The sequence below is a fragment of the Panicum virgatum genome, chromosome 2N (assembly GCF_016808335.1).
Source record: "Panicum virgatum strain AP13 chromosome 2N, P.virgatum_v5, whole genome shotgun sequence".
NCBI lineage: Eukaryota > Viridiplantae > Streptophyta > Magnoliopsida > Poales > Poaceae > Panicum > Panicum virgatum.
Genome location: NC_053146.1, coordinates 6,710,157 through 6,779,069, shown reverse-complemented (window position 1 = coordinate 6,779,069; position 68,913 = coordinate 6,710,157). Strand labels below are relative to the sequence as shown.

The 68,913-nt window shown below is 43.8% G+C and overlaps 8 protein-coding genes across 44 annotated transcripts in view; 4 read left to right on the top strand and 4 right to left on the bottom strand.

Moving 5' to 3' along the window:
- LOC120659566 overlaps positions 1–2,067 on the top strand; it is a 7,535-nt gene extending 5,468 nt beyond the window's left edge. For 7 of the 10 annotated variants that reach the window (XM_039937749.1, XM_039937752.1, XM_039937753.1 and 4 more), the window contains 5 exons: positions 543–661; positions 1,013–1,098; positions 1,207–1,316; positions 1,409–1,438; positions 1,577–2,062. In XM_039937749.1, coding sequence (XP_039793683.1) covers positions 543–661; positions 1,013–1,098; positions 1,207–1,316; positions 1,409–1,438; positions 1,577–1,633 — 402 coding nt within the window. In that variant the 3' untranslated portion in view covers positions 1,634–2,062. Of the gene's footprint in view, positions 1–542; positions 662–1,012; positions 1,099–1,206; positions 1,317–1,408; positions 1,439–1,576 lie in introns of all 10 variants that reach the window. The other 3 variants (XR_005669083.1, XM_039937756.1, XM_039937755.1) reach the window with 3 other exon arrangements.
- Positions 2,068–6,330: 4,263 nt separating this feature from the next.
- Positions 6,331–9,247, top strand: LOC120659569. Of its 22 annotated transcripts, none has more exons than XR_005669093.1 (4): positions 6,331–7,033; positions 8,065–8,129; positions 8,355–8,775; positions 8,862–9,247. XR_005669093.1 is itself a non-coding variant. In XM_039937760.1 (4 exons), exons 1-4 carry the CDS (start codon positions 6,834–6,836, stop codon positions 8,964–8,966), a joined length of 390 nt encoding a protein of 129 aa, XP_039793694.1. In that variant the 5' UTR covers positions 6,332–6,833; the 3' UTR covers positions 8,967–9,247. The 22 variants fall into 22 exon arrangements, 5 of the variants coding, with proteins under 5 accessions (XP_039793694.1, XP_039793692.1, XP_039793695.1 ...); XR_005669090.1 differs by having other exon boundaries at positions 6,332–7,047; XM_039937760.1 differs by having other exon boundaries at positions 6,332–7,047; positions 8,041–8,129; positions 8,722–8,775; positions 8,934–9,247.
- Positions 9,248–12,183: 2,936 nt separating this feature from the next.
- Positions 12,184–15,431, top strand: LOC120659568 (glycine-rich RNA-binding protein RZ1C-like). The gene is made up of 3 exons (XM_039937757.1): positions 12,184–12,322; positions 12,421–12,591; positions 14,324–15,431. The coding sequence occupies exons 2-3, from the start codon at positions 12,481–12,483 to the stop codon at positions 15,128–15,130; spliced, it is 918 nt and encodes a 305-aa protein (XP_039793691.1). The 5' UTR covers positions 12,184–12,322; positions 12,421–12,480; the 3' UTR covers positions 15,131–15,431.
- A 2,288-nt stretch (positions 15,432–17,719) lies between these two features.
- Positions 17,720–20,383, bottom strand: LOC120662315 (wall-associated receptor kinase 3-like). The gene is made up of 3 exons (XM_039941489.1): positions 19,327–20,383; positions 19,013–19,177; positions 17,720–18,705 (listed from the first exon to the last, which is right to left on the bottom strand). The coding sequence occupies exons 1-3, from the start codon at positions 20,381–20,383 to the stop codon at positions 17,720–17,722; spliced, it is 2,208 nt and encodes a 735-aa protein (XP_039797423.1).
- Positions 20,384–21,952: 1,569 nt separating this feature from the next.
- Positions 21,953–33,712, bottom strand: LOC120659565 (probable D-2-hydroxyglutarate dehydrogenase, mitochondrial). 4 transcript variants are annotated; one of them, XM_039937746.1, is made up of 19 exons: positions 33,372–33,711; positions 33,087–33,277; positions 32,268–32,370; positions 31,683–31,712; positions 28,236–31,585; positions 26,841–27,208; positions 26,326–26,427; positions 25,936–25,983; positions 25,709–25,779; positions 25,177–25,295; positions 24,973–25,068; positions 24,763–24,872; positions 24,566–24,646; positions 24,133–24,233; positions 23,647–23,755; positions 23,290–23,395; positions 23,137–23,222; positions 22,900–23,025; positions 21,953–22,421 (listed from the first exon to the last, which is right to left on the bottom strand). In XM_039937746.1, the coding sequence occupies exons 5-19, from the start codon at positions 28,309–28,311 to the stop codon at positions 22,335–22,337; spliced, it is 1,686 nt and encodes a 561-aa protein (XP_039793680.1). In that variant the 5' UTR covers positions 28,312–31,585; positions 31,683–31,712; positions 32,268–32,370; positions 33,087–33,277; positions 33,372–33,711; the 3' UTR covers positions 21,953–22,334. The 4 variants fall into 4 exon arrangements, 3 of the variants coding, with proteins under 3 accessions (XP_039793680.1, XP_039793679.1, XP_039793681.1); XR_005669082.1 differs by lacking the exons at positions 31,683–31,712; positions 32,268–32,370; positions 33,087–33,277; positions 33,372–33,711 and having other exon boundaries at positions 23,636–23,755; positions 28,236–28,398; XM_039937745.1 differs by having other exon boundaries at positions 28,236–33,712.
- Positions 33,713–35,370: 1,658 nt separating this feature from the next.
- LOC120659563 (disease resistance protein RPM1-like) lies at positions 35,371–39,276 on the bottom strand. 4 transcript variants are annotated; one of them, XM_039937744.1, is made up of 3 exons: positions 39,072–39,276; positions 38,125–38,431; positions 35,371–37,820 (listed from the first exon to the last, which is right to left on the bottom strand). In XM_039937744.1, the coding sequence occupies exons 2-3, from the start codon at positions 38,135–38,137 to the stop codon at positions 35,632–35,634; spliced, it is 2,202 nt and encodes a 733-aa protein (XP_039793678.1). In that variant the 5' UTR covers positions 38,138–38,431; positions 39,072–39,276; the 3' UTR covers positions 35,371–35,631. The 4 variants fall into 4 exon arrangements, with proteins under 4 accessions (XP_039793678.1, XP_039793675.1, XP_039793676.1 ...); XM_039937741.1 differs by having other exon boundaries at positions 35,371–38,431; XM_039937742.1 differs by having other exon boundaries at positions 35,371–38,434; positions 39,092–39,276.
- Positions 39,277–40,890: 1,614 nt separating this feature from the next.
- LOC120659562 (chromatin remodeling protein EBS-like) lies at positions 40,891–49,034 on the bottom strand. Its single transcript, XM_039937740.1, has 5 exons — positions 48,747–49,034; positions 45,882–46,230; positions 43,567–43,635; positions 41,504–41,639; positions 40,891–41,384 (listed from the first exon to the last, which is right to left on the bottom strand). Exons 1-5 carry the CDS (start codon positions 48,817–48,819, stop codon positions 41,355–41,357), a joined length of 657 nt encoding a protein of 218 aa, XP_039793674.1. The 5' UTR covers positions 48,820–49,034; the 3' UTR covers positions 40,891–41,354.
- A 10,952-nt stretch (positions 49,035–59,986) lies between these two features.
- Positions 59,987–61,910, top strand: LOC120659561 (thioredoxin H-type-like). The gene is made up of 3 exons (XM_039937739.1): positions 59,987–60,183; positions 61,303–61,425; positions 61,515–61,910. The coding sequence occupies exons 1-3, from the start codon at positions 60,103–60,105 to the stop codon at positions 61,668–61,670; spliced, it is 360 nt and encodes a 119-aa protein (XP_039793673.1). The 5' UTR covers positions 59,987–60,102; the 3' UTR covers positions 61,671–61,910.
- Positions 61,911–68,913: the final 7,003 nt, after the last annotated feature.

Here is a 68,913-nt window from a genome sequence, read left to right as displayed (position 1 = left end):
AATGAAAGTTTGTGATATTTACGAATTAGCCAAAGAGCAATCCTTGTGCACTGACACATAAATACTTGCACGGAATGGCAATAGTTCTTGGTACTACTCATCAGTTCAATAGTATCAGGTTATTGCCCACCAGAGCAGTGAATGGAGTATATTAAACCATTTCTGCAGTGCAAACTTGCAATGCAAAGTGAAAGTCATATGCATTTCACAAAATTTGTTTTTTTTTGTCATTTGTGGCTATTCCAACTGTACTCTTTATATCTGCAGTTTATGCCTCTGCTGTGGGGCTATCATCATATGAATGCACTGATTGGAATTTAGGCTAAAAGGATAATCCTTGGTGTCTTCCTTTGCATTATTTTTGTTACCATGTTAGTATTAATTTTGATGTCTTAATAGCACCTGCAACATTGATATCACTTGCATTTAGATTTGCAATATTGAATATCTTTCTACACATCTTTTCTGAGCCCAAACAAATGCATTATCATCTTGGGTTATAGTAGTAGTTCCTTTGTATAACTATTTTAACATGTGTACAGGAGGAACATAAGAGCAAAGAACCTTTCGCTGTACAAACATTGACAAACATGTTTGAAGTGCAAACAGCTCCAATAAGTGATGGAATTCTCTCTGGAATTATATGCCGGATAGTGATAGAGTAAATGTTCTTTAACTACTTTAAATTCCTTGTCCGTTGCCTTTATCTTCTTATTCTTAAATGAATCAGCAGATGGTGAAGCAAATTTCAGGATGCCCAAAAAAACTAGCGGGAATTAATCTAATGTCTAGTTTGAGATTACCTTCTTCATCTTACAATTTTTGCATTCTGTTCTCCTGCACTAGGTCCAGTGGGCATATACTTGCCACTAGGCCCAAAACGGCATACTAAAGGGATTGCCTAAATGGGGACTTGCACATTATTGTGCTGGGATCCTGACTGAGCTACTATGAGTTAGAGATATACCAAATGCTGACGCCTTGTAACAGAAGTTCTATTTGTTTCAAACAGGGTGTGCCATGATATAGGAATCCCAGTACGAGAGATCTCTCCATCATGGTCCAAGCATGAACTCTGGCAAGAAGCTTTTGTTACAAGTAAGAATATTCTCTCTCAGATAAGATCAAAGAAGCAGCTGCTAGTATGTCATGACCTTGTTTTGAGCATCACCTGCTGCCGTATCATATACTGTATACCTATAACAGGTAGCTTAAGGCTTATCCAGCATGTGGAGTCAGTTCAAGTACCTTCATTGTGGGAGGACGTACAATCAAAAACCTGGAGCGATGTCTCTTGGGCGGTGAAACAATTTCAGGCATGCCATACTTATTTCTCATATTTATTTATTTATTTATTTTTGTGATATTATTATAGCCTGTTTGTAACATTGTCAAAATTCAAAACTAGGGTCCTGGATGCATTACTACACAGATTCAGGTTAGTTTTTCTTACATGATTGTAAATTTCATAAACTATGACTAGCTGGCTCATGTGAAGATTGTTTTCCAACCATCTATTTCCAAACCTGTGCCCTAAATTTATGATTCATGAAATCTTCTTTATTGCATCATGTAGACAGAGATATTGAAGAGAGCAAGATCAGAGGAATATGACATCAACAATCTCCTATGAGTTATGAACAGTGTCTTTGATTCATTTGAAGTGTGTAGGCTTTATTTCTCCCCATCATCTATTTCATTTCATTTTATTTAGATATTGAAGATTGCATTCCTTTATGTGGAGGATTCAGGCATTTTAGGTGTAAAGGTTTCAGAATGATTCATTGCTTTGTGTTTTTATATCTTTAAGCAAAACAGGTCTAACCTCAAGGAAGGACATGGAAGTCAAGTAGATACCTTTGAAGTCTGGATCTAGTTGGGGGTATGGATAGTCTGATGGATACACTAAAGGGAGATTGAAAACCAAAGCTCCAGGAATAGTGTGGAAAAGAAAAGAGTTCCAATCCCATGTGGATCTATGTTCATTGTTTTCTGTTCTGATAAACCGACCCATATTTGAGGACTTAATTGTCATCTCTGTACTATGAACAAATGATCCCAACCGCACTCAGTAGCACACAAAATAGCACAACAACAACATAGCTTTTTTTCCCAAACAAGTTGGGATAGGCTAGAGATGAAACCCGAAAGAAATAAGTTCAAGGTTCAGGCACATTGATAGCTAGTCTCCAAGCGCTCCTATCCAAAGCTATCTCTTTAGAGATATTTCAATTCTTAAGGTCTCTCTTAACCGACTCATCCCACGTCAGTTTAGGTCTATCTCTACCCCTCTTTACATTATCGACCCGCTTAAGAACCTCATTACGCACCGGCGCCTCAGGAGGCCTTCGTTGGACATGTTCAAACCATCTCAGCCGATGCTGGGTAAGTTTCTCCTCAATTGGTGCCACTCCGACCCTATCCCGAATAACTTCGTTCCGGACTCTATCCCTCCTTGTGTGTCCGCAAAACCACCGCAACATCCGCATCTCTGCTACACTCAGTTGCTGGACATATCGTCTTTTTTAGGCCAACATTCAGCATCGCCGGACGAATTGCTGTCCTATAGAATTTGACTTTTAGTTTTTGTGGCACCCTCTTGTCACAAAGGATGCCAGAAGCTTGCCGCCATTTCAACCAGCCAGCTGAAATTCTATGCCTAACATCTTCATCAATGTCGCCATCCTTTTGTAACATCGATCCTAAATATCGAAAAGTATCCTTCTGGACCACCACTTGTCCATCTAGACTAACGTCTCCCCCCTCATGCCTAGTCGCGCTGAAATCGCACATCATGTACTCGGTCTTGGTCCTACTAAGTCTGAACCCTTTCGACTCTAACGTGCGTCTCCACAGCTCTAACTTCCTATTAACCCCTGCCCTACTCTCGTCAACTAGCACCACATCATCAGCAAAGAGCATACACTAAGGGATCTCACCTTGTATATCCCTTGTGACCTCATCCATCACTAAAGCAAATAAATAAGGGCTCAATGCTGACCCCTGGTGTAGGCCTATGTTAATAGGAAAGTCAGTGGTGTTGCCATCACATGTCCGGACAAACGTCGTCGCATCCTTGTACATATTCTTAATGAGGGTAATGTACTTAGTTGGGACTTTGTGCTTCTCCAAGGCCCACCACATGACATTTCTCGGTACTTTGTCATATGCCTTCTTAAGGTCAATGAAGACCATGTGCAAGTTCTTTTTCTGTTCCCTATATCTCTCCATCAATTGTCGTATTAAGAAAATCGCCTCTATGGTTGACCTTCCAGGCATGAACCCAAATTGGTTTTGGGTCACACTTGTCACTCTTCTTAGGCGATGCTCGATAACCCTCTCCCAAAGCTTCATCGTATGGCTCATCAGCTTAATCCCACGGTAGTTAGTACAACTTTGAACATCACCCTTGTTTTTGAAGATAGGTACTAATATACTTCTCCATTCTTCCGGCATCTTGTTTGACCGAAAAATGAGATTAAAAAGCTTAGTTAACCATACTATTGCTCTATCTCCTAGGCATCTCCACACCTCAATGGGGATACCATCAGGGCCCATCGATTTACCTCCCTTCATCCTCTTCAAAGCCTCCCCGATCTCTACCTCCTGAATTCTCCTCACAAAACGTCTGTTGGTATCGTCAAAAGAGTCATCTAACTCAAGGGTAGGGCCCTCACTCTCCCCATTAAACAACTTGTCGAAGTACTCTCTCCATCTATCCATGATCTCCTCATCCTTCACTAGCAGTCGATCTGTCCCATCCTTAATGCATTTGATTTGGTTGATGTCCCTTGTCTTCCGCTCGCGGATCCTAGCCATCCTATAAATGTCCTTCTCCCCTTCTTTCGTGCCTAGCCGTTGATACAGGTCATCATACGCCTTACCCTTTGCTACATTCACAGCTCGCTTTGCAACCCTCTTCGCTAATTTATAGCCCTCGATGTTGGCTGCACTCTTGTCAAGGTGGAGGTGCTTGAAACACTCCTTCTTCTCTTTAATAGCCCTTTGCACCTCGTCATTTCACCACCAGGTGTCTTTCCCCTCCTGTTTGCCTCCCCTACTCACGCCAAACACCTCTGAGGCCACCTTCCGAACACATGTTGCCATCTTTAGCCACATGTCATCTGCGTCTTCTCCTTCTTCCCAAGGCCCCTCACCTAGCATCATTTCCTTAAACGCTTGTGCCACTTCCCCTCTAAGCTTCCACCACTTTGTTCTCGCAATCTTGGCACGTTTGTCCCGGTGGACACGTACCCGAAGACGAAAGTCCGCCACCACAAGCTTGTGTTGAGGGACAACACACTCCCCAGGTATCACCTTACAATCTAAGCAATCACGTCTATCCTCCCTCCTAGCAAGGATAAAGTCGATCTGGCTCGAGTGTTGTCCACTACGAAACGTCACAAGATGGGATTCCCTCTTCTTAAACACGGTATTCGCTATCAACAAGTCGTAGGCTAACGCGAAGTTCAACACATCCTCCCCCTCTTGACTCCTGCTACCGTACCCAAAACCCCCGTGCACTCGCTCGAACCCTAAATTAGTCGTACCCACATGGCCGTTGAGATCTCCTCCTATGAAGAGTTTCTCGCTGGTAGGCACGGTACTAACCATGCTATCTAGATCTTCCCAGAACTGCATCTTGGTGCTCTCACTAAGGCCTACCTGAGGGGCATAGGCACTGATCACATTCAAAACCGAATCTCCAACTACCAACCGGATTAGGATAATCCGGTCGCCTTGCCTTCTAACCTCTACGACTCCATCCTTAAGGCTCCTATCAATCAAGATGCCTACACCATTCCTACCCGGAGTTGCTCCCGTGTACCAAAGCTTGAAGCCAGTATCCTCAACCTCCTTCGCCTTCTGGCCCTTCCATTTAGTCTCCTGAACGTATAGAATATTTACACACCTCCTAATTGCTACATCAACTAGCTCTCGCAACTTACCCGTTAGGGACCCTACGTTCCAGCTACCTATACGAATCCTAATTGGCTCGGCTAGCTTCCTTACCCTTCGCACCCGTCGAGGGAAGTGCGAAGACCCTTGCTCATTTTTCACTACACCCGGGCGTAGATGTAGCGCGCCATTCAGGTGACGACCCGACCCTTGCTCACTTATCATCGTACCCAGGTCATGATACGATGCGCCCTTGGGGGATGGCGACCCGGCCCTTGCCCATTTATCACCACACCCGGGTTCCGATGTAGCGCGTCGCTAAGAGGGTTACGCCCCAACGAGTTTCTTGTGGGTTTCAAATCCATTTGAGTGACTATTTTTATGCTGGTTTGCCAAAACCTAACGCAACCCTCCTCCTTTATCCGGGCTTGGGACCGGCTATGCTGAGACGACTCAGGAGAGAGTCTTCCAGTCAGCATAGGCGGAGTTACACAAAATAGCACCATGTTAGTTAATTTTAGAATAGATTGTTTCGATGGGGGAGGGGGCTCCTAATGTTGATCAAGTCATTTCAGTTTTCAGGAATGAGGTCCATTAGTGGTCTGCAGCCGGGGCTCGAGGAATTTCCTTTCACCTCGCCCTAGCTCCCAACTTGTAGAGGCTCTACGTAGGTGCTGATCTGGTCCGTTTGTGTGTTGATGTGTAAGTTAGCTGGTTGTTGTTAGGGTGTGTTACAGACCCTTTACCCCTCTAACATTTTTGGGGTTCTTTTTCCCCTCTCTCTTAATATATTGATACACAGATCTCCTGCGTGTTCGAGAAAAAAAATTTAGGATAGATTTTGCTAGGAAGTCCTTTTTGTGATCCCTGTAGGAGCTGAACTATTTTTGTATGTTCGATTTGATCATGTTCAAAGTCTGAATGTCAATTGTTGCTAGCTATTTGTCCTTGTTTCGTGTATTTCCTTCCATGAACATTTTGGCCAAGAGGTCGAAACATACATTTTGGAACGGCAACACCAAAGGTTTCCCTTCATCTCCTTTTTCTACTAAACTTTTCGGCCACTTCTGCCCTGAGATTGTTTGCATTTGTTTTAAAAGGAAATTTCTTAGAATTTCTAGAAACATTTGTTTTAAAAGAAATTTTTTAGAAACTTTCTATAAATAGGAGACTGGTTGGGGGACCATATACTTTTTCTAAAAAAAATGAAAAGTCAAAAAATAGTTTTTTTATTTAAAAGCCTGTTGAATGATTAAAAATCTTTTAATATCGGTTATTTCGCGGGTTGAGAATCAGTCCACGTCGCCCGTTAGCGCGCTAACCGTTGATCGGGCAGTAAGCGATATCATCCGTCCGATTGCGGGTCGGTTCAGGCATCGACCCTGCTAAGCCAAACCGGGGCGCTCACAAATCCTCGCGAACCCATGCTGCCGTGCATCTCCTTCGCCTCTCTGCCACCCTCTGCGGCTCTGCCTCGCTTGCACACAGCCTGCAGCATGACCCGCCGCCCTCCGCCGGCCGCTCGACCGCCTGTCGGCTTCCGCATCGGTGGCCACGGTCCTCGCCCGCGTGGCCTCGCTCCCCCATTGATTCTCCCGAGATTCCATCCCCTCCGTCCTCCCGGCCTCCCTCCTCGGCTCCTCCCCTCAGCTGTCGTACTGCGCCGCCCGCATCCATATCCTCCGGCCAGTGGACGGAGACAATACAAAGCCCGTGTGAGGCCGAGGCGCCGAGCCGTTTGCCGCCTGCTGCGCTGCCCACACCTCCCTGGCTCCCTCTGCATGGCATCATTGGCATGCGGTTGCTATCCTCGCCCTGGGCTAATCTGGCAGCACCTCCTCGATCGCCACGAGCAAGGGCCCCTCTAATTCCCGCACCACCGAGGTCCACATAGTCGGTCGTCGGTAAGGCGCCTCTTCTTTCTTCCTCAACTGATGCAGCACAGCTGCCCCTCCTTCCCTCTTTCGTACAACACAGATCAGCAAGGGAGATACAGCTCCGTTCCAAGCAATCCCATGTGTGGTCCTTGCCGTTCCTTCTCAACAAACGCAGCACACCTACTGCTCCTACCCTCTCTCGTACAGGCAGATCGGAAGGGGAAGCTTCAACTCCATTGCAAGCAATCCCATGGGTGGTGCGGTCTCCTCTGTAATGCCCCCTACATACATTCTCCTCTCCCTCTTCCTTCAATATATTTTAAGGTCACCGAGATGTAGGGTTTGAGAATAAGGATTCTTTTCAATTGCCATGGAGCTGAGTGAAATTTGTGCAAAATGAGTTAGTTATGATACAAATAGATGAATCCCTTTGTTTCAGAGTTCAATAGATTACCTTTTGAAACCAATTGTATAGGCAAATATGGGAACACTCATGGCCTCTTCATATGCAGAGGCACCCCCATCCCCACCCAAATCAATATTCAGGATTTTAATGCATGTGCTACTTTAGAGACGAAAATAATCCAACCTTTTGGCTTCATATCTTCTCATATACCATCATTCATGAAATGGGAACATTCATGTATATATATATGTTCAAAGTTTGTTCAAGAAATGTAAATTCGTGAAATCGGAACAATATTCATGAGGCTTGCATATATAAGTCATGTAACTGGATATTACGCTCCAAACACCTAACTTGCCAACTACAGAAACATGTGTCTTTGTTCCAAATAGAAAAAAAAATGCATTTGTCAGGTTTATGATAACCAGGGACTCCGTATTCCATAGCCAAATAACGATACATCAAGTACATAAACAAGGTTGCATATTTAAGTATAATTCATCTTTACAATCTTATATAAAGACCCACGTACAAATTCAATGTGCAAATGAAGAGATCCTTTTCCTCCACCTTAATATCTCTTCTCAAACTTTTGAAGTAGAGTTCAAAGCCTAAACATTTTATTTGAACTGAAGAGGGCATCTACATTGGCACTTTCAGTCTTACAGCATGAAGTATGATTCCTTTCACTTGCAATAGAAAGTGTTGAATCTCATTCAGATGTTACATATGCATCGTTGTGCTTTTGGACTTCTGTGTAACATCAACGATACACATTTCAACTACAAGCAATTGCTTGCCTCCAAAACAATATTGATTATTGTTGTCTTGTGATTGGTTAACCATGTTCTACATAAGGTCAAACATCTGCTTGCCGTGCAGAATGGCAAAGTCATTCCACTTCTGAACAAATGGCTGTGGACAAAGAACAACAATTGCTGCTGACGGTGAGGGCATACAAAACCATTGAGTAATAGCTCTATATCTCGTCTGTAGTTTGCATAATCCCTACTCTTTTCAATTTCATCTTGTTTTTGAAAGAGTAATTATGAATTTAGCTTAATTCTACCCTTCTAAATGTATGAGAACCTGTATTGCAAACTAAATGTATGAAATTTGCCTTCATGGCTATTGCTGTGTGCCACTTTAATCCTTTCTCCATTTATTTTCAGGTCCTAACAACCTACTTCTCACTGTTGCACCAACAGACACAGTGTTAGAACATGAAAGATGATTCTGAATTAGACTTTATCCACACCTTATTTAAGAAAATTTCTCACCCTGAATTTAATAAGTACCCACAATTATTATATAACACCTTATTATATCACACCCTTACAATATATATACAGAGCGAATCCAACCGCTGTTTCCTTTGCTCTATTATATTCTTACATTCCATATCCAGGGTCACTCTATGTAAACTGAAATCACACCAGATACTACATGAAAAAAATGGTCTATGCTTCCAGTGAACGCACATGGCACGATGATACTTCAATTCTTTTTATGATACTGCCTTGATCTTGACGTTTGCAGGTTCTGTGCTCCCCGTACATGTGTGCTCCTCCACCTGATGTCGTTGTGGCTGAGGTAAGCACCCACTACCCCAGGAATTGTTGTGCTTTGCTCATACAAAAAAAATGTATGAGTTACACTCCTGAATTTGACCTATCCAGATAGAACTGAAACCCAAGTCTGGACAAATTTTTTACAACTGGAGAACATGACATAAGATCAACTCGTATCAGTTTTCCAACTTGATTCAGGATGCCAAGCACTAGAGCCTCCAGAACCATGGGCATGGGCGCCAGCGAACATGACCAGTGACGAGCAAGTCAGTCCGCCTCACCAGGACCCATTGCATGATTATATTCTCTGAAAGATTTTCTTTCATCAGTAGTTCAGACCTCCAGCGTATTTATTTATTTATTTATTTTGTAAAAGGTGACCTTGAAGTGCTCCTATGACGTTAAAATGCCCTTGGATATCCTAAGCTAATGTCGGAATGTACCACCAGAACTGCCCATGCGAATGAATTAGAAAGCATAACTGTTAGCAACCATTGAATTACTTCAAGTACAGAAAATTACTCGTAAGAAGTTATGATGGCTTCTCTACGTGCATGCAAGCTTAGTAAATGAATAATATTGATGTGTCCATTACCTTTAAAATTATTCAATTGAAACACACGGAGTGTTACCACATAAAAGTAGAAGTTCACCTAACATAGTACAGCTGGCTGGTCACCTGGCCATATCTATGGTGATCAGACTTTTGGGCATTGAAAACAAATTATCAATTGAACTGCTCTTCCTATGCTCAAGAACACTATATTGTTGATCAAAATAAATACAAAATGCTGAATTTTCTCTGGTTCGCTTAAGTATGTCCTGTTTATATACTACATCCTTTTCATTGCAACATTGATGCTGAAATTATAAAAATAAAATTGACGCTAATAACCTTAAGTTGCTGGGGAGGCGCGGCGATTTGAATGGAAATCATTTATTGGAGATACAGGTATTTAATTATGATACAAGTTCAATTGCTCACATCATCATGCTCAGAGCAAAACGGTTGTAAATGACAAAAGCAATCTTAACCCTTTTCCCAAAAATAAGTGACATGCTGCAAATTTGTTATACACAAATATTTATGAAATAATGCCCTGACTTAAATATATTAGTAATTTTATTGCTCTGCGTATTACTTCGTCACTCTACTTGCTACTCTGATTATGAGAAAGTAATGGGTAGGGTTGCAATAGGGCAAACACAACAGAGAGTTGCTATCGATTCGGACCCCAAGATTCACCTCGCATCGACAGCCTGAATCAGATGATGAGATTTCTTGCAAAATGCTCACGAATGATCGGAGAATAGATTTCAAATATACAAAGGACATCTGCCATATCGTCAAAGAAGCAGAGGCGTTTGGCTGAACTGAATTTGGCTAAATCAAAGGGTGACCACCGCCCTGATCATTCTCCCTCTGTCGCTGCAGCATCTGGAGCTACCAGAGCTAACTAACATGCTTATATTCAGACTTGCTAACAGGTCGTTTCGGTGTCGACATGTACATGTGATTCCATGATCTAAGCTAACTCAAATTGCAAAGCTCGTGAACCCAGCACAAACATCAACATTGGTACGGCCTTATTTAGATCCAAAGTCAAAATTCTAAAAAAATTTGTAAATCGTCTGCATGGTATATTAAATATAGTCGAAAAAATCGCATTACATAGATGAACTATAAATCGCGAGACGAATCTAATAAACCTAATTAGATCGTGATTAGACACTAAATTGTTACAGTAAAGCCACAATAAACGTATGCTAATGTCGGATTAATTAGACTTATTAGATTCGTCTCGTAGTTTACATACGAGATCTATAATTAATTTTGTGATTAGTCTATGTTTAATACTTCAAATGTGAAAAGATTTCTTTTCAAAATCCCAAAACGAGAGAACTAAACACATCCTATGATAGTATCAACACTGGTTAGTTCGAGGGTGGTGCGGCAACGCAGCGCCCTGGTTTTCTAGTGTTAGTTATTTTCCCTTGTGCTAGGGTAACTACATCTTATTTGTTATACTTCAAAGAAAGTGTAATTTGTCTACAGCTCAATAAACACTAAATAACATAATTTCTCGTGGCCTAATTAAGCTTTAGTTCCCTCCGGAGCATGGATTTTGACTTTTGAATAGTAAGGGCAAAATAACAAAGTTAAGGAAAACGAAGGTATGAGCATAATTACACTACAAAGTAGGGGTATGAACACCAATTTCTCTTTTTAATACTCATGTGCATTTGATTCTTTTTACTGAGCATTTAAAGCATATATTAATTTTCTAAATTGGGGTGTGATTTCACCAATTTGGTAAAGTATAAATGATTCTGACCATTTCAGGAAAAAGTTTAGATTTCATTCTGAACCTAAAATAACTGGTATGAAGTTTAGATTTCAGTCCTACTGTACTCTTATTTCGTTTATTATGCAAACTATGATTATAAATACTCTTTAGTCTAAGCTAGGATAATTTATTAAATTTCTAAAGTTATGAATGAATTCTTAAAGTTCAAATATTGTTAGCCGTTAGCCACATTGCCTCGTCAAAACCATAATAAAGCACACTAACTTGAGCAATGTTGAAAATTGAACTTTTCCTTTTAGGTTCAAAAGTATTTTTAGTTGAAATTTAAAAATTTAATTCAGTCTACGTTAAATCATGAAATGATTTTTTTCTCTCGAAAGATTTACACCCGACACTAACCTGGCCCATCGCCGGCGGCGAGTGCCCTAACTGTAGTTAGGGATGTAAATGGATTGGATACGGACGGATATTACTGATATTATATTTGTTTTCATATTTTTGTTCGAATACGGAGTCGAATACGAATAGTGCTAGTTTTGTCGGATAAGATTGCAATGGATGTCGACATTATAAAAATGTCGAAATTATAAAAATGTATTTGAGTATTCGGATACGGATCGGTTACGGATATTGAATACTCGGAATCAGATACAGACGGATGAAACCCTTCCAGACTGGATCGAATTCGAATACAATCGGGAAATATCCGTGCCATTTACATCCTAACTGTAGAAGCCGACGGCGCCGCTGAAAATGAAAACGAGGACGACAAACCAGCCTCGGCCCGTAGCAAAATTCCTTTTTCGAGTCTATCTTTATTATTATATACTACTACCTCCATTCCAAAATATAAGCATTTGTTGATTTCTGCTGATCGACCATTCATCTTATTCAAAAAATTTGAGAAAAAATAAAAACAATTAAGATATACTTCAAATATATACGATGATAAAACATGTCATAATAAAATAAATAATATTTTTATAATTTTTTTGAATAAGACGAATAGTCAAACATGATCAGTAGAAGTCAACAAATACTTATATTTTGGACGAAGATAGTACCCTATATAGTTTGCAGAAAGAAAAAGGAAATAAAAAGGGGCCGCAGAAAAAATTCACCTAACGGACGACACGTGCCTGTCCCGTGATGCCCGTTCCCGAGATATATAGGACGCTCCTGATTCCTCCTCTCTCTCCACTTCTTCTCTCTCTGAACCCTAACGCCTCGACCCGAGCAATCCCTAGGTCTCCGCGCGAGGTGAGCCGCCGCCACCCCCTCCCGCCTCGTTTCAGCGGGTGTCGATTGGCGCCGGTTGGTGCTAGATTTCTATTTTTCTGATGGGATTTGGTTGCCAGGTTCCCCGTGCAGGTGGTGGCGGCGGGCGGCGAGGGGATTTCGATTTGATTTGACCCGGGATGGCGGAGGATAAGGTGGGACGGATCTTCGTGGGCGGGCTGTCGTGGGACACCACGGAGAGCACGCTCACGCGCACCTTCAGCCAGTACGGCAAGGTCATCGACTCGCAGGTATAGTGATGGCTCTGCCCTGCCGTGATGCTTGTGATTTGCAGGGATTGGAGGCTGTTTAGTTGGGATCCCCCTGTTTCGGTGTCGTTTGATGGATAAATTGTTAGGCTGTAGCTGTAGTTGAACGAATAAGGCCCGCCGTAGAATTAGAATAATTGTTGAGATTGTTACCGTGGTATATGGATCTGTTTCTTTCTCCACTTTTGCATAATAGTCTGATGTATTAATTGCAGAAATAATTTTTTTGGATACTATAGTTTATTAACCAAGAAATTTCAATTAAGATAGGAAACGCAAATACAAAGATGTGGGGGGAACCAGATAGTGAAACTGCCTGATGACTGTAACATATCCATTTAGTTATTTAAGAACTGGAGAATTTTATTCAGTTGCCAACATTCTGGTTCCATGTTTTTCTTAACAACTATTTGGACCTTTTTTCCATGAATAAGTTGTACTGATAAATCCCATGCATCTTATGTTCGAGACAATCCCATATAATAAAAGCATACCTTGTATTTGTCTTGGGGTGGTTGTTAAAAAATAGTCTTTTGCCAGTTTAATTGATTTGGTTATAAATGTAACTGGCATTTTTTTGAATCATTAACTGGAACATGTGGTGTTTCTTTTTTTGTACATGTTAGGGCTCTTTTGAACTTCACTCCTCCAATTTCAATCAAGCAATTATTGATTCGCAGAGGCTGCGGTCACTTCTGTTTATGTTAGGATGTTAGCAAAGTTGCAGGAAAAAGAAACTCACTAGTCAATTGACCTCACTGGTTAGCATTTTGGGGTTACGGGTTCAGTGGATCAATTGGAGGCACCTTACAGTTAGATTTGGTTTGATAGATGTGCTCTGTTTTGTGGGCAGAACCAGACACCTGTCTTTGCCATGCTAGCACATAAGATAACTGTTATCTGCTTTTAGACCACAGAAAATGGTTTGTAACCTGCATGGTTAATGAATTCCACAGAAAATGATTGCCAGCGCTGGGTATGATCATGATTGCCGAGCAAACTTTGGCCATGTCATTCTTCCTGATCAGTTTGATAAAAGGCAGAGGAACTGTGTCCTTTCAGTAGTGAGGCAGTATAGGTGATGCTGGAGAGGGCTGTATGCATCTGTGCTTACATCTGCTTGGAAGAGCATTTTTTCGGTGACCATAGCGTCCTTTCTGTTGCAATGGAAAATAATTAGTACTGCATGCAATGGAATATCGAAGATTAGAAAAAATGCATTTTGACTTCTGATTATGTTTTCCTGAAGTTTCTGGCAGGGTAACTAAAATCTGACCTATTCATGCTAGAAGTTTTACTCATTAAATTAGTGTAGTCCGATTATACTGCTGGCCGAAAGTAATTGGTCTCAGTTCAGTTGGATTGGAGTTTACTGGTTACTGGAGCACATGGACCTGACACAGAAGTGTTCAGAATCATCAATGTCATTTGTGGTCATATGTTTGATGCTTCCAGTTCTGGCCTCTGACCTTGGGTTATAGTAATCATTAGTGTCCTGTACCAGTTGCCAGTTAAAGCAGATTTTGATTTGCATACAATGTTTGAGCTGCGGTATAAGGATTGGCTGTTACTGTTCTACAGTTGTGTGAGATGGTATCACTGGTTTGCATACTATGCATTGTATTTGCATGTCACTGCTAGTAATAGAATTTTTGGCTGCTCCTATTATATTTAGTTTCTATCTTCCATCAGTTCATTTTCATTATATGTATAGGTTGTAGTGGAAAGGGACACAGGCCGCTCCAGGGGATTTGGATTTGTCACATTTTCAGAACCTCGGGCTGTGGATGCTGCCATTCGGGGAATGCATAATGGAGAACTGGATGGTCGAAATATCTCTGTGAACAAAGCTCAGCCTAGGAACTCGGATGATGGCTATGGCTATGGTGGTGGTGGTGGTGGTGGTGGTGGTGGTGGTGGTTACTCATCTGGTGCTAGAGGTGGATATCGCAGTGGAGGTGATGTAGTTCCAGCTGCGAGTGATGATTGCTTCAAATGTGGCCGCCCTGGACATTGGGCTCGTGAATGCCCTTATTCAGATGGAGGTGGTAGAACTGGAAGGTACTCTCCAGCTTCAAGGTATGGTGGTGGCACTGGGGGACGTGGTGACCGCTTTGGTGGAACAGATCGTTTTGCTCACTATGATGATGATCGATATGATGGTGGGCGCTACATGGACAGCAGGGATACATATTATGGTGCTGGGCGTGATCGCTATGCTAGTGATCGCTATGCACCAGCAGCAGATCGTTATTCTGGTGACAAGTATAGTGGTGCAGATCGTTATGCATCAAGTGGCTTTGCTAGGGAAAGGAGCTACGAAAGAGATGGAGGGCGGTCCAGCGGAGGTTACTACCGTGATGAACCTAGGGGCACTGGTGGGTATGGCAGAGGTGGTTCACGCGTAGGGGGTGGTGCTGGTGGGCCTGCTCGCTTTGGTGGGGGTTACCGTGATAGACCCGCGCCATATGACCGTCCTAGCAGGGGAGCTGGAGCTCGTGCTTATGATGATCGCTACTGAAGGTTACCTTGCAGCAGAACAGAGGCATCTAGTGTGTTTCCGTTATGAGTCAGTATTTATATTTCGCTATATTGATGCTTCAACCCTGTGTTATTTGGCAGTGCAGTTTGTTTTATTAGTCTGAAGACAATCATTTCAGTACTTGAATTATTAGTTTGTTGGTACAATAATCTGTAGGCAGTGTGATCCTGGTTCCTTCGTCATGTTTTGTAATTACTTTGCAGTACTGAATATTTGTGTAGTTCTGTTGAACTCATTTGCAGTATGTGATCTTTGAATGTCTTCAGTCCTGCTTATTGTCAACACTGCTGTGCCACATTTCCCATCATGGATGAATTTAGCATCAGTTGCTCAGCTGGAAATGGATGTTTTCCCCTGCATTTCTTTGCTGGCAATCATCCAATTTGTCCAATACATGGTTCTGCTGGGTTATTGATCAGAAATCAGAACAGTGTAATGCAGTTTGGGTTTGAAGTGAACTGACAATGTGAAGTTGAGAAAGATGGGTTTTATGCAGGAAGGTAGTGGTTTGTCGTGGTGCTTTTCCTGCTGCAAAATGCATTTGATTTGTGCAAGTTCACTAGCGATGGGGCAAATGCAATTGCTTGTTTGAATTGTTTTCTGGTTTACATCTGCATATCGTGGTGGAAAGTCAAGTTCTGGCTGAGCTTCGAGCTGTAGCTTGATGATACTGTTAACAGTTTGTTAGCAACATGATTGAGAATTGCATTTCAAATTGCATGATAAATCTGCAAGAAATTCAAGTTTATTCTGTCGCTACTGGAGTTGGCAATTGCCTGGAAAGGTGCAAATAGTTCTTTTTTACTTACCTGGTTCCTTTTATATTTTTTAGTTTCTTTGAACGGTTGTTATCGTGGGAGAACATGATAATCTAATTGCATGCCACTGATTATTCTTTTGAGGTGTACACCATAGAAGGAATGAGTCCTCTTGATTTTAGCAGCAGCAGACCGTGGCTGGAAGTTAGAATAATTCAGGGTAACATGTTAACGACATGCAACTAAATGCAGCAAATGGACTTTGCTTGTGATCATCTGCTAGCTCCAATTAGCAAGCGTCATAAGTTCAGCGTGATCCATAGTCTCTGTAGCTAATATGTTCCCTATTATGGATGGGTCTGTTTGGGTGGACTAAAGTTGAGTGTTAAACTTTAGCATGTATTAGCACTCTTACGTATGCTAAAGTTTTTAGGTTTTAGCTACGGTTTTAGCTCATCTTATATTCTTATTAGCACTCCCAATTGGATGTGCTAGTGTTGAAGTGTAGAATATTTACCTATTAGCATTCGGATCCAAACACAACCTATATTGAAAGACTGAAATACAGTGTCTCGGAGTACGCGGATGCACTGCTGGAGCATTAGCAGAACTGTATGTCAGTATGTGCACGCAAAACACAAGTGTGGACTAGGGGAAAAGCCTCCTCATATGTACTTGTGGTCACATATCTAGACCACTCATCTTATCAACATGAGGTGCCATCCAACCGTTGATTTTCTTACCTACCCTAGTTTTTCTCATCTACCCATAATTCTTTCACTCATCTTCAGCCGTTGATTTCAAAGTGGATGGCTATGATAGGCAACCACAAGATAGAGATGTAAACGGATTGAATACGGATGAATATAACTGATATCGTATTTATTTTCATATTTTTGTTCGAATACGGAGTTGGATACTGATAGTGTTAGTTCTTGTCAGATGAGATTGTAATGGATATAGACATCATATAAATGTAACTTTTAGTATCCAGATACGGATCAGTTACGGATATTGAATATCTAGAATTGGATACGGACGGATAAAAAACCTTTCAAACCGGATTGAATTCGAATACGGTCAGAAAATATCGATACTATTTACATCCGTTCACAAGTGTATGTGAAAAATCCTAGACTGGACTGGGGTGCTTTATTGGGCCGCAAAGTTGCTGCTGGGTATTGAATTTAGTAGGCCACCAGAGAGGGTCGGACATTCAGGATTTATGAAACTGCTACCGGAATGGGGCCACACTACAGTTAAAACAATCGCGTAGACATGAAATGTCAAATAATAGCGAAAAATGATTAATTATACATACATTCAATCACTTCAAACTAGTGGTGGAGTCAGAATCAAAATCTACCTATGGCGAATCTACTACTACTAATTTATTTTTAAAAACACATACATGTGACAAGAGGTTACAATGCAATAAAATATAGATATCATCATCAAATATGCATAAATGTATTACTGATCAGCTTGTGAGTCGTAATTGTATGAAAATATGAAGCATTGGTAAGTAAAAATTGGATAAATATATTCTACAAGCGCTAAGTGTAGCTAGGTAGCACGGAGGCCGCCATGGCTCGACATATTGGTGGCTCCGCCACTGCTTCAAACGTTACATTATATAACATAACAAGTTAGATGTAGTACAATAAAATTATTCGAATAAAGGGATACAACCCTTGTTTCTAACTTCAGGGATTCTATTCACATTTCACAACAAGTCGAAATAAAACAAATATTGCCACGCTGATAGTTGCCTATCTTATTCAATCGTACATATGAACTTACAAACAACTTACGGGTTACGAGACTTGTTTAGTTTGAGAAGACGCTCTGCCACATCTATCATTGATGGTCTTTTATCCGCATCGAGGCTAAGGCATTCAACAGCAATCCTTGCGAGACTATGGAGAAGCTCTAAATTGCTTGTCACGGCAATTTCATTGTCAAACCACTCGGCTACCCTATTCTCTTTTTGAGCTTCGAGAAAATTATTTACGAAGCTATTATTTTCAGAATATGTGGCCTTTTTCCTACTTATAAGTTCCAAGATCACAACTCCAAAGCTGTAGACATCACTTTTTTCTGTCAGAAGATTTGTTTCCATGCAAACTGGATCCATGTAACTCATATCACCAATGACATTTTCTGCATGTTCTTTATCTCTTGCAATCAGTCTCGATGTGCCAAAATCTGATATCTTTGGCATGAAGTTGTCATCCAAGAGTATATTTGCTGGCTTAATATCACCATGTGGGACTTTATTATTGGTTTTTGAGTGCATATAAGATAAGCCATCTGCGGACTGTGCAGCAATACTCAAACGCACATCAATGTTGACAGGCACTACCTTGTTACTGTGAAGAAGATCTTCGAGACTACCATTTGGGATGAACTCATAAACAAGCATTGGGATATCAACTTCAAGGCAACAACCTATCAGCCTGACAATGTTCTTGTGGATGACTTGAGATTGGATGATGACTTCATTTGCAAATTGTTCATTATTCTCTAGCGCACCACCAATTTTTGGCTTCTTTACTGCAACTAGCTTATTATCAAGAAGGCCCTTGTAAACTTCACCAAAGAAGCCTTTACCAATCAAATTTTTACTCTTCAAAATTTCCTTAAGCTCTTCCTTTTTGAAAAGCTTTATAATTTTTGCTTTCTCCAATATGGGCCCACCATTCTTTTCATAGAACTCCCTCATCTTCTTTTTCTCTTTACGAAGAAGAATGATGAATAACAAAGCCGCCAAGATAAAGAAACCTCCAACTACACCTGCATGGGAAGCAAAAAATTTACAAGTGAGGGTAGTAAAATAGAACTATATTCTTCATCTAGACCACCGTCAACACATGACAAGTTGCATTGCTGATAACAAAAAAAAACCTTCTACTGACCATCCTATTAAACATGATCGCTCAATAATTATTTTTTAATTGTTAAAATATGGGAAGGAGCGTCTTAAATTTTTAGTTCATTTTAAACTGGATGTGGGCCAAAGAAATAAAACCGTCAAAATACATTCTATATATAGCAACTGTATGTAATTATATAGTCTTGTTATACTTAGCTTACTACTTACCTACAATCATCTTTGCTACTAAGGGGAATATGGGTTGGCACGTTCCCATCTTTCCATCGCCTTTCATTCCAGGTTTGCATGGACAGTCATACCCTAAAAGCCTGTTCTTGCAGATCCCATCACTTGAACAAGGATACAAATCAGGTTGCTTGCATTCGTCGATGTCTGGACACAAATTAAAACAGATAGAGCGAGGTAGTTAAATCCCATGTCATGGACACAAATTCAAACTGTAGAGTAGTCAAAGTTGAAACCCATGGTTGAGTTTAAATTGGATGGCGGAACAAGAACAGGAGTGTATATATGCACATTACCTCGGCATCCATTAGTGATGTAAGGGTTGCCCTCGTAGTGCTCCAAGCACTTGCAGACGTAGCCATTGGTCACGTCGGCGCAAGTGCTGTTGCCGCTGACGCACGCGTAGCCGAGAGGTGGCTGCTCAACCTTGGCCGGACACCTAGCGTTCCTGATGGCGAAATCGATCACGTACGGCACGCCCCTGGGGAACCTGTTGCTGGTGTTGCCGTACAGGTCCGCCGTCGAGAACTTGTACCACGAGTCCTCCACCACCATGGCGAAGGAGCACGGGTTGGTCACCCACAACGAGTTGTTCAGGGTCTTGGTGGGCATCGCAACCGAGACTCCGGTGAGCGGCATCGTCTCCGGCAGGGAGGCCTGGCAGCAGCCCCGGCCGGAGCACGACCCGTTGGACGCGAGCTCCAGGTTCCCCATGAGCGTCGAGTGGCAGTCGACGAGGTAGTCGTCCCCTCGGGCACCCGGTGCGGTGTTGAACCTGTACGCCGAAGGCTGGACCTCCACGCCGACGCCGACGAGGACGTTGCGCGCCAGCGACACGAGGAACGGGCCGTTGGGCCCGTCGATCAGGAACGCCAGGGTGGTGAACGGCATCCTCAGGAGCCCGTTGGTGGCGTTCGTGTTGCAGACGGACGCCACCGCGCCGTACGCCCTTGCCTCGTTCCTGGCGACGGAGACGTCGACGAGCTCCACCGGCAAGACGTCCGCCTTGTGCCGGTCTACGATCGAGTAGTTGCCTGGCTTGGAGACCGAGTAGGAGAAGAGGGTCGTCGTCTGGGCTGAGCCTCCGACGACCGCGGCAAGGAAGGCGCGAGGAGGCTGGAAGGAGTGGTCGCAGGTGACCTCGAAGCCCTCTCGGAAGCAGCCGCGCTTCAGGCCGAACGGGAAGGGGATGCTGATGTCGCCGCACTTGTCCGGACAGCCTGGAAGTGTGATCGGCAGTGGCGGCTCATGTTGTTCAGCTTCAGCAATGGCGGCAGCAGCCAAGAGAGCCCCTGCTGCAAGGAAGACGAGGATGTGCGGCAGCAGCTGGGGCTGCGGCGGGGGCGTGGTCATGGTGTGCTGTTTCTGCTGCTACCTCTAGCTAATTGGATACGGAAAGCTTTGGATCTGCAGGGTTAATATTGGGGCTGTAGAGCGCGCTTGTGTCGAGAGTCGAGACAGAGCATCCAACGCCCGCATCCAGAACTAATTGCACCTTACCCCAGGTTTTTTTTTGTAAATGCGTTACGCAAAACCCCCCAGAGCATATGTTTTTCTTCATTGTGATTTGCACTTACTCCCTGTTTGGAAGGGATTCTATTAGCAAGAGATGTGAGTTAGAAATAGGAGAAACTAGGAGGTAGGATCAAGCAAAAGGTTGTTCTAAACCCAGAACTCGGACAAATTAAACGGGGCATAAACCCAGTTGAAGCGTTTTCCGGTTTTCCGCCACGGACGAATTCACTGCAAAGTTTAGGAGTTATTTGAAAATTGACATGTGTTAGCTAGATTCAAAATAAATGATGCTGGGTTTTCATTAATAGTACCGACGTGGACTGCATAATGTCAGAAGCCGTCGAGATTAATTTGCCCTTACCAAACATATAGTTAGTTGTTCGCCTACGAAAACTTAAAAAGGCAGCACCACACTAATGGTATAAATGTGTTCTTTAGGGACATGTCATGTATGTGCCAAGCACGATATACACTGTTTTTCTAAATTTAGAATTTTGGCCTTAGATCCTGATCCGATGAATAAAAGGGTAAAGAATATATCTTACAGAAGGGCAAAATGTGTTGGATTGAGATCCTAATAAGGTCTAAACTAATTTAAATGATTTACAAAAACAAACGATATGCAAAAGGTTAGATAATACTATTCCCTTCGTTAAAAAATGTTATACATTATTTTTATCCTAACTCAAACTTTTCTAGTTTTGACCAAGTCTATGAAATCTACAATATAAAAAAAAGACACTAACAAACCTATTTTATAATGAATTTAATAAAACCGATTTGTTTTTTTTGAGATGTTGGTGTGTTTTTCTCTACGTTTATTAAAAGTTTAACAAGTTTGATTTAGGATAAAACTAAATGGCCTACATCAAAAATGGATGAAGTCATTTTGAATCACGTAGACAAGTACATCCGGCTCATAGATATTCTTGAACTATATGGCCATATGTGCATCGTTAAATTTGGCAAGACCTTAGTGGTTAGGCAACAAATAATATTAGCTGGTGATGGATACAAGTGTGAAGCTGTTGCAAGAAGGCTGCTCCAAAAGATATGGTATTATTTGCCGTTTATATCCTAGTCCATTTAACCACTTGTCCACTGGGACAAAAAAATGATGGAAGTCTAAAGCAAGAAGCGCCACAACAGAGGACTTAAAAATGGTGTTATTTTCCGTTCGCATCTTGGTACATTTAGAAGCAAAGCTGGCATGATGGTGGCGCCCTTCAAGAATGGCATTGTTTGTCGTTTGCATCTTAATCTACTTAAACCACTTGTCATTTCAGTTCGTCTAAAGAAATAATTGAGCTGCCTGCAAGATTGGGGCTTAAAAATAGTCCCGTTTGCATATTAGTGCATTCAGACTTTAGAAGCGAAGCTGGCACGATGGGAAGGCGCGCTTAAAAATTGGCAAAAAAAAATCCTTTGCATGAATGCATCTTTAATCTGTTTAACCACTTGTCACTTTGACAAAAGGTGAAGACTTGGCACATGTCAATGCCGTGCTTCTCCAGACCTTTTCCTTTTTGGATAAAGTTCTCCAGACTTATTTCAGCTGCCTTTTCAACGCGGTGAAGTTGAGCGCTTGCGATCTGTTAACCTACTGGTACCATCAGAACAGAAACCCCGCATGCTTTCCATAATCCCATGTGGATGGCGGAAGCAGCGGGATTGAATTAGCTACAGTACAGGATAACAGAGGACCGTTAGCTTCACAAGTTAGGGGACAAAATATTAGTTTGGAAATAACCAGGTTTCTTTCAACTACAGGATAACAGAGGACCGTTAGCTACAGTACAGACTGCGGCAGAACCTTGTAGGGATTCAGGATTGAATTGGGGTCCAGCAGCTTCTTGATGGAAGCCATTAGTTGCACCTGATAAAGTCAGAACATTAGTTGGGCAAGTCAACTCGAATGATCCTAGACAACTAGATTGTTCTTAAAATAAAACTTTTTGTTAGCTCATTACTTATTAAAATACCAGCACAGTTAAACAGTTCTGATCCATGCGACGTGTATGTGTGAAAAGACCAATAGGCCAATCTAAGCAGGAAGGGATTCCCACTTCCTAGGCTGTACCAGATAACCTAAGTATCTCTCACGAGAGTTCAGTGTACTTGTTTTATGTCATGTCAAAATAGTGCAAGAAAAAGGTTGGTGCATACAAGCTAGGGGTTGGTGCACACAAGCTTTGCCTAGCTATTAAGGTTTGCCAAGCAAGCAGGTAGCTTGAATGCACGTGAAAAAAAAAACAACTCGATGGATCAAGTCCACCACTACGTATAATTGTCATTTTCCTTAACTCATCTGCAAACACTACGGCCTCTTTACTGTATAATATGGAAATACTTACTGCTTCAGGTGATTTGCTGTAGTGAATCTTCTCTGCTTTCATTAGGCCCAAACCATGCTCTGCACTTATGCTTCCTCTTTGTGATGAAGTCCACTCATAGACAAATGGTTCAATTTGTGCAAGAGTCTAAAATTCCATTGGAGAAACAAAATAAGAAGGTTATTTGTAAACCGTCCCGAAACACTGAAGCATAACATTAGTTAACAATCCTACTTCCAAGTTGATAGTTTGACATACACTGTCGTCATATTTGCTTGATAGGATGTTTAAATGCAGATTTCCATCTCCAAGGTGGCCATAGCCCAATACCTCTGCATTATCACCTAGAAAACCAGAATACCAAGTTAATTGAAAACCCATAGATTCTTAGTAGATCGAATTTAGTATTACCAAGACGACAGCGCATTTCTTCAACAATATCATAGAGCTTCTCTACAGGTATGGACAAGTCATATTTGTACACAGCTCCAACTTTAACAGACGCCTCTGATATACCCTGTCAGAATAATAACAACTCCTTAGTTCATCTTATTTTTACAAGTTAGACATTGAATCATGCTGTAATTGAAAGCGTGTAAGCATGAGCATCTGCCTTGGGTGCAAGTTATTACATGCTAGTGCAGAACTATCACTAACCACATGAACAGTTTGATATTGATAGTATACAAGTTTCAGCACAGACATAACATTCATTCATCATCATTTAGGTATAAAGGATAATCATAGTATTGATTACAGGATGGAAACCTCACGGATACGCCAAAAGTTTGATGCTTGGCTGATATCTTGCGCTATGACGCCATCAGAAACCAGACCATCTTCCATTGAACGCAACAAAAAAGCTTCCAGTTTTGTTCTACAATAGAAAGCCAAAAACAAAAGGCAAGATGAGGAACTAGAATTATTTTAGTCACGAGATGTGCAGATGAACAATAATCATAATTGCCAAGGAGCTCATGGTGCAGTGGCAAAGGCCACTGGCCGGGAGGCTCCCGCCCAGGGTTCGAACCCTAGGTGCGGCACCTTAAACTTCAGGGGTCTCCCTTGGGGTACCTCTTTCAAAAAAAAAAGAACAATAATCCTAATCTTAGTAAATGCAAGCTAGCATGATAACTGGTCTCAAACAAAGCTATTGTCAAATTTCTCTCAAGCATATCTCAATATGGAATTGTCAGGTCATATAACACTAGCTATGTTCGAACCAAAACATATTTTGTTTCTACGATAACTTACTTGTCATACGATTCATCACTCCCTGTTGTCTCAATTAGAACATAAAATTTGTACTGAGATGCAGGTAAAGGATTTTGAACTCCTTCCAAATGTCGCATAGCCTCCAAAACAAAATAATCTATCAAAAAACAATCTAAATATGCAAACCAGACAAAATAAAGAAATGTTCCATTATATTTAGGACTAGGAGCACCTTAGAAAATCAAGATCTTTTCAGGGGATTATTGAGCGTATAAGAGTATCAAGGCATGCTTCATCACATCAAACTGATCAATCTGGCAAGGGATTTAAAATTTTGTCCTCTGATCTATAAATGTCATGGCCTAAAGCTGGGTCTAATGGGGGGAAACTTGAGAAGGGAGATGATAATATATCTGTAGGTCTTAACTCTTTCTAAATGTAAAATTCGGAAAACAAATTCTTATGTACATACCAGATCAATACAGTGATGATCCATGAATTCAAATGCAGACAGGATCTCACCCAAGTTCCTCCTAGCTGCAAGCAGTAATTTCTGGGAACACAGCCAGTAAGCAGCAATCACTATCTTGAAGACTTCATACATACACTTCAAAAATGTGTGACTATTTTTCAGGAAAAAAAAAAGAGAATGTCTCAAGGAGAACGAACCTGGCAGCTTGTGTAGTCATTGCAGGAAAGAAATGCAACATTAGTTGCAGGTAGCTTTGCAGGTGTAAGTACTGAAATTTTGGTAACCACTCCTAGCGAACCTTCACTTCCTGAACGTTATGTTGTTGCATTTACTAACTGTCTGGTGTTGTAAAAAAAAATACATTGTTTTACAGTGGTCATGGAATATTTAGCATGCTCAGTACGTACCGATGAATAAGTGCTTCAGATCATACCCAGTATTGTCTTTCCGTAAGGTAGTAAGCATATCAAGGATTGTCCCATCAGCCAGCACAACTTCAAGACCTGTATGGGAGAGAGGATAATTTCTAAAGGGAAACAACATATACCATGAGAGTTCAAACCAATACTTTTTGTTTTAATTAAATTTATAAGCTCAATACTTATGCCTACCAAGTACATTTCCATGAAGTGAACCATAGCGTATGAAACGCAGGCCACCAGCATTAGTTGAAATGTTTCCACCAATTTGGCAACTACCTTTCGCTCCCAAGTCAAGTGGCATAATAAACCTGAAGCAGATCAAGGCCAATCAGGTGTCTGGCATGGACATCAAGGAACTGGTGCTCTAAAAAGATAGCTCAGATTGTAAATTCTTTTGGTCAGAAAACGAACATAACAAATTTAGTTAACAGTTTCTGTATGCATGAACCACAGTAAGTTGCAGGCTTTTTGTTGCCTTATTGGGTAGTAAAAGGATCTTACAAGAACTGAACTAAAACGAATGACAATGCACTTGGTCGTGTCACAATCATCAGTGATTCCACAAGCAAGAGCGAACAAGTATGAGACCTTTATAGACTGATCATTCATTTCAATGCCTAACACACTATCTGTGAAAGCATAGTAGCATACCCTGTGCAAGTTTATGGAATAGGAATCAAAACCAAACAGTTAGGAGAATAGGTGCTAAATATAACTTTACCCTTCATTTTCCACGAAGGTACTTAAATTCTCCAACACACAACCAGCTTCACTAGTAAGAATACCATTTACCTAGCAACAGCATAACAAGCAGACTTAGAACTTGGCACCTTCTATCTGAAGCTATTCAAGGATTTCAAGTTATCCTTGGATGCATTTGAATAAAGAAATGATGAGAATATTACAAAATGCAAGGTACTGAAGCCAGACAAAAGATGTTGGACTCACATTATCAAAGGAAATGATTTTGTCCATGCCTGCGAGGCTGACAATCACCTGCAGACAATGGGGGTAAAACACAAGTGATCACTGACATTGGACCTCAACATTAGAAACAGTAAAAAAACTGCAAAATGCAGAGCCACTGCATACAAACAAAATCAATTTGGCACATCACTAAGCATAAAAATATGACATATGAACTAGATATATTTTTTTCTAAAGAAAACACTACTAAGATAACATTAGGCATATTGTGGAAGTACAACAAGGTCTACATCATCTTTTCCTAAATCGCATAATTGATCTGATCAGAACATACATTTCACCTTTTTGCAGTGAAATAGTTCAGATTTCATTACAGATACGAAGTTTTAAAAAAATCACAATTATGGTTACCTCATCATAAACAGGCACACTGCCACCTACGAGGCCTGTATTGCCACCTTGTGGAACCACAGCCAATCGTCTGGTGTTGCAATATGAAAGAATCTTAGAAACCTGGAAAGAGAACATTTGAATAAAGAATTTGCACACTAATTTTTTTGTTGTGTTTGAATAAGACTAGATAAAAAAATTAATTGTATAGAACTATAGATAAACTCTCCATGGTTAAGAAAATGTGGATTACTGAAAAAACGGTCCAGTACAGCATATCTTAATTGCATGGATTCGATAACATCCTCACATTTGCAAAAGTGCAATTTCAGATGTTTATGAAACTAATGGTTAACGAGGCGATTGCTCATATTATATTCTGTGAAGACCGAATCACAGCACCAGTAAATTATACTAGAAAAGTAGAAATGATGGTAGCTACTTTGCCAAGTTCTATAAAAACTGTAAAGAAATGGAATTGCAGCTAGATGTTGTTCACCAAATTAAACTTTCACTGAATCGGCTAATGAAAATACCTCTGTAGTATTTTTTGGTAAAAGTAGTAGCTGACTTGCACCCCTGTATTTACCCATCCAGTCTACGTTTGCTACTGCGATTCTGTCTTCATCCTGAACTACACCATTGTCACCCAAGATGCTCTTGAAGTAAGAAACATCATCAGAGTTCAGCTCTGAATAGGCTGGATTCCTCTGAATATGTGTTGCCGCAGAACCAAATGTGCGCTTCTGAACTTCAGAAGCCATATTAGCACTGTGTTTCCCTTCATATGTTTCCACATTAGTTCTAGGTCCATGAGGTGGACGCTGTAGACTGGGAATCCAATGGAATCTTCTACAGGAACTCACAGTGCGGCTTGCGAATTCATATTGAGTATGAGGTATGCCTGAAAAGTATAGTTATCATCAGATTTTAATCAAAACCTGTAAACTTCTACAGGGAACAGTATATAAACTGTAGAAAACATTGTATAGGCGAAAAAAGCCTCATTTGGATTTAATCGTTGATTTTCTACTGTTAAAGCTACCACTATGCTTTACATCAAAGTATGCCCAAGTCGTAAAGCTTGAAGCTAGTTCTCTGCCTAGACTCTAGAAATTAGTTGGTGTACTTCAGCGGCTAAAACAAACAACAGTATTGAAGTATTGGCAAATCGCACAACAGAAGTTCAGAACTGGGTTATTGATCTAATGGACAACACGGGTCATGGACTTTATTGAACTAGTTCAACAATTTTGTGAACCTAATATATTCTTCATCTTTCAAACCAAACAAACAAGCAATGAGAGCTTATTCAAGCACATTAAAGAATCACGTCAAAAGTTACCATAGACCATCCACTACCACTCTTCGATCAACCTTGAACCGTGTGTTGTGCAAACTTGCTCCAAATTGAAAAAAAAAATCCATTTCTATTTCGAGCTGCATTCTACTGCTGCATCTGTTGCTGAATCGCTAACCACCATAGCAACACGGTTACATAGCCTACATCATCAAACGCATACAACACCATCATATGGTTAACCATTTTGCTAAAAGGCGAAAAATCAAATTGCAAAATAATTAACAGAGTCGATTGTAACAAAACATCTGCTGTTCGTAGCTTGCTTCTCCAACAAATGAAGTCCCCACAATCCCACATGCTAAGGGCCATGCCCCCAAACTTGAGCAACAAACCACGAGCGCGCGATCGCGCCGGAACTGTGCGAGACCACTCCGAATTGATCCTACCGTCGAACGCGGCTAATTTCTCTCTACGCACCACCGACGACGGCTGGGGAACCAAAGCCTAGGGCCCTAGGCCCCCAAGCAAGCAACTGCCACCCGGTCAGGCACAAACACGAACACCTCCCGAACCAACCAGCTCGCAACGAACAGGGCGCGGCCCCCAAATCAAACCAACCAAAAATCACCTCGCACCGGCGGCTCGGAGGCGAGCGGGCCCAGGCGGCGTAGAAGCCTCGCCGCCGCTGCCGCGCGCCGCGCCATGCCCTCCTCCGGTCCCGCCTCGGAGCTGGCGCCGTGCCGACGGAGAAGGAGGAAGGGAGCGGAGGGGGGGGGGGGGGGCGTGACTGCGGTGGAGTGCTACTGCTACCAACTGAGATGCTATGACGTGGCAGGCTTATCGGAGGGGGTCACGACGAAAAAATTAACCGTGGGCCCCGCTTCCGTGTGTGTGCGGTGTGCCCGCCGTGGGCTGCTGCTATCCGTGGATTGTGGAGCCCCTCCGGCGGCGGGCCCTGACGTCCGGCTGCCGTCGCCGCCCGCCGGAGCCTCGTCTCTGCCTCAGCCCCTCCGCCGCAAGCGTCGAGACCCGACGAGGGGCCTGTTCGCCAAAAATCGCGAATATTTACAAATAACCGTCATATTTGGATCGCGATCCAATTTAAGGGGGTAAATATCAAATATTAGGGGTGTTTTGTAAATATATCTTGATCGCAACCAATCTAATTTATGGGGTTATCTGCAAAATATCCAGAAGAGAAGGGGTTCTCTACCTACATGAAGGAATACCCGGCAATATTGATGGCAGTCCAACAATGGAGATCTTATCTGCAACATGGAGAGTTTCTTGTATACCGACCAGAAAAACTTTGATCCAACGTACTCCTATATACGTTGCATACTCATTGGCAGCAAAAAGTGTTCTCTAAACTGCTTGGGCTCCAATATAAAATCATTTGCAAGAAAGGGATCGACACCAAAGTGGCTGATGCCTTGTTCAAGAAATCTTCTCACACTTCCCATTGTGCTGCAGTATCTACTTGCACTCCACAATGGGTTTTAGAAGTGGTTTCAAGTTATTCAGTTACAATGGATATGATTTCCAAGCTTTCTAATGACCCAATAACTGTTCCTCATTCCACACTGCAAAATAGTGTGTTGCGTTATAAGAACCGTATCTGGATTGGCAACAATCCTGATCTGCAGACAGAACTTCTGGAAGCTTGTCACTTTAGTGCACTCGGAGAGCCATTCAGGGGTGCCAGTAACCTTTAGAAGAACGAAACAGACGTTTGCTTGGCGTAGCTTGAAAGACTAATGTTCAAGAGTTTTGTGAAATCCTACTTGATTTGCCAGCAAGCCAAGTCTGATCGAGCCAAGCTACCTGGTAAGCTTCAACCTCTTCCTGTGCCGTCTGAAGCCTGGCAGATAATATCCTTAGATTTTGTAGAGGGCTTGCCTTTATCTGGTGCTGTTAATTGCATACTTATGGTGGTGGATTCATTTACCAAATATGCTCACTTTGTCCCTCTTAAACATTCCTTTTCTGCATCGGGAGTGGTTCAAGTTATTCATGCACCATATTTACAAGCTCCATGAAATGCCACAATCTGTAGTTTCTGACCGTAATCGTATTTTTTACAAGTCTATTTCGGAAGGAGCTATTCGGTTTAGCTGGTGTTAAGCTTCAAATGAGCTCCAATTACCATCCTCAGTCAGACGAACAAACTGAGCGCTTGAACCAAACTATGAAAATATATTTGCGTTGTTTTGTCAATCCTTGTCCAACTAAACGAAGCAGGTTGCTTTCTTTGACTGAGTTCTTTTTTTTTTCTCGAACACACAGGAGAGATGCGCATCTTTGTATTAAGAAGAAGAGAATGGCCAATTTACACCACCGATCACCCACCTTGGGCCAGAATGGGTGACGGTTGAACAAAACTCCTAAAAGACTCTTACAGAAAAGTGTAGAGAGGTAGGATCTGACCAAAACACCCTAATGGTGTCTTCACTCTATCTGTCGTACACGCAGGGCCCTGAGTCCCTTAGCTTCTGCAGCTATCCAAAGCTGCAATTCATCCTTATAGGCTTGCAAAGCAACTTGGAGGCAGGGAGCTAGTCCATCAAAGACACATGCATTACGGTGTTTCCAAATGATCCAAGCACCTAGCATGACCAGTGAATTAAACCATTTTTTGTGCTGTTTAGGGACTTTCCTCCAAGCTCTCAACCACCAATCAGCCAAAGAAACAGTTCTTCGGCTAGTGACTAATGCGGCCAAATTCAAGGGCTGCAAGACAGCGAACCAGAATTGTCTAGCAAAAACACGTCGTGAGGATGTGTTGTACCGTTTTCTCTTCTTGATCACAGAGGGGGCAGTGATTCGGGTTGGGGAGTCCTCTTTTTTGTAACCGGTCAGCTGTCCAACAGCGATTCCGGATTGCTAGCCAAATAAAAGTTTTGCATTTTCCGAGAGCCCAACATTTCCACAAACGCTTCCAAAGTTCAAATGTAATGGAACCAGAGAAGAAAGCTCGGTAGGCTGATTTAGTAGAGAAGGAACATGAGGATTCCAACTTCCAGTGATGAACATCCTCCAAATCATTAAGTGTAAAATCTGAAACTAGATCCCATAGCTAGAGATATTCCACTACCCAAGCCAACCAAGTGTCCCTTTTGACTGAGTTCTGGTACAATTGTTGTTATCATTCGGCAGTGGGTTGATCTCCTTTCGAAGCACTGTATAGTTACACTTCCAAGCATTTCAGTATTTCTTTTATTGATGTTTTGCAAGCTCCAAAGCTTTCTGTGTGGTTACAAGACCCACAAGTTTATTACCACCTTGACCAAGCACCATCTCAGCATAGCTAAATCTCGTATACAAGCAGGCTGATAAACATCATTCTGAGCGTTCATTCTCAGTGGGAGATATGGTCTTTGTTAAACTCCAACCTTATCACTACCAGAAAACAGGAAATTACTGACGGTCAAAAACCGTCAAGAAATGGTGGAAAACCGTCAGGAGTTCTATTCCTTACGCCTCACCGTCAGGAACACGCCGACAGGAGCCCAGTGTCAGGAAAGGTCCATTTCTCCTGACGGTTGGCCGACAGGAATGCTTTCCTGACGGCAATTCCTGACGGCAGGCCATATCCAGGAAAGTTAACGGATTCCTGACGGTATAACCGTCAGGAAACCAACTAATAAAGGTAAAAAAAATAATATCCACATGCAGATTTGCACACGCAACTACAATTTCATAACTCCACCAAAACCAATTTTTCTGATAGTTGTTTCTCAAAAGAAAATTCTGATAGTTCCATATACATGTTACATACAGATCAGAATGACATCCATCAAGCTATTGGAATAAAATAAGTAAGCTATTGGAATAAAATAAGTAAATGATCTAAAGTCCTTGTGACAAATTGTACGAGTACTCCACCAAATATACATCCTTTAAGATCTAGTGTCACCATATTACAGGTTGCTTGAACTTCCATAGCTCCTAGTGTATATATGACTCCCAGAAAGATATCTGAACATTAAGACAAGACAGCTCAACATAACTTTCAGTCAAGTAAAGATCAACATAAATTCACCTTGAGGTGGAATTGAAGCATGATGACACTTACGGCTAGCTCCATCTCATTGTATTTTTTTACCTAACCAAGTGACAAAATTAACTGAATTAGATGGTGAACCATGTTCAAGTTGTCAAAACTGAAAATTAAATAGTAATGATGATCGAAGTCATGGGTAGAAACCATACACAAGCTCAGTCTTGTTTATAATAAAGTAAAGAAGCACTGCTAGAATCTTTTGATCCTAAATTGTCTTTTTGTAAATTCTTGAACCCAACAATCAATAAAATGTGCACAGGAATCATACAGGAGTTCAGTTTGGCTCAAAACAAAACTACTTAAGATCAACCCACTCTAACTGAAGATTAAAAAATGAGACCAACCTACTCAATGAAAGGCTAGTATATTGTGTCCTTATACCTGATTCAGTAATGAGGAGGAAAGCGAACTTGCTGCAAAGTGCCCACAACTATCGATTTTCTACCCTAAAATTAAATTAAATTAGATATAAGACAATTTGCATGAACATATCATATATGTACGTAGTTCTCCCAATCCACACAATATGCAGTTTTGTAACATTAAAACTATAACAAGCTAAATAATGAAATACCAGGATATAATAGAGTCATTCACCTTCCAGATTTCAGCAAGGTACCTTTTCCTAGGCAGCCTTTTCCCTATATCACATCGTATGCAGTGTTTTGGACAACTCAGTAGCTAGCTAGCAGCAGCAGCACTATAAATAAAATTACAACCAATCAGTTGAGTATGCTGCTACATAAAAGGTGCAGAGAGTGTGTGAAATGAAGTACACTCGAGCTTGTTATCTCCACGATCTTAGTATAATTCAGCAGTCAGCATCATACAGTCAAATCTTACATTTTGTATTAAACTATTTCCAAAAGGTTACTAGTCCAATACTCCTTTTTCCCATTCACCAATCACCAAAATGTCAAATTGAGATCATGAATTGGGTCGGCAATTTGGTAATAAGAATATAGAGGCTGGGTTAATCCTTTATCTAAAAAATGTAATCTATGAAGCAGCACTAGCTATTTCTATCTTTCAACCTTTTAAGGAAACAAAACCATATGATTATATCAAAAATGATAATGGCAATCAAACAAGCCAGTGTACATTCACAATTAACACTGAAAGTTTACCATGTTCTCAACCAGAATGACTCCTATATTTTAATGTAGTCAAAACAATAGCATACAACTATGAACATTTAGTAATATCTCAACTGAGGCATCACATATTCTTGTGTGTGCTATTTCATCATGTATCTGAATCTTTACCCTAAACATGTCGCAGATCTATATTTAGTCTTGCATATAATTCTTTCAAGAAAATGTAAAGTTAATATACATGAATTTCTACAAGGTTACAGAGGCACTACTACACTTACATTGCAAAAAGGATGACTTAAAATCAGTAGTGCTTTTTTACCTAGTGAATTCCTAATATCCATGAATCAAAGGAAATTCAAGGGACTCCTTGCACAGACCCTTGCAGAAGAAGAGGGCGTTGAAGGATGCCAACTTGATTTCACAATTGCTACAACCACAACATAAGAAGGGTCGGACAGGAAGGGATCTGTATCACTGACCATGGACAAAATTGAACCAGGGATTGTCGGCCTATTGGAGATCTATTCATATGTCAGCCACTCGAGAATAGTTTGGGGATTCATATGTCAGCTACTTGAAAATGATTTGGGGATGATGGCAGTACCTGCATCTGCTCGATCCAGACGAGTGGCACCGAAAATCCAATGAGGGGTAACCTGCTTGAGCTCGGATCTGCAGCAAAAGGGGTACGGGATGCCGCCGGACAATAGCCATGGAAAGAGAACTACACCATAGCAGCAAGCAGCAGGGGCCAATGATGGGTGGCGGATTCGGGATGACCCGAATGTGGCGGCGGCGGCGGCAGGGGAAGCGTGGGCTGGGAGAAGAGGAAGGGACCGCTCTTGCCTGCGCAGGATCCGCTGCTATGGGGAGAGTCGCGAAGAGTAGGCGGCGGCGGCGGCAGTGGCCGAGCGGGGGCTGTGGGATGAGGGGGTGAGGGGAGAGGAGACAGGTTTTCTGGAGTGATTCGTGGGTTCCTATCGGGCCAGCACTTGGGTGGGGGATTTTTGGGCCCCTGCGCGTTGGGTTCCTGACGGGCGAAAAAAAAACCGTCAGAAGCCTCCCGTTTTCTGGTAGTGTATGTTCAGTCCTCGCTTGCTCCTCGTGCCAATCAAAAATTGGCATTCAAATTTTTTGGCCCATATAAGATCATTGCTCGTGTCGGGCAGGTGGTCTACGAAATGGAACTGCCAGCTCATTCTTCTATTCATCCGGTGTTCCACGTTTCCTAGCTCAAACCTGCTATAGCATCTTTCATTCAAGTATCTACTCGGCTCCCTATTAACATTGATCTTCCTCGTGTGCCCGAGAGGATTCTGCAGAAGTGCACTACTACAAGGGCAGATTAGTCGGTCAACCAAGTGTTGGTGAAGTGGCCAGATTGGCCAGAAGAGCTTGCCACTTTGGAAGGGCTGTTGGATTTGCAGAGGTGTTTCCCGCTCGCGCCAGTTTGGGAACAATCGGCGTCTCAAGAAGGGGGAATGTTAGGGGCTGATTGGTTGCCCGCATGCCCTCCGTCCAGGCTCCAGAGATGCAAGACACGCTTGTTTGGATACCTGCGTCAGAGTCAGAGCTGAGCCCTCCGGATGCAAAAGTGACCTCCCGGCCAGGCTCCCATGGTGCGGAGAAATCGAGCGTTTCTCTGGAGCCTGGCTAGCACAGTGTATCCAGGGACACTTTGGCTGCACACAATAGAGATGAGAGATGCAAGTATCCAGGCATCCAATCACTTGCTATGTACAGTCTGCATATGTGGATTCACTCAACCATAGAGCTCTTGCATGCCTTTAGCTTGGCTACCGAGAGCCTGGTTCTTAGAAACGAGCCTGGCTCGAAGCTGCAGCCATCCAATCAACCTCCTTAGCACTCCTACTACAGCTGACTCTGTTCGTGGGCCACGCACAAGGAAGCCCAGCGCACGGGTCTCTGGTTCGGATTGGATCAACGTGCTTGCACGCACGCAACAGGGCTCAGCCCATGTAAGTGAGCTTGAGAGGCTACAAGACTAACTCGAGAGAGGAGGGGTATGCATTGTAATAACCTACAATTTTTTCTTCAAGCAACAGAAAGATTTGTAGCCTAGTGATTACAAGAACCTCAGTAGTACTGGTTACTACCTGTGGGAGCGACTTTTATAGAATTTAACAGTGTTGTGCTTCCAATCCTTCTTCCCGGAGGGGCGTGCTTGACTGCGGTGGAGTGCTCGTGTACGTGTATTATTTGGTGGATAGAGTAAACCCCCTCCCACGGGGTCCTCGATCAGTGAAAAATTCGTGTAGTTTCTGCAGGCTTCAGGATTGATTCTGTTTCGGCACTGAAAAAAAAATCCTGTGAAATTCTCACAGATCATGTTATTCCGTTTCATTCTGAATAATGGAGCTTTACTGCACTGATGTATCAGCTGGGTGCCATTCTTGTTTTTTGGAGACAACTCATAGTTTCTTAGGCAGGCAGGCTCTCAAAAAAGGTTTTTGCTAGAAATCTTCCGAAACCAAGGCAAATTTATTTTAGAGTTTTTGTCGTCTAACGGAATTTTTCTGAAAAGCAGGGCATCAAGTGTTTCTTTTGCGACAGTACTGTCATATTAAGGGAAACAGTTTTGCTAAGCATGAAACAGCACGTACATTAGCTGGCACTTTGGACTGACAAGATACAACAGATTACAGCAAGAAGTTTCATAAAATGAAACAAGAAAAAAAAATCACACAACTATCAGGAATCGTGTACAGCATCAGCCGATGCGCGGGTGCAACTATGCACTCAATATATATAATTATGATTTACTTTGAGTGGTACAAGACATATGATGCTTTACTATTTGATAAGACATGATGCTTGCACCAGAATGGCTTCTTGAATCTTGATCATGGATATCCAATGTAGGGGATGTGTTCAACAATCCATCGATCGCGTCCTGCTAACCTTCTTTTGAACTCATCAGGCATCATCGAGCCGATGCACAGCTGCTGGAGTGCTTTAAGGTGCACAAGGCCCTCTGGCACCGACATCAAGCCTTTCAAGCTCCACAGCTCTAGCCGATGTAAGCTTCTCATGGTGCCGTCCTCAATCACAACCTCCTTTAGCTCACCCATGGAGCTCAAGTACAGATGCTTGAGCATAGGGAACCACCCAGCACGAAATGTAAGTCTCGTACCATCGTAGCAGCGGTAAAGATTGAGGTGGCCTAGATTGTGAAACATGGCGGAGAGCAAAGCAAGTGGGTCTTCACGGAGCCCAGAAAAGCAAAGCCTTAAACTTTTCAGTTTGGGGAAGTGGCCAAATGCAAGAGGAATTGCTCCTTTGTCCAGCTTGCCACTTAACATAAGCTTCTCCAGGTATGGTAAAGGTTTCAAGTCTGACATATCAAGAGCATCTCTGTTGCGATCAGCTGCGATCACGGACAAGGAAGTCAAAGCTGACATCTTGCTGATTGAGATCCACAGATCTGTGTTATAGGATTCTAGCACCTTCCTGATGCCAAGGCTTCTCATCATAGTCAAGCATCCAAGATTTCTAATCACGCAGCTATTGGCTTCTATGTTCTTCAGAACCTGCAGGTGTTCCAGGCGACATATTTTGTTACTTGCCGAACTTCCAAACCTTCCAACATCTATAATTAGGTGCTGAAGCTTTGTTAACATAGTCACGGCACTTGGCAACTCCATTACGGAACCCTTGAGATACAGAGTTTGCAGATTGCTAAGCTTCCCGATAGATCTTGGTACCTCTTTCAGTTTTGTGTATCCCAAGTCAAGGTAATGCAAGTTAAACAAATTAGAAAGGTTGTCTGGTATTTTCTGAATATGGCAGTGCCTAAGGGACAAGACCCTCAACAACCTAAAGTTTGGGTAACAGTTCTTGAACCAAGATGACGAGACTCCCTCCACAAACACGATGACAGACCTGAGCTGCGCTGAATTTGCTACTGTTTGCATTAAATTACTATCCTTGTGCAAGGAAAGTCGACGAGATCTGTCAGAACTGCAGTCTGAGTTAGGATGGTCCCATGTAGTAGCAAACTTTTCCTTCTTGGATATTGTTAGAGATAACTCCCTCACAAGGTCATGCATCTGGAACCTCTTTGGCCTTCCGTATTCATTCCTGTGGACAACTTGAAGCAATGAACGATCAGCAAGCTCCTTCAGGTAACATGCAGCTACGTCTGACAATGTTGTCTCGGGTCCTCTATCCTCAATGAATCCTTCAGCAATCCAGAGTCTGATTAGCCGTTTCCGTTCTATATGATAGTCTTCAGGAAACATGCCACAGTAAAGAAAACAATTCTTTAGGTAACTAGGGAGATCATTGTAACTGAGGTTCAGAACGCTAGCAACCCAGCTCAGCTCTGGGTTATTACTCAGCTGCCACCTAAGTTGGCTATAGAACAACTCCCACTCGTGCTCATCCATTTCTTTGTAGGATAGAAGACTCCCTAAAGCAACAAGAGCCAGTGGCAAACCTTGGCACTTATCCACAATTCTTTCTGCACAAGCCTTAAGATTGAGGGGGCAACTTCTGCCATCTAATCTTGCGAAGGCCTTGTGACAGAAAAGGGTCCACGCTTCCTCCTTTGGTAATAAACTAAGTTTTATTTCACGGTTTCCATCTGCTAGGGATGCCACTGCTTGTATTCGAGTTGTGATAACTATTCGGCTCCCAATGTTATTCTTGACAAATGCACTATCTAGTAAAGGCCAAGAGTCCCTACTCCATACATCATCCAGCACAATTAAATACCTCCTGTCCTTTAGATATCTTTGAAGCAGTTCAACCAGATTCACGCAGTCCATGGTATCAATCCCATCTGGAATATTCTCATTCTTTGACATGAGTTGTAGTAGGATTCTTTTGAGGAGATCTTTGACCCTGTAACTTTGAGAGACAGATATCCATGCACGGCAGATAAACATTCTTTTAATTTCTTCTTTCTTGTAGATGCTACTAGCAATGGTTGTCTTACCCAGCCCTCCCATTCCACATACTGAGATTACAGTACGATCTTTCCTCGTATCAGATAACCATTCTGTTAGGTGCTTCACCTCTTCTGCATTCCCTACAAAATTGTCATCATCATTCAGATACAAATGTTCAGACAGATGTTGCAGCCGACTAGAATAACTCGACGCATTATCTTTCCTACTATCTGTTGCTGATACATCAAACCGCTTTTTTGTTTCTGTTATCTTTTGAAGACAATCCTCCACGAATTTAGCCTGCACTGCAAGCTTGCGCCATTGTTTAACATCCACTACTTGGTTCAATGCTCTCTTTAGAAAACTATGTGTTCCTTCCATTTGGCTAACAAGATAAATGAACTCATCAACAATGTCCTCAGCTTCATGGGCTGCTTGTCTTACCTGTTCGAGCCATGCCTCCAGTACCTTGTCACTGGACCTGTGAACGTCTACTTGACTTATGAATGCTTGCATCATCAAGAAATCACTTTGGAGTAGTCTCATTCTGTTGGTAACTTCTTGTACATCGGGTAGCTGCTTCTGTAGCTTAGAACCAATAATTTTCAATCCCTCTTCTCCAAGTGCAAAGGTAATCTTTTGGAGAACCACTATGACCAGAGCTTCTGCCATGTTCACCTTTTAAATCCTAATTGCAGAAACAGTTCCTAGTGATTCAACATTTCTGAGGTACTTTCTTGTGGGTTCAATCCTGAAGGTAGAGGGAAAAAAACAGCTACAAGCATAAATGAATGGGAAAAAATAGAGACAATGAAAACACCTGCACCATTATTTTCTAGCAAAATCCATAGGTTAACCCTTGATCTACTTTAAATTTTGCAGTATCATATTAATTTTTTCTCAAATCTACTTCAGGCAGCCCCTATTGAGATTGAATCAAATGTATAATCAAATTTCAGATAAGTACAAGGAAACAGAACTACAGAAGATCAGGAGAGTAACTGTTTGCACATTTATCAGCACACGAATATATTTTGGTCATACTAGTTGCGATTCGAGTCTTGATACACATGCATCTACTTAGATTGACTGCACAAAAGCTCTTTGATGTGGGATATACTAGGCTCTAATTTAAGATTTAGCCAGATCCAGGCTAAATCCTAGGGATTTGGATCCCCAAAACTCCCCAACCCAACAGTTTCTAAGTAACTAGCAGCAATAGGCAAGACCTAAATTTCTTTTTCAGGTGGACACATACCCTTGAAATCTGACGCCTGTTTCTTCCCAGAATGGCAGGGAAAACGAAGCAGAAGTTGCACAAGAGCCACCGGGAACAAGAAATTTTTCTTTTTGAAAGATCATCAGGGAACAAGAATGACGGGGGAACACACCTTTTCCCTGCAGGCAGCAGTTCGGTTGCTTGAACAGCTGCGCAAGCTCCCAGCTCCGCATGCCACGGCGACTAAAGAAAGGGAGGTGCTGGTGCTTGTGCTTGTGCTTGGACTGGGACTCGGTAGTGGGAACTGAGGAGGATCTTGTTGGAGAATGCGGCTGTAGACGTTAGCTGGCTCTGACTTTGGGAGTTGGGAGCTTCTTCGTCGGCAAAAACATAAAAAAAGAAAAAAAAGGAAAACCAGACAATCCAAGAATAAAACTTTGGCATTTCACTAAAAAAGGAGATACATTTTGTGCCTAATAACCTTTACAAACAAAATTTCAATTTTAGCTTTGTAGTGTTCTACTACCTTATATCCTAAATGAAAGTCCATTAGGTTTTGCCATAAGACAATTTTGGTTTTGATCATCAACACCTAAAGTCACATATAAATTGAAACATACCTTTATGTTAATAGATTCATATTGAAACACATTTTAATAGTAATATAACAAAAAAATTGTTCCACCCATGCGCTATTCTACAATCTTAATTGTAGCTGCATCTAGCTAATTACTAGAGAAAATTTCAGTAATAACCACGACACACAATTAATGATGTCATTTAACTAGGGTTTACTGCTAGGTTACACCAAATGTGTAAAATAGCATTTATACTCCTCAGTCAAAACTTTTGCAATTTTGATCGCTGGTATCCCACATAATTGACAATACATGATTAATGCTACCAGTCATTATGATTATGAAAAGGCCTTCAATGCATATAACTTTCTTATACATATTATAAATATAATTAGTCAAATATATCGCACATGTTCTAGTTGATGTAATTTTTGGGGCTTTCAAAGGAGTGCTAAGATTACAAAATACAATGTCCACTCTTTTTATGTGTCATTTTAGCTTAGTGAAATCTTCCATTTTCCTTTTTTTCTTTTCCACCAGATACCAAAAAAAAGAGCTAGCTACATGCCTACATGTTCCTAACTCAGCAGATTTAGAATCATGCATTAGTCTAAAAGATTTCTAACAGGGGAAAATGGAAGAATATTTGCAACTTTGACTTCGTATTATTCAGACCAGTGGTCCTTCAGTGGCACTCGCCACCACTGCTATCAAGCCGCTATTTCGGACTACTATATAGTCCTAGCATGGACCCACATGTTCATTCTACCACAAGGGATGCCTAATCGCCTTAAAGTCGCAGCAATAAAATGTGGTCGTTTGCTTTGTCATAAATTTTGCCAAGTTATCCTCGTTATGGTTTGACACACAAAAATGTGGCCACCAAATTATTAAACCATGACCTTGTCAATCAAAATGTAATTAGAATTTTCAAATAGAGGCAAACCCTACAACGAATTGGTTGAAAAGCAAGTTGTTACCAAACAAGAAATTTCGAGACCAGGTCCGTCTAATACACTTAATAGTGATGGAGATTTTCTTCTCAGGTACCGATTTTTTACATCCAAGATACTGGAGGTAGGTTTTTGAGTGGCTGAACCGGCAGTGGTGGTCGTCGATGGAGTGATGGGGATCTCCTAAAGCAGGGCGGGTTTGTGGTAGTCGCGGATGCAGTGAGGGCGATTTTCTTGCACTGATTTTCTAGATTCCACGTCTTTGAAGTAGGTTTTTAGACGGCTGGTAGGACCGGCAGAGTGGACCCGAGACGACTGTCGGGTGAGGAGCTAACAAGCTGCGTACATTGACAATGACACTAGGTGACTTGAGAGCTGAAATTATGTGATCAACAGACGACGCCCATTTTCAATCGCTCGGCTAAGGATGTTACAAGCGAAAACGATGGAATCAGGCACATGTTGCCCAACCCATCCCTTATTACTGTTCCTCCAACCAAATTCCAAGCAACAATTTTGCAGGTACCACACCGAGATGCTTGCATTACATGGACAATTTCAAAGTTCACATGACGGTACAAAGTTTTCCCAAGAATGAACACGATGACTGGCCAGGCCCAGCTGCGTGGCAATATTATTGCTGGATGATCCAGGAGTGCTAAAATGCCCAGAGAAGCTTGATCACCTGATGCTGGCATTGGGCTGCCATACCCTACACATACTCTGATAGTCTGACACTACCATGCAAATCCTAGTATGCTCTCTAATACAACAATCTGATCAGGTTGCACACAACTATGTACAGCGTGTGCCTGACATTAGGGGGACCCCAGAGCCACAAACTGCGACAACAAATAGCATTACAGACCTCAGATGGCTTTTGTACAACCGCACAGAATTTTCATAGATTAATCAGCAGGGCCATCATCTTCTCCGTCTTTTTGACTCCACTGGCTGAAGAGATCATTTCAAGTTATATTATTCAACATAATTCCCATTTGCATTGTAACTTTCAAATAACAAAAACAAATTTGCATCAATGATAAGCAGCAATCCCATAACACAACATTTACCTTTTCTTCTGATTGCGCTGTAGCTTCATGAGAATTCTCTGCCATCTTCCCATTTTCGGTCGTACAAGTATGGCAGAAAAAATGTTCCAATTTCTTTGCTTCTTTGATAGTCATCCCAATGCAAGCAGGGTGAAACCTGGAAAACAGAAGCAACAGTACAGCACGTGTAATTATATGGCACAGAGTGCTGGTTAATCTCGCGGGCGCGCGCAGACAGATATGTGAATGGATCAGTGTCCAGAAAAAGTTAAATTGACCTTGTCTAGAAAAAGTTAAATTGACCTTAGGTCTTAATGGGGACAATTACGGGGATATGTGTGTGAAACGCATGAAAACAAAAATGACAACCTGCCTAAGAATTTGAGAACTCAGTGTAGGTGAATAGCAGATGCCTAGGTGACAAAGCGATAGTATGGTTAACTCTGGGAGAGGATTATCGAGCACCGCCTAAGAAGAGTGACAAGTGTGACCCAAAACCAGTTTGGGTTCATACCTGGAAGGTCGACCATGGAGGCGATTTTCCTAATACGACAATTGATGGAGGGATATAGGGAGCAGAAGGACTTGCACATGGTCCTTATTGACGTCGAGAAGGCGTATGACAAAGTACCGAGAAATGTCACGTGGTAGGCCTTGGAGAAGCACAAAGTCCCAACTAAGTACATTACCCTCATCAAGGATATGTACAAGGATGCGATGATGTTTGTCCGAACATGTGGTGACACCACTGACTTTCCTATTAACATATGCCTACATCAGGGGTCGGCATTGAGCCCTTATTTATTTGATTTGGTGATGGATGAGGTCACAAGAGACATACAAGGTGATATTCCTTGGTGTATGCTCTTTGCTGATGATGTGGTGCTAGTGGACGAGAGTATAGCAGGGATAAATAGAAAATTAGAGCTGTGGAAACGCACGTTAGAGTCAAAAGGGTTCAGACTTAGTAGGACCAAGACCGAGTACATGATGAGCGATTTTCAGCACATCTAGACATGAGGGTGGTGACGTTAGTCTCGATAGGCAAGTGGTGGCCCATAAGGACACTTTTCGGTATTTAGGTTCGATGCTACAAAAGGACGGCGACATTGATGATGTTAGGCATAGAATCTCAGCTGGCTGGTTGAAATGGCGTCAAGCTTCTGGTGTCCTCTGTGACAGGAGGGTGCCACAAAAGCTAAAAGGTAAATTCTATAGGACAGCGATTCGCCCGGCGATGTTATACGGTGCTGAATGTTGGCCTACAAAAAGGCGACATGTCCAGCAACTGAGTGTAGCAGAGATGCGCATGTTACGGTGGTTTTGCGGGCACACAAGGAGGGATAGAGTCCGAAACGAAGATATTCGGGAAAAGATAGGAGTGACACCAATTGAGGAGAAACTTAACCAACATCGATTGAGATGGTTTGGACATGTCCAACGGAGGCCTCCAGAGGCGCCGGTGCGTAGTGGGGTGCTAAAGCGTGTTGATAAGGTAAAGAGTGGTACAGGTAGACCTAAGCTGACTTGGGACGAGTCGGTTAAGAGAAACCTTAAAGATTGGGATATCACTGAGGAGTTAGCTTTAGATAGGAGCGCTTGGAGACTAGCTATCAACGTGCCTGAACATGACCTTTGTGTCTTTTGGATTTCATCTCTAGTCTACCCCAACTCGCTTGGGATAAAAGGCTATGTTGTTGTTGTAGTGTAGGTGAATAACGCACTTCATTTTAGCAATGAACATATCCTATTTTTATTTTGTTTTGTCATATTTGATCCTCAGCGGAGGAAGGGCAGCGATTATCATATTGCATTATATTACAAATCATACAAAGATACCAAAGCGAAGTAACTCCATTTTGGCCAATTTGGTAAAGTTCGGGTTAGTTACTTTTGCATTAAGCGATGGTTTCCTACCAGCAAATTCGTATCTTTCAAATCCACCTATTCCTGGACCAACAAAACAATCTGTCGACTTAAAAATGCACCAGAAGAAAATATAAGTATTATCACGTTGTATCAACAAAACTTTTACCAAACTTTTGAGAAATCAGTTTCTCTTTGATCTTCATCAATATACTCACCAATCAGAACATTCTTCGCATTGGATCATAAGATCATCAGGGTTGTATGGCATCTCACACTTGCAAAACCTGGCACATGTATTACAAAAGCAATGAGAGACAGACAACAATAATCATTCAGGTTTCAAGAACTACGCACAAATCAGACTTGCAAATAGTTAAGGCAAGGCTAGCAATAACAGGGCTTTGTTTTACAATACAATGGGAGTAAAATAAATGTTGTTAGTTCAAGTCAAAATCAACAAAATATAAGATAAGTTGTGCCATAAACTCAAAACCAAGAAACACAGACAAGTAGCGGTCCATATTCCGTACAGAGTAGCACAGGAGGAAGATTGGGAGGAGTCATTAAGTTTGAGTTTGGTTAGCATTAGTATCTGACCTTGCCGCCTAGGCGACACCTTAAGAACTTTGAGGTGGAGGATCACATGGGAGTCCAGGAGGACCTCAGTTCGGCTAGGAATAATAGGACCGGAGTTGATGAGCTTAGGTTCATAGTAGCTCCAGGTAATTAGTAAATAGAGTCACAGGACAATTAGGAAATTGGGTCCTGTTACAAAAAGTTGAGGGTCTGCATCTACTATTGAAGGAGGCCATGTGTCTATTTCAAAACCAAGCAAGAAATATCCTCACTTCTAACTGTGATCCCCAAACTCTAATTTTTCTATCAACCCCATTACCCCTTCTTATAATTGCCAGTACCTAACTTCATGGGTCACCTTTGTAATCAAACAAAGAGTATGATTTAAAGGAACAACATGCTGCAGGGGCATTGTATGGAATATCGCTTCCATAGTCAAGAAGGAACCAATACCCAATAGAAGGCCTAAACAAAAAAATTTCTAGACAGCATAACCTTTCAGTGCTTCTTTTATTTTCCTCAACAGTAATGGTAACCAATACCAGCTATTGGAGAAGATGGTTGGATTCCATCATTCCATGTCATTTTCATATTTGACATTGATAGCACCTCTTTAAGAAAAAACATAGAAATGAATAAATCGTATTGAGGGCATACAGGTGCATGCCAATGCAAACATATATGACCTTATCAAAATTATGGCCTTAAAAAAACTACCACTTCTAAAATAAAAGCATGTGTGGAATCCCTGGAGCAATGTGTGAAAATCATCAACAAAGGACATGGGACCAAGCTAAGGACAAGTATCATCTATACCGCAATTCAAGGTACTCATGATTTTGACCCTGTGCCCCTATCCACACAATACAAGGGAAGAAATACACATATGGTTTATAAATGTTTCTACTAGTAGTAATTTTATAATTGATCTAACTCCAATACCAATAAGCAAACTCATAGGAGCGTGTAGGGTGAAATGCTACTTTGGAAAACTAAGGTAGTGTCTGCCGTTTGGTTGGAGAGCGAGGTAAAATGGAATGGCTCCATCCTTATTTTTTAGGATGGAACGGTTCTTATAAGAGCTGTTTGGTTGGAGGGACGGAGCGATTATGTTTCTTGTTTGATTGAAGGGATAGGATGACAGAATTTTTGGTCCATCATCCTCCGTTTGTAGGTCCCGCTTGTCAAGTCATCTTCCACCTCGAGCTTCTGCTCGTGCGCTTCCCATCTCGCTGCCAGTCCTCGCCACCGGGGACAGCTCCGGTCTGTTGCGCTACCACGTCGCCGTGAATCGAGCCCTTCGCCCCGGTCGCCTCGCATCCGTCACCCTTCGCCCCGGGTCCACCCCACCACCACCGCTGCACCGGATCTTCACCTTAGAGCCGCTGGTCCAGCACGCCGCCATCGTCGAGGCCCTCCGCCCGGATCCGCCGGGCTGCAGCCGCCTCGACATGCCAGCCCCAGCCTCGGCGGCGGGGCCTACGCCCTTGGTGCATCGCGTGCCGTCGCCTAGACCCATTGCCCTTAGCCTCGGCAATCAGGTCCTCCGCCCCAGTGCGCCTTCGCCCAGGCGGCCATGCCCTCCACCAGCTCGTTGTGCATGCGAGACATGTGCAGCAGCAAGACGCCGTAAGCGACGGACGAGCTCGTCCGGCTTTTTTTTTTTCCTCGAACGAGCTCGTCCTAAATCTTTTGGCATATTCCCTTGTTTGGGATGGCTCCGTTCCAAGAGTTCTCTAACCAAACACTCTGAAATTTAGGATGGAGCGGCTCCAACCCATCCGGCTCCTAAACCAAACATCTAAAGCTAACTATATGAAGCATAATCTATTTCAGACTAGCGGCAATAAGAGATCAACAATTGCACAAGTCAAAGGACCTGATAATATGGAACTTGCAACAGCTTGCAAATTTAAAATAATGTAATCGCGAAAAAAATTAACTGAATTCTTACACAGCAATCCGGTCGGGCACGAAGCTGCCTGTCGCTGATTTATACTCAAAGCGGCAGAAGAAGTCCTCAGCATTGACAGAATCAAGCTTTGTATAAGTCCGGAAGCTGTGCACATTGCACTTCCCCTCAATCGTGTCAGCGCTTTGTACATCATAGTGGTCCGAGAGGAAGACCTCCTTGGAACCGTGAAAAGGCCGCCTCCCACCAATGGACTCCTCAGGCCTATAATACCATCGCACCCGTACTCTCACATTTGTGCCTCGAGATCCTGCTGCCTCAATTGCCTCAACTCTTGCCACATAGGGTGGCTTTGATGCATCAAATGCTCTCATTAGCACACAATCACCAGCTGGAAGAAACATAATTAGAGAATCAATCAAATGCAAAAGGAGCATTGTTCATCAAAGCACTGAGAAATGTTAACATAGACAAAACCACCCCTACTGTTCTAAGGCAACTTGATGGAACTGCTGTAGCAAAAAAGGGGCTGTTCACGCGCCAGCTTTCAAGCTGTCATGCGAATGCTGAGGCAAGAAGATATACTAGTGAGCTGGGGATAATCTAATCCAAGAGCACTTAAATCGTAATAGAATGTTTATCAACCACCCTAAGTAAAAATGAGAAAATTGCTATTATGACACTCCAAACAAGCGGCTTCGCTATTTTAGGATTCCTAACATCGATTTCGCTAGAATAGGACTCCTAACATCGATTTCGCTAGAATAGGACTCCTAACGTTGTGGCTTCGGAATAAATGACATTATAGCCCTTTTAATCTTATTGTTGAGTCTAAAATACATGTATTTCTTGTATTGGCTGTGTTACCCTTCTACCGATCATCTCATCTAGTCACATTCACGTACGGCACCGCTGGCCTTCTCCCCTCAGATCGCTGGACGAGCGCCGCCGCCCGCCTTGGCCCGTGTAGCGCCGCCGCCCGCCATCTCCCGTCCAACGCCGCTGCCCGCCTCCACTCTTCCCAGCGCCGCCGCCGGCCATCGATCTTCCAGCAGCCGCCTCTCTTCCCCAGGCCGCCGCCGGCCATCGATCTTCCAGCAGCTAGCCAAAGAGATGTCCAAAAATAATTTTCTCTGGTGGTGGTGCTGTGCTTTATAGGAAGTTAGAGCTGTGGAGACGCACGTTAGTCGAAAGGGTTCAGACTTAGTAGGACCAAGACCGAGTACATGATGTGCGATTTCAGCGCGACTAGACATGAGGGGGGAGATGTTAGTCTAGATGGGCAAGTGGTGGTCCAGAAGGATACTTTTCGGTATTTAGGATCGGTGCTATAAAAGGATGGCGACATTGATGAAGATGTTAGGCATAGAATTTCAGTTGGCTGGTTGAAATGGCGGTAAGCTTCTGGCATCCTTTGTGACAAGAGGGTGCCACAAAAGCTAAAAGGCAAATTCTATAGGACAGCAATTCGTCCGGCGATGTTATACGGTGCTGAATGTTGGACTAAAAAAGGCGACATGTCCAACAACTGAGTGTAGCAGAGATGCGGATGTTACGGTGGTTTTGCGGGCACACAAGGAGGGATAGAGTCCGGAACGAAGTTATTCGGGATAGGGTCGGGGTGGCACCAATTGAGGAGAAACTTACCCAGCATCGGCTGAGATGGTTTGGACATGTCCAACGAATGCCTCCTGAGGCGCCGGTGCGTAATGGGGTTCTTGAGCGGGTCGATAATGTAAAGAGGGGTAGAGGTAGACCTAAACTGACGTGGGATGAGTCGGTTAAGAGAGACCTTAAGGATTGGAATATCTCTAAAGAGATAGCTTTGGATAGGAGCGCTTGGAGACTAGCTATCAATGTGTCTAAACCTTGAACTTATTTCTTTCGGGTTTCATCTCTAGCCTACCCCAACTTGCTTGGGAAAAAATGTTATGTTGTTGTTGTGGTGGTGGTGGTGTTGTGCTTGCGCAAGTGAGGTAGCAGACATTTGTTTGTTTGGGAAGCAGCCGATCAATCGATTTCTTGGCAGAGAGACGGCGGGTGTGGTGTGGTGTGCTCCCCACCACAAAGCGAGCAGAGAGTCCCACCCTTCTTCCTCCGTCTCTTTGCTTGCCTGCTTTGTATTTTCCTTGACATTGCTGTGCTTGCGCGAGCGAGGTAGCAGGGCGGCCAGCGGCGGCCAGCAAGCCTCCAGCCAAGGGTCACGCATGAATAAGGGCATAATTGTCATCTCAAACCAAAATACATATATTTAGGATATCAAATGAATTAAAAGGGCTATACTGTCATGTATTCCGAAGCCACAACGTTAGAAGTCCTATTCTAGCGAAACCGATGTTAGGAATCCTTAAATAGCGAAGCCGTTCGTTTGGAGTGTCATAATAGCAATTTTCCCACTCAGTAAAAATAGAGCTTGCTCTATACGCAGACATGCCAAGCTGAAACAAGCGCACCCACAAATACTGAAAGTCTGAACTTTCCGGCAAACAGAATTCGCCGCTAACAGATGAATTGCATAAGCATGTTTGCAGCGACCAGAGCAGAGCTCCGTTAAACTGGCACTGTCACTGTGATGCTAATCCCCCTCGAAGATTGTGGCTTCACGTGCCAATTGATCTCAAACCACAATTAGGCATCGAGTTCTGCGCAGTGAGCAGAGCACCAAACAAACGAAATAACCACGGCAGAAGCACAACCGCCAAAATACCATTCCCAACCCAAAACATGGCGATCGAAATGGCCCGATGGACACGACCATTTCCGGCGGCGTCAATCCACCCCGAAACGAACACCCCACTAATCCCAGGGCCCGGAAATCGGGTCCCCCACCCCCAATACCTCGCGACACCGGAAATCCCAAAACCCCCCGCGAAATCCGGATCAGAAGGGGCAGAGAGGGGGCCTCACGCTTGATGACTTTGTCGGATCCCTTGATGGTGTAGGACTCGAGGATCCGCTTGGGCGGCCGCGACTTCGCCATGAGCGCGCGGCGGCGACGGCGAGGTGGGGGCGGGGGCGGCGCGGCGCTAGGGTTTGGAAGGAGACCACGAGAAGCCGGTGGATTTTTTTTTTATTTCTCTCGATCCCTCCCTTTTCCCTTTCCGTTCGAAACGCGGAAGCGCTCGCGGTCGCGGCTCGCTCGCGTGCTGTTTTTTTTTTCTTACCGCCGCCCCCGCCGCGCGCTTTCTCGTGCGCGCCTTTTTTTTATCAAGCATACCTGTATTATTAAGGAAATGTACAAAGACGCGTAACCCATACAGGAATACGGAAGACAGTAAAAGTAGGGGTGGGACAGCTGCGCGCCTTTGATGGAGCAGTAAAAGTTGGCGAGCTGGCGCGGTGAATGAGGGGGCGGTGAAAATGGCCGGGAAGGACGGGGGCGGATGGGCCGTCGGATGTGACGAGGTCTGAGCGGGTGGATCAAAGCCGTCGGTTGGACGGGGAGGCGATCGGCCTTCTGGATGGTTCGGGACGGGGCTGGAAGTGGGTGATTGTGGGCTTGTTTGTTTGGTTCTCGATATAATTATAAGGCGTTATAAATAATAATAATTTTGACTACTAATTACCGTGTTAAACAAAGTCAATTTACAAAACTAAATTTAGAATCTCCGCGCTAGTGACTCTGAAGAATCTAATGAGTTCTTTGACCGCGCGATTAAAGAATGGTTACTGTAACATCACTGTAGTTAATTATCAATTAATTACCATCATTAGATTCGTCGCGAAAAATTACATCCATCTCTAAAAAAAATTTATAAATAAATTTCATTTAATACTTCATGCGAGATTTTTTTCTCGAAAAACATACGCTCTAATTTTATTGCCAAACCAAACCAGACCTGCGCCCCGTACGGACGCTGTGGGCCCCCCGGAGCGACTGATGAGCGAGGGATAGGACCGTTGGGCACTCGAGTGCCTGCCATTCAATTAGTGGGTAGCACGTTGGCACCTGGCCGCTCAAACGTTGAGTAGAATCTTGAGGATGTATTCTGAGGCCGTGTTTAGTTTTTTTGCAAAATGTTTTTCGAATGAATCTTACTAATATGAAGTACTAAATTAAATTTATTTATAAAAAAATTTTCACAGATGGGTTGTAAATCGCGAGACGAATCTAATGATGCTAATTAATTCATGATTAATTAATAATTAGCGGATGGTTACCGTAGCATTACTGTTGCAAATTATGGATTAAGTAGGCTCATTAGATTCGTCTCTCGATTTACAGCTCATCCATGCAAAAAGTTTTGTAAATAGACTTCATTTAGTACTTCAAATTAGCAAGATTCTTTCGCAAAATTTTGCGTTTTTGCGTTTACGGAGTGGGAAATAAACAGGGCCTGAATCTTTTTTATAAAAATATGATTGAACATGAATATAGAGATGCTAATTGTAAAATCTTTAAACACGAAAAAGCACCCTTCCTGGACAGATTTTCTTGCTCCTCATTGCGCCACGTCGTCCTAAAATACAACGGCAACTGGATTGATCTGTCGAACGATCCCAGAAGAATCGGAGGGGTCTCTCCCAGGAGAGTAGCCCGCATAGCCGCCTCCTGCCTCGCACGGGCAGCGCAGCTCCGGCACAGGCGAGGTCTACCCCAGCGACGCAACCCCAATGCCGACGGAGCTGAGGGCAGACGTATTCTCTTCCTTCCCCGCGTCCGGTAACCCTCTCCCGCACCGATGTGGGCCCGCTGGCCGCCTCTGTAGTGGTCGTCCTACCAGCGCTACAGCCGTACCGCGCTCCCTGTACAGCTCCACGAGAGGCGACTCCCCCTCCCCCTGTCGCCTAGTGGCCTGCTCCACGCCATGGCCGCAAACATCTAAGGCTATATGCACTCGATCTACTCTAAAATCATCATCTAAAAATAATATTCATGTCTAGTCATCGAGATTCTCTTCTCTATACTCAGTTTTGCTACATCCATCATCATTTATACCCATTCTCTATATCAACTACCAGCCCTGGGACCCGCATATCAGATTTTTTTATCTCTTTTACCTCACCCCCTCCCTCCCCCGTTCTCTCTCTTTCTCGCTCTCCACACCTCCTCTGCTTCTCCGCCCGCTGCGCCGCCCCTCCTCTCCTCTGCTCCATCCGCGCCGCCCCTTCCCTGGAGCTCGCCCCGGCGCGGCTGTAGCGAAAATGGCCTCTCATGCCATATTTCAATATAATGTTTTGGTGATTAATACAGACAAATCAACATTTGGACTAATATAATTGTTAAGATGACCATTCTCAGGCCGAAGCTGCACTCATCGGTGCAATGAACACAGAAGCTGCGAGCTAGGGTTTGGCACCGGATTAACCGGCGTTGGGTGTTTTACACTCACCGGTGTAATGGACTTGGAGGCCGAAGAAGCAGCAGGAGTTTTACAGGCACCGGTTAAACCGGCGATCAAGGCAAAAGTGAACGTCGGTGTAGTTGTCCAGAGAGTTGGTTTTCGAGAACTCTGGGACAGTTACATGCACCGGTTAAACCGGCGACAAAGATACATTCACCGGTTGATTACGTCGGTTGATTAAGGTAGCCGTTGAAGTATAACGGCTAGTTGGAAAAAGGTGCTCACCGGTTAAACCGGTGATGACACAAAGTGGATCATCGGTTTAACCGGTGATAGCGCTTTTTGTCAGCCACTTGTCCAACGGCTCTTTTGGGGTGTGTGGGCTATATATACCCCCCAAGGCCGGTTGCTGCATATGGTTGGACGCCAGAAAAGTTGAAGGAAGTGTTGCCCAAGCAAACTAACATCTCCAACCATCCTAGCAAAGTTTAGTGTCATATCTAACTTGTGAGAAGCTTTGAGAGAGTGCTTTGTGCACGTGTATAGGGATTAGTTCTTGTGAGAGCTCCCTTGAGCAAAAGTCTTGCTGCGGCAAATAACCGTGTACTCATCGTGTGACCCTCCGACTTGTGGAGCGGCAACGACACTTTGTGCGGGGAAGGAGACCCCTCTTGGTGAGAAACTCCGATAGTGAAGACGGTGCCGTTGGTGACGCTTTGAGAGAGACGGTGGCGGTGGCCTTGTCTTGGTGACTTGGCGCCACTTAGCCTTTGCTTGCCGGATGCCTTAGTGGCGAATGCAAGACAGTGATCAAGCGAAGAGACTCGGCATCACACTTGTTCGTGTTGTACAAGTGGTCGTGGACGTAGGGAGGGACTTGGTGTCCTAACCGAACCACGTTAAATCGTGTATCTTGGTGTCTTCACGGGAGTTTGCATATTCTCTCCCTTACCTCTTTACTTACCGTATTACATTTCGCATTTGTTCTATCTTACGTGCCTTTACTTTCCTAATTAGTTTGATTAGGATTGGCTATAGGTTGCAAGTCTTTTAGGAGTAAGTAGAGAGTAGCATAGATAAACCTTAATCATAACTAGTATTTGTAGGACGTGTTAAGTTTATCTTATGCAGATAGATTAAACTCTAGGATAGAAAGCGATTAGCGATCCTATTCACCCCCTCCCCCTCTAGGGTCAGACACCCCGGTGATCCTTACAGCGGCCTGCGAGCCCTTTCGTGCGGCGACTGGATCCGCGCGGTCCTCCCTCCTCGCTCCCCCCTCGCCCCCCGGCGGCACCTCCCTCCCTCCCCCTCCCTGCTCTGGGCGCGAGCCGCCCCGGCCCCTCCCTGCTCCTTCCCTTCCTCCGAGCTGCAGTAGCGCGAGCAGGGGATGCGGGCCTACGCGCGGCGGCGAGGCCCGCGCGCAGCGCCGCGGCTTGCGTGCGGCCGTGGGGCACGAACGGCGGTGCGGGGCGGGCCAGCGCGCGGCCGGCACGAGGCGGCAGGGCCTGCACGGCGTCACAGGGTGAGCCAGCGCGCGACGTCGAGGTCCGCGTGCGGCATCGCGGGGCAGGCCAGCACGCAGCTGCGAGGTCGGCGACGTGCGGCGCGGACGGCGACCTCGACGGGGAGCGCGCAGGCGGCGAGGTCGGCGACGCTCGGCGGACCGCGAGCTCGGCGACGCGCGGCGGGCGAGCGGGCGTGGGCAGCCGAGCGAGCGCGCTGGCGATGTCCACGACGAGCTGCGGCGAGCGAGCTCCGCACCGCGCAGGCGGGCAAGCTCCGCGACTCCGGGCGGGCGGGTGCAGTGGGCGCCTCGACCAGCAGCGCGGCGGCCTCGAGCTCCGCCACCTCGAGCACGCCGGCCGCCGTCGACTCCTCAAGATCCGCCGCCGCCTCGAGCTCTGCCTCCATCCCGAGCTCCGCCACGTCGGGGAGAAGGGAGGGCCGGCCAGATCCGGCTCTCCCGGCGCACGTCGGGGCGGAGGCAGCCGGCACGCGGCGTCGTGACGGACGCGGCCGGCGAGCGCAGCGGCGGCCAGATCCGCGCGGGTCTTCCCTCCTCGCTCCTCCACCTCCTCCGCAAGTCGAGCTCGGCCTTCTCCCTCCGTCGTGTTCCTCCGCTAGCCGGCGAGCCATTGGGATGGCGCGCAGGTGCACGGACCCCACGCCACGTGGGTGCGGTACCGTGTCCCCGTACTCCCTCTGGATTTGGCGTGGGCAGCGGCTTACGCGACGGTTGCGTGGCTTATACCGTGCCCCGCTGCAACGCATTTTTACAGTACCGCGCACTGGAAACCGTCCCCAGTGCGGGTAGCCTAACCAGAGGACACCGTCGCGCTAAGCTAGAACAGGATCTGCTCCACGCCAGCAACTAGTTGCTGCTACTACAGGGTGAGGCCATCCTCTAGGAAGCCATCGGTCCCGTAGGATGCTTTTACGATAGTTTAGTACATGGATCTTTAAGATTACCGTTGATTTCTTCATCTACACTAAGCTCATCTTCCTCTACGATAACAACAGCTTAAGTTAATTTATTTTAGTACCCCAATATCTATCCATATCGTTCTTATTTACTTAATACAGTACATACCTGATTATATACTGCTAATTAATGACATGGGTCAATTTTCAGTTTAATATAATTAACAATCAACTCATGATGTTTGGCCCTACAAACAGGAGAGCAAACTGGCCATGATTTTTTCATGTGTTCCCCTCCTCTACCTCTACTTCTACCGCTTTTTAAGTACATACTTTCTCCATCCTAAAATATAAGGCGTTGGAAGATCAAAATTTATACTCAATGTATGCATTCTAGGATTTTTGGAGAAGTATTAAAGAAAACCATTTAATTTTTCTTATTAGCTCTCAGCTGCATACTTACCTATTCTATTTCTTTCTTAACTGCTTAATCTTAGGATCAACTTTAGTTATAGCTGGTAAACGAAGAACTATCAAAAAGTATATGCGTCTTTTATTCTCTCCATTAATCTATCTTAGAATTGGTAGAATACCTTATATTACTGGATGGAGGGAGTAGACACGTAGTCCGTGGCATGAATGTTTTACAATAGTTGGTCATTGTTCAACATATAGCATGGAGTGGATTGCGAACTTGCCCAACTCATCCACTGTCGCAGAAAATCTATTCCAAACGCTCCATCACCGCCAATTAGAGTCGAGACAGCGGTGATGAGCTATCACCACCGGATCTCTTTGGAACCGGCGATGATACTCAACATCATGACGGGCATCACTATGCAGATTCGTAATACAACCAAGCAGTGATGTCTTGCCAACACCGTCTGTCGTATTACGATCTGACGGTGATGCAATTCATCACCCTATTATTTCTTTATTCCTTTTCTACTCCTCTCCATCTCATTTCTCGGTACTTTTCTTCCCCACCTCTCCTCTCCCATGCGCGCTCCTACCACTCCCCGCCGCCCCTCCTTTCCGCTACTATCCCTAGCCGCCACCTTCCCTGCTGCATGCGAAGCGGGCTGGGGCACGGGCTACCGGCAGCACGGAGCTGCATGCGGCAGTGCTACGGCACTGAGCAGCTTAGGTGAAGCGGGGCAACGGGGGACACAGTGCGCGCAGAGCGGCGTGTGGTGGCGGACTGCAGCTGCGGCGCGAGGTGGGGCATAGGACCACGACGCTCGGTGGGGCATGAAGCTACACCAACAAGCAGCTGCGATGTGGAGCAACGCGTGGAGCCGTGCCAGTGGTTACACTCTCCGTTCCAAATTATAAGTTATTCCAATAATTTTGGAGAGTCAAACCATCTTAAAATTTGACCAAAATTATAGAGAGAAACACAAAAATTTATAACATCAAATATGTATATTATTAAAATATAACTAACAAAAAATCTAATAATACTTAATTGGTATCATAAATATTATTATCTTATTATATAAATTTAGTCAAATTTGAAAAATTTTGACTCTCCAAAATTCTTGGAATGACTTATAATTTGGAATTGAGGGAGTAATATTTTTTAATTTTCTAAAATAGGCACCACCGCTGGTTCTAAAATCGGCGATGATAGTGTGACCATCTGCGTGGACTTAAATTCAACAGAATCTAAGACTAGCGGTGGTAGGCCCTACGAAACGGTGTTAAAGTGGCTGTGGCTGTGTTTAGATGGAGGAAAAAGGGGATGCGAAAAGTCACATCGGACACCGTAGCACAATGTAGCACTTTTCGTTTGTTTGTGGTAAATCTTGTCCTAACATGAACTAACTAGACTCAAAAGATTCGTCTTGCAACGTACATCAAAACTGTGCAATTAGTTTTTTATTTACCTATATTTAGTACTCCATGCATGAGTTATTTGTTATATTTAATATTTCGATGTGATTTTGATGTGATGGAAAGTTTGATGTTGGGGTTTTTGGGATCCAAACACACCCTGTACCCTGTGTTGTTGTAGCCGTGATCATCCCTGAAACGCAAAAGCTGACAAAGGGACAGCCCAATATAATCTGGGCCAAGTAGGCCCATCTACACTACTTGGGCCGTGTTTGGTTTTCCCTAGTAAAGCATAGTATATAATTCTTGAGAAAAGAATCTTACATGCATGGAGTACTAAACGAAGTTTATTTGCAAAATTTTTTCACGGATGAGTGTAATTTTTCACGACGAATCTAATGGTAGTAATTAATCGATGATTGGCTACAATTATGTTACAGTAACTATCCTCTAATCGTGCGGTCAAAGACCTCATTAGGTTCGTCTCGCGAAGTAGAACAAAGCTGTGGAGTTAGTTTTGTAAATTACTTTTTTTATTTATTTAGTATCCCTAATTATTGATCAAAATTTTTGTGCTACTTATACAGATCTCATCCAAACAGGGCCTTGCTTGCACGCACATGAGGCTTGATCATACCTTATCGAAAATTCTAGAGACAGACGCTCCCTCCCACGGATGACGAGCTGACGACACGCCAGCCACGGATGGCGAGCTGGCAATCCGCCACGTCAGGTCAATGTGCAGAGCGAGGCAGTAGCCAACGGAGCGGACCGCTGCCGTGACGTCACGCGAGATAGGCCCCGGCCGGTGGTGGTTGGATATAAGAAGTAGTATTATGACTCGCCTAGAGCCGGCTGAGAGCCAATGCGGCAGAAAGAGAAAGTAGAAGAGAGAATAGCGCAGCTCTCATTTGCTAGCAATCGTTGTTGGGCGTTAAAATCCAGTGGAGCCCACTACCACCGTGCACTTCTAGCACCCGGCTGCCGACGAAATAGTCTTCTAAACAATGATCAATGGATCATGGAGTTGTCCGCATGCATGTGGGGTTTTCTCGTTGGAGCTGCTGCAAGCCTGCAACGGGCCAAATAGTTCGTACGCGGCAAATATTTCTGCAAAGTGATGCATTTTAAAATGACTTGTTAGCATGTCTATACTCGAGTTAACTGATATACGAGTACTACTAGGTAACATGTTGTGCAAAAAATACGGACAATCACATCGGGCTATAAATTTCGAAGTTGATTTTTAACTGGAGTGCAGATGCTAACAAGTAACAAAGTATTTTAGATGCAGATGCTAACAAGTAACAAAGTATTTCGAAGTTGATTGGAAGTGCAGATGCTAACAAGTAGCAAAGTATTTTCAACAATTTAGTACAGCATTTGAAAGCGACCATATTTTAGAGATTCGATCTATACTCCTATAATTACAAAAAGTGGCATTTGAATATCATGTAATCTATAATACAAAGAGTTAGGTACAATTTTTCAATAAAAGGCATTCGACTAATAAGAGAACCTTCCAAAGTACAGCCTTTAAATAGCATTTTCGTGAACTCAGCATGGTCTATAAAAAAATACAATTTTACTGAAATATTTAGAGTACAGCCTTCAGAAATGACCAACTAATAATGGATTTACTAATATAAGGTTAGATGGAAAAGCAAACTAGATCTCGATCTAGCTGTTTAGTTGAGTCAATAATAGAGGCTAACGAAGTCTTCGTCAAGAAAACAAAAAAGTCTTCGTCGTCACCAATGCGGTACGGTATTGCGGTGTAGATTGCCATGAAATTGCTTTTGGAGGCAACTTGCTGCAGAAAAAGAAATGTGTCTGTTGGGAACATGTGGTATTTCGAGGAAAGGAAATGCACGTTTCCCTTTCTTAGATGCCAAAGAAGCTTTGTATATTTTTTCGGGTAAGGAAATATACGCATCTTTTTTCGTCTATACATTTGAGGGGGGAAACCTTGCACAACTTTTTGACAAAATTGGAGAGACGTGAATAAATTTCATCTACCCTGTGGTCTGTGTCCTCTTATCCTACCGATGGCTAGAAAAGCGTCCATGTTCACTAAGAAATCTCTTTTGTTTTTCTTGAACCTCCCATTGCACGATACAAATAATGGTACTAAATGGTTACAGATGCTTCCACAGATTCGAGCCTATCCCCCTGATGAGTAACTAGCTAGTCGCATTGTCTCAACCAAAAATTCCATCTCTCCTACTTCTCGAGCACCTTTTTATTATGACGTGAGAATTTGACTGATTTGTACGAGTCTTTTCTTCCATCGATGTACACGGACCAATGCGGCTTGTTCTGTCTAGCACTTTGGCCCTGCTTAGTTCTCAAAAATTTTTCTACAATACCCGTCACGTTGAATCTTCGAACTCATGCATGGAGCATTAAATACAGTAGAAAAAAATTAATTATATAGTTTAACTGTAAATGACGAGATGAATCTTTTAAACTTAATTAGTCGATGATTGGACATTAATTATCAAATAACAACGAAAGTGTTACAGTACCCAAACTCAAAAATGTTCACGAACTAAACACAGCCTTTGCCTTTTGTATTTTCTTTCTTTTTTTCCTTCCAAATTTAGAATTCGATCGACATTTTTGTGTTGTTGAACACTTGTTCAATTAAATGCAACAATACACGTCTAGCTTACATTAGCATAGGTATACGTAGGGAATAGGGATGAACCAAATTTTGGACGTTAACATAACAAAAAAAAATGATTTATCGTGATTTTTTTAGCACCTCCGAGGCAGGTAAAAAAAACTAACCAATGCGGTCTTTTTATATTAATGGTGGTTATGACAAACGCCTCGGAAAATATATTAAACAAGGAACTCAACAGTCTCAGATAATCAAGTCCAGCCCGTTGCCCCAAAAAACCTAGTTGCGAGCACACACATATATATATACAACTTTAGGGTTTATCACCTGGTTCCTCTCCTCCCTCCCCCTCAGCCCATCAGCCGCCTCTCCCTCTTCTCTTCTCTTCTCTTCTCTTCCCTCTCCCAGTCGCGTCCCTCTCCCTTCTCCTCTCTCCCCAGTCCGACAGCGGCCCTCCTCCGGCCTCCCTTACCGGCGCACCCCTCTCCGGAGCTTGCCGCACCCTCCTCTGCTAGCCACAACAGCCCTGCTCTGCTCGCGGCGCCCTCCTCTGCTCGGTGTGTAGGCTGAGGTGCAACAATCCGGCCAGAGCTCCGGCCATCACCCCACACGGGCAGGCACAGCTCTGGAGGCCTACGCGCGGCGGCTGGCGCGAGCATTCAGTGCACATCGGAGATCGCGACGACCTACGCGAACTTCGTTCCCGTCCGTTCGCGTCCAACGGCGGTGCGGGGCGATGGTGTCGGATCCGGGGGTGGTGGCAGGACGCAGCAGCTGCGGGAGGCGGCAGTGGTAGCCGATGGGCTTGGCGGGCTTTTTCCTTTTTAAAATTTTCTTTATTAATCAAGGCGGGCAGTAAACCGACTCGGAAAATAAATTATTTACTGTGATCTTTGATCCGATACAGTTGCAAAAACCGCCTAGATTAAGATTTTTGTAGTAGTGTAACAATTCTTAGATGCCATTGCATGACTGAACTTTTCATACTTCTCTTTTCAATATGTTTAACTCCACCATTTTTATCTCCATCAAGTTATATTGCTATAATTCATCCTCAGTTTCTTCTTAAATAACGTCTTTAATAACGTCATATATTTATGAACGAATTTCTAGCTTGCTATTGCAATATACTAACAACCGTTTCCAAATACTTGCAACTTTGATCAAAACATAAATACCAAGGTAATTCACCTTTTAAGCATGAATGATCAAAATACGCTTGTAAAGGTGCCTTTTAGTATTTCTAGAACATTTTTATAGTACTTTTATGAGGATAAAATGGAAAATCATATCTCAGGGGAACGTGAAAATGCCAAATATTTTAAAATAAATAAAATGGTCAAAAATGACGAATATTGATGCCGTGTTTGGTTTGGGCTGAAAAAAATTTCGCAAATTTTTTTTACACCTTTGACCACTAATTTAGAGTATTAAATAAAATCTACTTACAAAACCACGTGTAAATCGCGAGACGAATCTAATGAGACCTTTGACCGCATGATTAGCGAATGATTACTGTAGCATTACTATACCAAATCATCAATTAATTATTGTCATTAGATTCATCGCGAAAAGTTACACTCATCCCTAAAAAGATTTTGCAAATAGATTTCATTTAGTACTTAATGCGAATATTCGTCTTTTTGTGTAAAGTCAATGGGACTCGTAACAAAACACGGCCTGAGAAACAGATATTGGTTTTTTTTTTTTGACTCCCACTGAAACACCAAACTGAAACTTGCCCTGCAAGAACCTGTTCACCACTGGCGGCGGCCCGTCGACGATCACCTACGTGAACCTTCTCGAAGACAGACGAGCACCGCCGTCGGTCCAACCGCGCGTGACGCCGCCGCCCGCCGACGAGCGCGGTGACGTCCGTTCGTCCTCGGTCGGTCAACCGGCCCCCGGGACGGAACGCGTGGTGCGGCCGCAAGGGCGTCTCCGTCATTTCGCCACCCCCTAGCCGCGTCCTCCTATAAATACCCCTCCACGCGCTACGGATGAGGCCACGGAACGCAATCTTGCAATCCAGCCCCCGAAAGTAACCTTAAATCGCCCCCAGGTTCTCGATCGCACCGAGGAAGGAGGAGGAATGGCGGCCGAGGTGATCGCGTGCCACACCAAGGAGGAGTTCAAGACCCAGATGGACAAGGCCAAGGAGGCCGGCAAGCTGGTACGCGCCCCCGTTCCTTGCCCGTGTTAACCCATCTCCCACCCTCCCTCTCGTGATTTCCGCGTAATTTCGGGAAGCTGTTTGAAGGGGCTTCGTCGCGCGAGGTCTTCCTGGATACGTCTGGGTTACCTACCTCGCGCGGTCGGTCCCGCGTGTTCCAATCCGCTCTAAGTTGCATCGGAGGCGCTCGGGTTTGGCCGATTAGGGCGCGGCGCGCGTAAATTGGGGGAATATGCTGTTGCCGTGTTGGGGGTTTTAGTTGGTTGTCGATTTCGGCGATTAGAATCCAGAAGATTCTGATTGATGTAGCCTGGGGGCGGTTTGATGTCTACGGCGCGCGCATATTTGTCGGTGGAGCCTAAGTTGGTGACGCGTGTTAATTGGGGAGATATGCTGCGGCTGGATGCAACGAATTACTGCACATGCGTTTCGATCCGCAGTGTATATGCCTTGATGATTATTATTTAGTGGTTAGGGATTACTTGGATTCTTTGTCTAGGGTTGATTCATTTGGCAAAATGTTAGAATTTGGCATGGTTTGTACTATGTGCAACCGAAAATATGGTACAATCTACTAAGTAGTAAGTACGACGAACTTTTGACTGACTGATTGGAGCTGGCAATTGCTATGTTTCGGAGAAGTGGAAGTACCCTGCACACTGACCGGTTGATTGAGGAAGTAGATGAATAAACCTTGCTAGTATTTCAAGAAGCAATTTAAAATTTGGGGACACAATTACAGATGAGCTCTGTTATAGTGTTGTGTTGGAATTGAACCCAGGGGAAGTAATTTGAAACTGGGGGAGAATCCAAAGGTTGCAGATGAGATCTGCTGATAGAATTCAGGGCTATAGACAGGCATTATAGTACTTCTTTCTTGATGTAACTGTTAGTTTTCTTCTGTTGTGAGGCATGGGATTTTGTTCACATGAGACATGGATGATTGCTGGTACTATAGTTGGATAAACCTTGCTAGTGTCTGTGATATGCTGCCTATTCAACTATAATTGGATTCCTGTTCTTGTCATTTTCTTCTGATTGCACAGTTGTCCTGTGCTGCATCTATGACAACCGTACTGCCTCTAATACTGGGCTTTGTCAACTTGTTTTACCCCTCAGGTGATCATTGACTTCACTGCCTCCTGGTGTGGTCCTTGCCGCATCATCGCCCCTGTGTTTGCTGAATTAGCCAAGAAGTTCACTGATGCTTTCTTCCTGAAGGTTGATGTTGACGAGCTGAAGGTGAGGATGGTGCCCCTATAGCTCATCAAATCACAACCACTTGGCCTCTGGGGTGGTGGGTGTGCTAATGTTGTTTCCTTGTTCAACAGGACATTGCCGCGGAGTACAATGTCGAAGCGATGCCAACCTTCCTCTTCATCAAGAATGGTGAAAAGATCCACACTGTTGTCGGTGCCAGTAAGGAGGAGCTCCAGACCGGCATCGAGAAGCATGCCGCACCCACTGCTGCTTCCGCGTCCGCCTAAGGCGATAGCGTGTCACCTGTCATCAATAAGGGCCAGCCCATGGCGTGGTAGCAGTAGGCGTCGCAACTTTCAGTTTGGTTTGGGTGAATTGTGAGCTATGTCCAACTCTGGAGGCCGGATATGTTTGGTTCCCGTGCTGGATCTGTTATCATCCTGAATGCCTGTGTTGATATGGATGCTTTGTGACTGAAGTTTGAATCCGGATTGTCTGACTTTAACTTCTGTTTTGAGCTTCGAATATGGCTGAATGAACCACACGATGTTGGCAACGCTGTGCTTATATGTTCGTGCGGTCATGCCCCAACCTCCGGCTATTCTGTGATTATGAAATCTGAAGGAAGTTAATCTTCAAAAAAAAAAAATTGAAGTTAGTGACGCAGAGGGCTAACTTTTTAATGAGTTCCAGGAATAACCCTCCCCGTGCCGATTACTGTCGGTTGCCATCCCTGCAACTAAACAAACTATCAGCCTGAATAAAAAACGGCAGCCATTGGCTTCAACTGTTATCAGGTCACCAGCTGGTAGCTCCATACATCTGCTCTTCAGGCAAGCTTCGGGAAGCATCTGGTTCTTGCTTCCTTTGTACTTGTACAACAGATGGTACCCAATGTACCCTGTTGCGAGAAAGCATAATTTTATAGTCTGACGAACTCGCATTGTATGTATCGTGTTCTAAATCTAAGGTGTTGTCATAGGTTACGAAAATAACACAATGAATCTAATCATCGCGTGGATCTACACAATTTTTATAAATCCAATTATAATAAATGGTGAAATATAGAAATATTTTTTTTCGCGTGGATCTAGAAATATTTGTCACCTGCAAAAAAGCTAAATATATTTGGGCCACCGGTGGAGCCAATAATAAGGAGAGGCTCTTCTTGAGGCTTCAGAGCCCAAATGAACGAGAGCCCAAGTCGAACCACATTTGGGCCTGTATAGGTCGCGTTCATGTCACCATGCTTGCAGCAATTTGTAAGCGATCCGGTGGCCTTCAATTTGCGGTGTGGTTTAGCCGGATACGAAATTCCTAAACATCACTCCGGCTGTGTTTAGTTATCGAAAAAACTTGAATTTTGGTACTGTAGCATATTTCGTTATTATTTGACAATTAATATTCAATCATGAACTAATTAGGTTTAAAAAATTCATCTCGTATGAAATAGTTAAGCTATGTAATTAATTATTTTTTCAACTGTATTTAATGCTCCATGCATGTGTCTAAAGATTCGATGTGATGAGTGCTGTAGGAATTTTTTCGGAAACAATACATGGCCTCAGTAAATATATATGCCGAACTAAGAACTTGATCTACGTAGGCAGGTTCCACACAAAGAGAATACAAATAAAATAAGGTTGCCAAAACCTTTAAAACTTTAGTTGACCCCCGGTGTACGGTCGTGACGTCAGAAAGGAAAAGTCAACGTCACAAACAATATCGGTAAAAACAACCATAAACAAAGTGAGTTTAATTGGCCAGCTAGTAAGTTCTAACAGAGAAAGAAACGACTGTTATTTGGATGATTCGCGATCATTACTTACTCATTTTTTTATCCTTCACTCTGCAGTCATGATTCGACCGATTTTGGTTGGGGTTAGGGCTGGATATCGAGCCAGCTCGGCTTTAGTGGCTCGGCTCGTTATAGCTCGGCTCGTTATGCCTCGACTCGTTATAGCTCGTTATACAAACGAGCCAGAAAGCTAACTCGGCTCGGCTCGGCTCGTTAGTGGCTCGAGCTAGCTCGTTTGGCTCGCGAGCCAGAGTATAAAAATATTTACATACAGATAATAACCGTAAATCTATAAAAAACACATCACATGCATATTTAAAGTGAAATAAATAAAATAATGTGAATTTTATAATAAAAAATATAAGTATGTTATCATCCATGACCATGATCAACCATTATTCGTTGATCGTTTCAAACTAATTCATACAATATTTGTTATTTATCTTGGCTCGTTATGGCTTGCGAGCAGCTCGCGAGCCAGCTCGAGCTGGCTCATTATAAAGCGAGCTGTCTTGTTATAAAACTAGCTGGCTCATTATAAAACGAGTCGAGCTCGAGCCGAGCTACTAACGAGCGAGTCGAGCGAGCTAGCGAGTTTCGAGTTTTTCGCCCAGCCTTAGTTGGGGTGTCAATCGAATTTCCGGTTTCATAAACAGTGTAACATTCTATAGGTTAAAAATCGACTGAAAAAGGAAACAAAGTTTACTCGAGTAACGTCTAGTCACTCCCCTAGGGTATGCATGCACCCTCAATTTGAAATGGCACAATTTTTCTGATTCGGCTTTGGTTCATATAGTTGTTCAAATCGTTCTTAAATTTTTTTTGTCCAGATGATCATGGTTCCCTTATTATTCAATGACATTGCCCAATGTTATTACACTGTGCTAAAACAGGCCTTGATGCACTGATCTTGTTTCGCAAAACATTTCACCTTATTACAGGCCTTGGAGCAGCACCAGCACCCGCTAGGGTTGCATGTACGAGGGGGAGTTGTTTCCATGCACCGTGCTCCTTCTGAATCATCATCTTCCGTGTGAGCTAAAACTGGAGCGCCTGCTTCGCCTACTTCTTGACCTATTTGTGAAGAGGTAATAAAGAATAATAAGCATTTCACTGGGCAAATGGCTAGGGGATAATCACAAAACGGCTAATCCACCAAATAATCAATATTTTTATGGTTTTGATCACTTACCCTGCACATGAGCCGTGAAGAACCCAAGAAGAAGGAGCGACAGAAACGCCAGCACATTCTTTGCGTACTTGTCCATGTTGGAAGAAAAGGTGCGTTTGGATGTCGATATTGGAGGGCTTGGTATTGAATTGGGTTCAATACCAATTCACCCATGGTATTGAAATGGGCCGCAATTCAAATTCTAATGTTTGGATGGCTATTACATTCTGTTTTGGAATTTGCTCATCTATCCTCTCTCTCCCGTCCACAGCTCTGTTCGGCCATGGAGCTCCTTCACAGTCGGAGCTCCTCCTGCACCCATGGATAGAGGGGAGGGCCCCAGCTCGGCGGCGAAGGGGAGCCTCGCCGCGGAGTCATCCAGATCCGCCGCCCAAGGAGCACAAGGACGTCACAGCGAGGCCCGCCGGCGGAGTGAGGGTACCGTGGCGCAGCCTGCCAGTCGGTAGATGGAGGGGAGAGCGGCGCGGTTCGCCGGTTCGCCGGCTAAAGGAGGGGAGAGCGGCGCCGCCCGCCTGTGACAGGAGGGGGAGAGCGGCGCGGTTCGCCGGCCCGCCAGCGAAAGAGGGGAGGACGGCGCAGCTCGCCAACCCACCGGCTGAGGGAGGGGAGGGCGGCACGGCCCGCCTGTGACGGGATGGGGAGGGCGGCGTGGCTCGCCGGCCCGTCGGTGGAGGAGGCGAGGGTGAGAGAGAAGTGAGGACGGGGAAAAGAGAATGCCAGCGAATACAGAGGGGTCGAGCTCGGGATTGAGGATAGGGGATGAGTGTGGGATGAATACCCAGTTGGCATTGAGCTCGGTTTCCAATTCCGAATTCCACAACATCCAAACAGCCGGCATTCGCTGCTCCCAATGCCAATTCCAAAATCCAAGCTCCAATACCTACATCCAAACACAGCCTCAAGGAATTCTTTGTGATCGTAGCTAGAAGGGTTTGCGTTCTGGTACGGTGTATGCAGTGCGCTTGCTCCGTTGGCCTGTGTAGATAGGTTTTTATTATAAGAGATCGGGGCAACCAACTAGCAACCTACTCCCTCCATTCCAAATTATAAGTCATTCCTAGAATCTTGGAGAGTCAAACCATTTTAAAGTTTGACCAAAATTATAGAGAGAAATACAAAGATTTATGACATCAAATAGGTATACTATAAAAATATAACTAACAAAGAATCCAATGATACTTAATTGGTATCGTAAATGTTATTATCTTGTTGTATAAATTTGGTCAAACTTAGAAAATTTTGACTCTCCAAGATTCTTGGAATGACTTATAATTTGGAACGGAGGGAGTACTAGTCATCGATAAGTAGGTATCGTTCACAATATAGGCTTGTCGCTCCATAATTAGTAGTGATTTATTTCTTGCTAATTTTGTGACAAGTTTTAATTCCTCCATTTTAAGAAAAAAATTATAACCAGATATCATCGCTGACAGGCTGCTATATAAAATCGTCCTATAGTTAGTACTTAATGATTTCGAGCTAGTCCTATGTATGTGACAAGATTCCCAAGGATATCCAGCTATTTTTAAGGCAGGCTACTCACTCCATAATTAGTAGTTATTTATTTCCTGATAAACTTTTGACAAATGTTTAATTCTTGGATTTGAAGCAAAATTACAAAACTTTTTTCTATAGTTAGTGTAGTCGTACTTATTAATTTGAAGATATGTATACGACAGGATTCGAAAAGACATGTTGCTATTTTTAAGGCAGGATACAGACCCGCAAAAAAAAAGGCAGGACAGAGTCCGGAGGCAGCAGTGCTTTATTTGCTGTCACTCTTATGATAAGCAGCCCATTTCATTTTAGCAATATTATAACCAGGTTACAGGTCGTACGCATGGTCATTGTATAGTCAGCAGTTATTTTTATGTTTCCTGCTAATTTTTTGGGCAAGTTATAAGCGATACATCACTGACAAGTTGGTCATGTATAAAATCCACGTCACGCTGGATGATGATGGAAGGACTGACGGACTGGATTCCGAGGCTCGGGTGGGCCTGAAGGATTCGGGAGCACCCAGCCGAACCGTATTAGGCCCCGTTTAGTTCCCAAAATTTTTACTACAGTATCCGTCACATCAAATCTTTCGATACATACATGAAGTATTAAATATAGTTGAAAAAAATAACTAATTACACAGTCTAACTGATTAACATGAGATGAATCTTTTAAACCTAATTAGTTCATGATTGAACATTATTTGTCAAGTAACAACGAAACGCGGCCTTAGTTTAATGGGCCGAATGGGGCCGTCCTCGTAACGGGGCCGGACGGGCCGCGTAACGCGCCGGAGCAGCAGCGGTGTCGGATCCTTTCCCTTCCTTTCCTTTCCTCGGCGTGTGGTTGTCGGTGGATGCACGCGGCACGCCCGGCACCACTAGTCCAGGGGAAAGTGGAGGGATGATGTTGCACGGCAGCATCAGGTTGCTTCTTCTTGCTCGACCTGTAAAACTAAAAAACCAGCGTCGCAAGCCTCCCGGCGGCTTCTTCACGGGACGGAGAAGGGTAGCGCTCACTTCAAATTAGCAAACCCAAGATGTGCCTGGACGACCAGCTAGCATTCAACCTTTAAAAAAAAAAACAGCTAGCATTCGGATGAGAAAGAGAGAGAGAGAGAAAGATGATTAGCGAAGAATATAATCACTAATCAACGCGATCAACTAATGAATGATTACGGATGGATGGAATCGACAGATAATGGAGAAGGGATTGGGCAGAAATGAAGGTTTAAACAAAAGCCGGCCGCCGGGGGGTAACCTTGAGTTTGTTTCGATCCGTTCTAGGTAGGAGTAGTAGAGTGGCGTGACAGCGTCCCGGCGGCGACCGAGGAACACCGGAATGCCTCGTCGCCCATCGGTTATACAATTCGTCGCCGGCTCTTAAGATGTTTAAGAAAAGAAAATCCGGGTACAATTATGCACACCAGCCAATTCGTCGTCTCGTACCAGGCAATTTGCTGGTGGGTGGACTTGGACGGAGGGCAGCGGCCCAGACGAGCGGCGGATCCGCCGCAGGGAGCGCGGCGCGACACGTCGACGCCGCGGGTGTGAACGGGATCCCGGCGATATGTTTTTGATTTTTTTCTATTACTGGTATACGATCTGGTAGGAGTATATTCTGATGGGCCGGCAGTGACGCGCCAGGCGCCGTTCAAAGGCCCTGTTCCCAAAATTTTTCAAAATTTCCCGTCACATCGAATTTTTGACATATGTATGGAGCATTAAATGTAGTTTACAAAATAACTAATTGCACAATTTGACTATAAATAATGAGATGAATCTTTTAAATCTAATTAATCTAAGATTATACACTAATTATCAAATAAAAATAAAAATACTACAGTAGCCAAACTAAAAAATTTTCCCCAACTAAACACACCCAAAAACGCAAGGCGGAGTCGTCCCCGGTTGTACTAGTAGCAGCAGCGAGCGCCCAGGAGGGGAGCCGGAAGCCCGCCGGCGGCGCCACGAGCCGCAGCCGCAGGGACAGGGAGGACGCCGCGGGCGGGGCGACACGTCAATGCCGCGTGTGTCAATGGAACCCCGGCGATAGTACTGGTACACGACGATCCGGTACAACCACTAGTATTTCTGGTGGATCGACGCGGACGCGGCCGGGCTCCGTTCAGGAAAAAAAACTTTTTTTTTGCAAGGTCAAGTCGTCCTGGGCGCCACGAAAATAAGGTCAAGGAGTAGCAACCAGCAGCGGCGGCAGCGAGCCCGGGCAAGGCAGCCGGCAGGCAGGCAGGCTTCATCTGGGCGAGGCGGCAGCTGGCCAGGACGCTACAGGACGGGCACCCTGCTGCTGCTGCTGCGGCTTTCCTTGTACTACGGGAGACGAGGGTAGTCAGGACCGGGGTTTACAAAACCGGTGGGAACCGGTTCGGTTTGACCGGTAACCGGTCTGGTTCTGGTTTGGGCCGGTACCAAACCGGCCCAAATTCAAAATTTAAATTTAAATTCAAAAAAATGAAAAATTCCTAAAAATACTTGAAGGTGCGACGAATCTAATGGTGTCAAATTTTCTCAAAAAATCGTTCGTTTAACATACTTTTCGGGCATTTAAAGTTAAAAAAAAGAAAAAAAAATAAGACGGCCCATTAAGGCCCACTTGGTAAACCGGTCAAACCGGCCGGTAGGGCAGGAAAAATAGCTCGAGGCTCGCGAGCTGGCTCGAGCTCGCTTCGGCTCGGCTCGGAGCGGCTCGCGAGCCTCCAACGAGCCGAGCCGAGCCTACTTCTCAGGCTCGTGAAAATGACGAGCCGAGCCGAGTCGGCTCGCTCTGGCTCGCGAGCCGGCTTGCGAGCTCAGTCCACTGAGGCTCATAATGGTTCATAGGCTATTATGAAACATTCTAATCCTAACATGTGGTGTGACAATATCAATATTAATCTATATCTATGCTTAATATGATTATTGTTTATTGATTACTTTCATTTTCAACACATGTATGCGCTTTATATATTTATATGCACTAGTCAATGTCTTATAATGTGTATACTAAATGCATAGTATATATTTTGTGCCAAGCTCGCGAG

Coding starts and splice junctions, on each gene's coding strand:
- LOC120659569 (XM_039937758.1), top strand. CDS start 6,834: ATGCAGCACAGCTGCCCCTCCTTCCCTCTTTCGTACAACACAGATCAG. Junction 8,153..8,721: donor AGGGCATACAAAACCATTGA/GTAATAGCTCTA, acceptor TGACGTTTGCAG/GTTCTGTGCTCCCCGTACAT. Junction 8,776..8,951: donor CTGATGTCGTTGTGGCTGAG/GTAAGCACCCAC, acceptor AACTTGATTCAG/GATGCCAAGCACTAGAGCCT.
- LOC120659568 (XM_039937757.1), top strand. CDS start 12,481: ATGGCGGAGGATAAGGTGGGACGGATCTTCGTGGGCGGGCTGTCGTGG. Junction 12,592..14,323: donor GCAAGGTCATCGACTCGCAG/GTATAGTGATGG, acceptor TTATATGTATAG/GTTGTAGTGGAAAGGGACAC.
- LOC120662315 (XM_039941489.1), bottom strand. CDS start 20,383: ATGACCACGCCCCCGCCGCAGCCCCAGCTGCTGCCGCACATCCTCGTC. Junction 19,178..19,326: donor CATCACTAATGGATGCCGAG/GTAATGTGCATA, acceptor ATTTGTGTCCAG/ACATCGACGAATGCAAGCAA. Junction 18,706..19,012: donor AGTAGCAAAGATGATTGTAG/GTAAGTAGTAAG, acceptor CTTCCCATGCAG/GTGTAGTTGGAGGTTTCTTT.
- LOC120659565 (XM_039937745.1), bottom strand. CDS start 28,311: ATGGCGCGGCGCGCGGCAGCGGCGGCGAGGCTTCTACGCCGCCTGGGC. Junction 23,756..24,132: donor AGTGATGAATCGTATGACAA/GTAAGTTATCGT, acceptor TTTCTATTGTAG/AACAAAACTGGAAGCTTTTT. Junction 23,223..23,289: donor AGAAATGCGCTGTCGTCTTG/GTAATACTAAAT, acceptor CTGGTTTTCTAG/GTGATAATGCAGAGGTATTG.
- LOC120659563 (XM_039937741.1), bottom strand. CDS start 38,352: ATGGCAGAAGCTCTGGTCATAGTGGTTCTCCAAAAGATTACCTTTGCA.
- LOC120659562 (XM_039937740.1), bottom strand. CDS start 48,819: ATGGCGAAGTCGCGGCCGCCCAAGCGGATCCTCGAGTCCTACACCATC. Junction 41,640..43,566: donor TGCGAAGAATGTTCTGATTG/GTGAGTATATTG, acceptor TCTGTTTTCCAG/GTTTCACCCTGCTTGCATTG. Junction 41,385..41,503: donor CAGCGCAATCAGAAGAAAAG/GTAAATGTTGTG, acceptor TGATCTCTTCAG/CCAGTGGAGTCAAAAAGACG.
- LOC120659561 (XM_039937739.1), top strand. CDS start 60,103: ATGGCGGCCGAGGTGATCGCGTGCCACACCAAGGAGGAGTTCAAGACC. Junction 60,184..61,302: donor CCAAGGAGGCCGGCAAGCTG/GTACGCGCCCCC, acceptor TTTACCCCTCAG/GTGATCATTGACTTCACTGC. Junction 61,426..61,514: donor TTGATGTTGACGAGCTGAAG/GTGAGGATGGTG, acceptor CTTGTTCAACAG/GACATTGCCGCGGAGTACAA.